Source organism: Ranitomeya variabilis, chromosome 1 (assembly GCF_051348905.1).
Source record: "Ranitomeya variabilis isolate aRanVar5 chromosome 1, aRanVar5.hap1, whole genome shotgun sequence".
Classification (NCBI taxonomy): Eukaryota; Metazoa; Chordata; class Amphibia; order Anura; family Dendrobatidae; genus Ranitomeya; species Ranitomeya variabilis.
Genome location: NC_135232.1, coordinates 38,334,172 through 38,406,260, shown reverse-complemented (window position 1 = coordinate 38,406,260; position 72,089 = coordinate 38,334,172).

The window sequence follows — 72,089 nt, the reverse complement described above, 5'->3', positions numbered from 1 at the left end:
TTTTACACGTGGTTCAATGAGCACATATAGTGCAAAATTGTGTTTTATAACACGCCATGACGTTTTACGGGCATATTATGTATATTCTGTGTTTATGCATCATTATTTGATACTGTGATTCTCATTTTATGAGTTTTATAACACATCACACTCATTTTACGGACATATTATGTATAATTATTAGTTAATTGGACAGTCATTTATCAGTTTTTTCATACGTATCACAGAAAGATTTTAGTTTGATCTGATTTAAAATCATATAGTTCAGCGATAATGTCAGGTGTTGGACAGTCATTTATCAGTTTTCATACGTATCACAGAAAGATTTTAGTTTGATCTGTGCGAGTTTGGTATGGACGTACTGTGCAGACATGGCAATAAACATTTTGACATGTTCAGCATCCCACACAGGGCTCCCGGTGTAAGATGAATGTTCAGCAACTTTCTGCTGATTTCCCTGGCTGTCAGCTTTTGATACACTTTGATATTGTTATCACAGTACTTGATTGTTTTTATATCCTATTAGATTTTCATTTTATATATCGTGGCTATGAGTTTGAATGAGCCTGTTTCTGACGGCAGTCCTGCAGTCTGTTATGTGAAACGTATTCTCATTTTACACGTGGTTTATAACACCAGGCTCATTGTATTTTATTACCAATGAGCACATATAGTGCAAAATTGTGTTTTAGAACACGCCATGCCGTTTTACGGGCATATTATGTATATTCTGTGTTTATGCATCATTATTTGATACTGTAATTCTCATTTTATATGAGTTTTATAACACATCAGACCCATTTTACGGGTATATTATGTATATTTTGTGTTTTTACAGCATTATTTGATAATGATGGTGACGACTAGCTTTAACGAATTGGATGCTAGACACTCAACGGTACTTTGAAGTGTGCGAGCAACAGCATTTAAAAAAGATACAGAATGAAAATCTTCCCGAGTTTGTTTGTAGCGAAAATAGGGGCTAAAGTATTGCCACATTCAAGCCTTAACTGTACAAAGTCACCAGGTTCAATGTCCCTGATGATTCTAGCCAGTAATGACTGAATGCCATCATGAACAATATTAACGGCCTCTACAAATTATTGTACAACCTCCAAATTTACAAATCTAAAATGGTCTGTATGTATATGCGCGTTGAAATTGCGGAGCGGCCTTTGATGATGATAAAAATGTAGTAAAACGTCTGAACGATCTACGACCATTTCATTAGATATATACTTACAAGTATGAACCGGGAATTGCACCTCCGCAGCTCCTGGTTTAATGGACGACGCACTGTTCGAACTTGTTGAGACGGGGATATTCTCTTTTTCAAATTGAATTTTTCTGACATCTAGTTAGCATTATACTGTATCAGCTGATTTAATCCTTTGTATGTAAACACAAACTAAGTGCAATTTCTCATACAGATACTGACACACAACCATCGGTCTATATGGCGGAAAACTGGTATGTTCCCGAACCATGTGAAAATCTGGATTCAGACGTCAAGATCATAGATGTCAAGAACAGTGTAATTTCGCCGCTACCCGCTGCTCCTAAAAGACGTGGAAATTCGTTAAGCAGGTGTCTCAAGAAAAGAAAAGGTAACGGTTCACTTGAAATGCATACGATTCTCACTTTTGTGTAGAAAATCAATTCTGTGTTAACTGATAGTTATATTTTATTCACATATGCTAAACTAGTTGTCAGAAAAATTCATTTTGAAAAAGAGAATACCCCCGTCCCAACAAGACAGTTTTGTGTAGAAAATCAATTCTGTGTTAACTAATAGTTATATTTTATTTACATCTGCTAAACTAGATGTCAGAAAAATTCAATTTGAAAAAGAGAATATCCCCGTCTCAACGAGTTCGAACAGTGCAACGTCCATTAAACCAGGAGCTGCGGAGGTGCAATTCCCGGTTCATACTTGTAAGTATATATGTAATGAAATGATCGTAGATTGTTCAGACGTTTTACTGCATTTTTATCATCATCAAAGGCCGCTCCGCAACTTCAACGCGCATATACATACAGACCATTTTAGATTTGTAAATTTGGAGCTTGTACAATCATTTGTAGAGGCCGTTAATACTGTTCATGATGGCATTCAGTCATTACTGGCTAGAATCATCAGGGACATTGAACCTGGTGACTTTGTACAGTTAAGGCTTGAATGTGGCGAAACTTTAGCCCCTATTTTCGCTACAAACAAACTCGGGAAGATTTTGATTCTGTATCTTTTTTAAATGCTGTTGCTCGCACACTTCAAAATACTGTTGAGTGTCTAGCATCCAATTTGTTAAAGCTAGTCGTCACCATCATTATCAAATAATGCTGCAAAAACACAAAATATACATAATATACCCGTAAAATGGGTCTGTTGTGTTATAAAACTCATATAAAATGAGAATCACAGTATCAAATAATGATGCATAAACACAGAATATACATAATATGCCTGTAAAACGGCATGGCGTGTTATAAAACACAATTTTGCACTATATGTGCTCATTGGTAATAAAATACAATGAGCCTGGTGTTATAAACCACGTGTAAAATGAGAATACGTTTCACATAACAGGCTGCAGGACTGCTGTCAGAAACAGGCTCATTCAAACTCATAGCCACTAAATATAAAATGAAAATCTAATAGGATATAAAAACAATCAAATACTGTGATAACAATATCAAAGTGTATCAAAAGCTGACAGCCAGGGAAATCAGCAGAAAGTTGCTGAACATTCATCTTACACCGGGAGCCCTGTGTGGGATGCTGAACATGTCAAAATGTTTATTGCCATGTCTGCACAGTACGTCCATACCAAACTCGCACAGATCAAACTAAAATCTTTCTGTGATACGTATGAAATACTGATAAATGACTGTCCAACACCTGACATTATCGCTGAACTATATGATTTTAAATCAGATCAAACTAAAATCTTTCTGTGATACGTATGAAAAAACTGATAAATCACTGTCCAATTAACTAATAATTATACATAATATGTCCGTAAAAGGAGTGTGATGTGTTATAAAACTCATAAAATGAGAATCACAGTATCAAATAATGATGCATAAACACAGAATATACATAATATGCCTGCAAAACGGCATGGTGTGTTATAAAACACAATTTTGCACTATATGTGCTCATTGAACCACGTGTAAAATGAGAATACGTCGCACAGATCACACTAAAATCTTTCTGTGATACGTATGAAAGACTGATAAATGACTGTCCAGCACCTGACATTATCGCTGAACTATATGATTTTAAACTAAATCATGCATGTGTACATACACCACCTGTGAATTTAAATAAATCTAAATCCACCTGACTAAGCTTTGTTGGGTATGGGTTGAAAAAATTAACTAATAATTATACATAATATGTCCGTAAAATGAGTCTGATGTGTTATAAAACTCATAAAATGAGAATCACAGTATCAAATAATGATGCAGAATATACATAATATGCCCGTAAAACGGCATGGCGTGTTATAAAACACAATTTTGCACTATATGTGCTCATTGGTAATAAAATACAATGAGACTGGTCAGTAGAAACCTTTTTTCACATAACCGGAGAATATCTCTCTCTGTTTTTGTTGTCGGTGGGAATAGACAACTAATCTCAGCTACACAGAGAACCATTTGGTGCAGCTCTTGCAGAGACACATCTGTTTGTAAGCACGACAGCTAGTCTGTGTAAATGAGAATACCTTATGAGAATACTTTTCACATTACAGTCTGCAGGACTCCCGGCAGAAACACAGCCTCATTCAAGCTCACAGCAACTACATATAATATGAAAATCTAATAGGATATAAAAACAATTACACAATTTTGCACTATATGTGCTCATTGGGAATAAAATACAATGAGACTGGTGTTATAAAGTGTAAAAATGAAAATCTCATAGGATATAAAAGAAACAGCATGGTGTGTTATAAAACACAATTTTGCACTATATGTGAACACTGTGAATAAAATAATTACAGTCTGCAGGACTCCCGGCAGAAACACAGCCTCATTCAAGCTCACAGCAACTACATATAATATGAAAATCTAATAAGATATAAAAAAAAGCCACACAATTTTGCACTATATGTGAACATTGTGAATAAAATACATTGCTCCAATAAATATTTTAAGCTGCTCTCTGTGTACTTCTACCAGAAATTCTGTCTAGTGATCATTTGTTGGTTGTCATGTATGGTGTTGAATAACATGTGAAACTCTGGCTGTAGTATATGACCCGCAATTTTGCACTATATGTGCTCATTGGGAATAAAATACAATGAGACTGGTGTTATAAAGTGTAAAAATGAAGATCTAATAGGATATAAAATAAACAGCATGGTGTGTTATAAAACACAATTTTGCACTATATGTGAACACTGTGAATAAAATAATTACAGTCTGCAGGACTCCCGGCAGAAGCACAGCCTCATTCAAGCTCACAGCAGCTACATATAATATGAAAATCTAATAGGATATAAAAACAATCACACAATTTTGCACTATATGTGAACACTGTGAATAAAATACATTGCTCCAATAAATATTTTAAGCTGCTCTCTGTGTACTTCTACCAGAAATTCTGTCTAGTGATCATTTGCAGAGCTACATCTGTTTGTAGTTAAGTAAGTAATAGACAATTTTGTTGCTTTAGTCACGGTTGTGTATTTGTGTATTGCCCTTTCTGTTTGTATGGATCTGTTTGGCGACAGCAGAAATTCTGATGGTGTTGAATAACATGTGAATGTATGTCTTGCAGAGACACATCTGTTTGTGTAAAATGAGAATATCTTTTTCTGTTTTTGCTTCGTCGGTGGGAATAGACAACTAGTAAATGAGTTTGTGAATGTATGTCTTGAAGAGACACATCTGTTTGTAGTTAAGTAAGGAATAGACAATGACTCTGTGTAAATGAGATGACCATATGCTGAGCATTATGGACTGCCGGCAGAAACACTGGTTCTAAAATACATATTACAGAAGCAGGCTCACAAACAACTACATATAATATGAAAATCTAATAGGATATAATTATATAACTGGGACAGTGTGTTATAAAACACAATTTTGCACTATATGTGCTCATTGGTAATAAAACACACTGCCCTGATTACAGAATAATCTCACAGCAGCTACATATAATATGAAAATCTAATATAAAAACAATCAAATACTGTGATAATAATCACTGTATCAAATTAACAATATCAAACTGTATCAAAAGGGAAAACCAGACAAGGAGGGACAGCAGGCTGACAGGGAGGGGAGGGGTTACACACTTTGATACACTTTGATAGGGGTGGGTCCACCTGTCAAATTGAGTTTTATGTCAAATTGACATATGTAAGCTACACTACTCCCGCTGATATCGACGGGTTTGGTCAAAAGTCTAATGTGTATAGGGCGCTGGCCAACTGATGGTCAAGGAAGATTTTGAGTTTCGATTTTGCATTGTTCTCCCAAAAATAAGCTGCTGGTCGACGTGTTAGTCAGTGGCTTTCTCATAGAAAACACAGGAGTACTCGGCAGAACGTGCTCTCCTGTGTATGGGATAGTCCGCTGCGATGGCTGACAGTCAAATCATTGACCGAAACATAGTTCTGCCGATTTCCATCTAATGAGTATGGCCTGTCTAAAAGGGAATCTGTCATCAGGTTTTGGTGAATGATTCCCTTTAAGTAGCATCATAAAAACACATCTCTTTTTATGCTTATAGTCATAATAAAAAAAACAATATGCACAAAATAGATTAAATGAACTGTGAATTTAAGAACCAGTATGGGTTAATCCTTGCTAAAACTAAAAAAATATATTTTTCTTATTTTGTATGCAGAATAATATGTTTGTTTTCTTTTTTCTTATTCCTTTATTTCCATACACAAAGGATAAGTCACTCCAGCCATAACAGCCGCTAGAAACAAAAGGAAAGGTCAATCACATAAAAAAAGTTATAAAGAACCTGTCAGCATGAGTTTGTAACGTAAAGTAAAGATATGGCTGTAATCCAGAACAAATTGATATTTTTGGTGAAGAATTATGCTTTGTGTTTCTTCTTTATCACCATTTGAAGCTTTCTGCTAATTGTGGGTCCTCATGGGCCGGACTGTGCACTGGGTCTTCTCCCCCCTGTCTGGGATTGCCCGGCCCCTCCATCTTCCTCTGGTCAGTTTTATGTACTACATGTCCCAGCTGGCCGCTCTGCAACATCTGGCGCCTCCCCCACGGCACACACAACATTTTTACTAACTTGCAATTTTTCAATCTCTTCTCCCACATTTGCTAATTCTTCCATTTTATATCTTCTATGTTTATATTTCTCTATTTTTATGCTCCCAGTTCTCTACATAACTTCTGCAAATATGAGCTGACTCTTCGGTAAATCTCTAAAGGTCTCCGATGAGTGGAAACTCTCCCGTCATAATAGATTATTTCTATCTTTGCTCTTTGAATACAATGTCTCATCCAATCTATTAGTGCTCAGATTTCGTATCTCCTCAACGTAGAAAAAAATGCATAACGTGCATATCTGCTTCCAGAGTGAAACTAATTAAGGGATGATTAGTATTCAAATAGTCCGCCTATAAATCAAGACTGGACTTAGCGCTAATCCAAAAAAGAAAAATATTATCCACATTACCAAGCTACATGCATGCATTATGGGACCACTGACTAGATATAACATTTTGGCTCCGATTCATTAAGGATGGCGTTTTGCAAGGCAGTCTTAATCAAGGGCTCGCAGGAGTATGATGTGTCCCCACCAATATGTTGGTCAGATGTTCAGGCCCCTGTAATAAAGTCCTCCATCCTGGCCCCTATCCTGTACTAATGTCCCCCCATCCTATCCCCTATCCTGAAGTACTGTAATGCCCCCCTTCATGTAGCAATGTCCCATATCCTGGCATCCTTCCTGGAATATTGCCCCCGTTCTGAACCTCATCCTAATAATATTGTCCCTTACCTTGCCCCACATCCTGTAATAATGTCCCCTGTGCTGGCCCCCGTCTTGCAATGTCCCCTATTCTGTAATATTGTCTCCTGCTTAGTGTTGAGCATTCCGATACCGCAAGTATCGGGTATCGGCCGATACTTGCGGGTATCGGAATTCCGATACCGAGATCCGATACTTTTGTGGTATCGGGTATCGGTATCGAAACAACATTAATGTAAAAATGTGTAAAAGAGAGAATTAAAATAAAAAATATTGCTATACTCACCTCTCCGACGCAGCCTGCACCTTACCGAGGGAAGCGGCAGCGTTCTTTGTTTCAAATTCGCGCTTTTCTTTCCTTACGTGAAGTCCCGGCTTGTGATTGGTCGCGTGCCGCCCATGTGGCGGCGACGCAACCAATCACAGCAAGCCGTGACGTAATTTCAGGTCATTCAGTATTTTAAAATTACGCTCCGGCTTTGTGATTGGTTGCGTCGCAGTCACATGGGCGACGCAACCAATCACAGCAAGCCGTGACGTAATTTCAGGTCCTTAAGGATTTAAAAATTACGTCCCGGCTTTGTGATTGGTTGCGTCGCAGTCACATGGGCGACGCAACCAATCACAAGCCGTGACGTCACGGGAGGCTGGACACGCGCGCATTTTAAAATGCGCGCGTGTCCAGCCTCCCGTGACGTCCCGGCTTGTGATTGGTTGCGGCGCGGTCAACCAATCACAAGCCGGGAGGCTGGACACGCGCGCATTTTAAAATGCCCGCGAGTCCAGCCTCCCGTGACGTCCCGGCTTGTGATTGGTTGACCGCGCCGCAACCAATCACAAGCCGGGACGTCACGGGAGGCTGGACTCGCGGGCATTTTAAAATGCGCGCGTGTCCAGCCTCCCGGCTTGTGATTGGTTGACCGCGCCGCAACCAATCACAAGCCGGGACGTCACGGGAGGCTGGACTCGCGGGCATTTTGAAATGCGCGCGTGTCCAGCCTCCCGTGACGTCACGGCTTGTGATTGGTTGCGTCGCCCATGTGACTGCGACGCAACCAATTACAAAGCCGGGACGTAATTTTAAAATCCTTAAGGACCTGAAATTACGTCACGGCTTGCTGTGATTGGTTGCGTCGCCCATGTGACTGCGACGCAACCAATCACAAAGCCGGAGCGTAATTTTAAAATACTGAATGACCTGAAATTACGTCATGGCTTGCTGTGATTGGTTGCGTTGCGGTCACATGGGCGGCACGCGACCAATCACAAGCCGGGACTTCACGTAAGGAAAGAAAAGCGCGAATTTTAAACAAAGAACGCTGCCGCTTCCCGCGCTGAGGTTCAGGCTGCGTCGGAGAGGTGAGTATAGCAATATTTTTTATTTTAATTCTTTCTTTTACACATTAATATGGATCCCAGGGCCTGAAGGAGAGTTTCCTCTCCTTCAGACCCTGAGAACCATCAGGAATACCGTCCGATACTTGAGTCCCATTGACTTGTATTGGTATCGGGTATCGGTATCGGATTGGATCCGATACTTTGCCGGTATCGGCCGATACTTTCCGATACCGATACTTTCAAGTATCGGACGGTATCGCTCAACACTACTCCTGCTCTGAGTCCCATCCTACTACGAGTGTCCCCCATCTTGGCCCTCCTATTAATAATGTCCTATATCATGGTGTCCATCCTGTAAAAATGTTCCCTGTCCTGGCCCCTATCTTGTAATGTGCCATATTCTGTAACATTGTCACTCTCTGAATTCCAACCTATAATGTCCCCCATCTTGGCTCCTTCCTTTAATAACGAAATACATCATGGTTCCCATCCAGTAATAATTTCCCTTGTCCTGGCCTCCTTCTTGTAATGTCCCCTTCCTGTAATGATTTCCCCTGTGCTGGCACCCATCTTGTAATTTGCCATATTATGTAATGTTGTCCCGCTCTGAATCCCATCATATGATGTCTCCCATCTTGGTCCCTTCCTTTAATACTGTCCTACCTCATGGTTCCCATCCTGTAATAATGTCCCCTGTCCTGGCTTCCATCTTGTAATGTCCCCATCCTGTAATAATGTCCCCTGTACTAGCTTCCATCTTGCAAAGTCCACCTTCCTGTAATAATGTCCCCTGTCCTGGCCCCCATCTTGCAATGTGCCATATTCTGTAATATTGTCCCATCCTATAATAATGTCCCCCATCTTGGCTCCTTCCTTTAATAATGTCCCACTTCATGGTTCTCATTCTGTAATAATGTCCCCATCCTGAAACAATGTCACCTAACCTGGCCTATCCTTCCTGTAATATTGTCCCTAGTGATGAGCGAGTATACTCATTGCTCGGGTTTTCCCGAGCACGCTCGGGTGGTCTCCGAGTATTTATGGCTGCTCGGAGATTAAGTTTTCATCACCTCAGTTGAATGATTTACAGCTACTAGCTAGCCTGAGTACATGTGGGAGTTGCCTGGTTGCTAGGGAATTCCCACATGTACTCAGCCTGGCTAATAGCTGTAAATCATTCAGCTGAGGCGATGAAAACTAAATCTCCGAACACTAACACATTCTCAGAGATCACCCGAGCGTGCTTGGGAAAACCAAGCAACGAGTATATTGGCTCATCACTAATTGTTCCCCATCCCTGCCCCTTCTTGTAATAATGCCCTCCTACTTGGCTTCTTCCTTTAATAATGTCCCACATCATGGTTCCCATTCTGTAATAATGTCCCCGTCCTGAAACAATGTCACGTAACCTGGCCTATCCTTTCTGTAATATTGTCCCCTGTTATGGACCTGGTGGTTAGGAGAACCCGGAATGACCTGATGAGTAAACTCAAAATCGGGACTAGCTCTGGGAAGTGGGAACTCTGCTGACCCAAACCCTACTCCTATCACACACACTAGAAATAGCCGTGGAGCGTACCTAACTCTCCCTAGACGCCTCTTCACAGCCTAAGAGCTAACTACCCCTAAAGATAGAAATAGAAGCCTTACCTTGCCTCAGAGAAATTCCCCAAAGGTAAAGGCAGCCCCCACATAAATTGACTGTGAGTTAAGAGGAAGGTCACAAACACAGGAATGAAACAGGTTTTAGCAAAGGAGGCCAGACTTAACTAAATAGTCAGAGGAGAGAAAAGGGAACTATGCGGTCAGCACAAAAACTACAAAAAACCACGCAGAGTAAGCAAAAAGACTCCCCACACTGACTCACGGTGTGGAGGTGCCACTCTGCACCCCAGAGCTTCCAGCTAGCAAGGGATTATCATGATAGCAAGCTGGACTAGAATTTAGCAGTACCAATAAATATATTCAGGAAGCAGTAACAACAAATGAACTAGGAAAGACTTAGCTTCTGCTGGAGTAGACAGGTCCTCAGAGAAGTCCAAGAGAGATCTGAACCAATACTGAAACATTGACAGCTGGCATGAAGTAACGATCTGAGTGGAGTTAAATAGGGAAACCAGCATAGCAATAAAGAGGGCAGCTGATAAAGCCAACCTCAGTGACCAGCAGTTCTGCTCAAAGCCACCAGAGGGAGTCTGTTATGGTTTCCAATGGCAAGGAAACATCAGAAGCATAGAATAAACGGACAAGCTCTCGGGTGATGGAAACTAGAGCTGACCGCGATGCTAAACCTACACACCACACTAGAAGTAGCCAGGGGGCATTCCTGCGTTGTCTCTAGATGCCGCGCGCCAGCCGGAGAACTAACTACCCCTGGTAGAAGAAAACACAGTCCTGGCTTGCCTCCAGAGAATGTCCCCACAGGAGATAGCAGCCCCCCACATATAATAACGGTGAGAGCAGATGAAAAGACACACGTAGTATGAAAGCAGATTTAGCACAGAGAGGCCCGCTAACTAAATAGCAGAAAGATACAACAGAGGACTTCGCGGTCAGCTGCAAAACCCTTCAAAACACCATCCTGAAATTACCTTAACTCATGTGACAACTCATGCCACTGGAGTGGTAATTTCAGCCCAACAAGAGCTTCCAGCTGCAGAGATTCACATAAATGCAAACTGGACAAAACATACAAAAATAGACTTAAGGACTAAAGTGTCCAACTTAGCTGAGCAGAAAACTGGGAGCAGGAACATGCAACAGAATCACTCTGGATACATTGATGGCCAGCATTAGAATGACTGAGGAGCAAGGTTAAATAGGATACTCCCACATCCTGATAGGAACAGGTGAACTGAGAAGGCAAAGCTTGCAGGACACCAGTACCACAAGAGACCACCGGGGGAGCCCACGAACCGAATCACAACAGGAGTCCAAGAGCAGAACTAACCAAAGTACCATTCATGACCACAGGAGGGAGTCCGAGAACGGAATTCACAACAGTACCCCCCCCTTGAGGAGGGGTCACCGAACCCTCACCAGGGCCCCCAGGCCGATCAGGACGAGCCAAATGAAAGGCACGAACTAAATCGGCAGCATGGACATCGGAGGCAACAACCCAGGAATTATCCTCCTGACCATAGCCCTTCCACTTAACCAGGTACTGAAGCTTCCGTCTCGAAATACGAGAATCCAAAATTTTTTCCACCACATACTCCAACTCCCCCTCAACCAACACCGGAGCCGGAGGATCAACGGAGGGAACCATAGGCGCCATGTACCTCCGCAACAACGACCTATGGAACACATTATGGATGGCAAAAGAAGCTGGAAGGACCAAACGAAATGACACAGGGTTGAGAATTTCAGAAATCTTATAAGGACCAATGAAACGAGGCTTAAACTTAGGAGAAGAAACCTTCATAGGAACATAACGAGAAGACAACCAAACCAAATCCCCAACATGAAGTCGGGGACCAACACAACGACGGCGGTTAGCGAAACGTTGAGCCTTCTCCTGGGACAACGTCAGATTGTCCACTACGTGAGTCCAAATTTGCTGCAACCTGTCCACCACAGAATCCACACCAGGACAGTCAGAAGGCTCAACCTGCCCGAAGAAAAACGAGGATGAAAACCAGAATTGCAAAAAAAAGGCGAAACCAAAGTAGCAGAACTAGCCCGATTATTAAGGGCGAACTCAGCCAATGGCAAGAAGGTCACCCAATCATCCTGATCAGCAGAAACAAAGCATCTCAGATTGGTTTCCAAATTCTGGTTGGTTCGTTCGGTTTGGCCATTTGTTTGAGGATGGAAAGCCGAAGAAAAAGACAAATCAATGCCCATCTTAGCACAAAAGGACCGCCAAAACCTAGAGACAAACTGGGAACCTCTGTCCGACACGATGTTCTCTGGAATGCCATGCAAACGAACCACATGTTGAAAAAATAATGGCACCAAATCAGAGGAGGAAGGTAATTTAGGCATGGGTACCAAATGGACCATCTTACAAACCACCCAGATGACAGACATCCTTGGAGAGACAGGAAGATGTGAAATAAAATCCATGGAAACATGCGTCCAAGGCCTTTTCGGGACTGGCAAGGGCAAAAGCAACCCACTGGCACTAGAACAGCAGGGCTTAGCCCGAGCACAAGTCCCACAGGACTGCACAAAAGAACGCACATCCCGTGACAAGGAAGGCCACCAAAAGGACCTAGCCACCAAATCTCTGGTACCAAAAATCCCAGGATGACCGGCCAACACCGAGCAATGAACCTCAGAAATAACTCTGCTAGTCCACCTATCAGGGACAAACAGTTTCTCCTGCAGCACCCGCCGCAAATCAGGGGAGATGGCAGACAGAATTACCCCCTCTTTGAGAATACCAGTCGGCTCTGGGACTCCCGGAGAATCAGGCACAAAACTCCTAGAAAGGGCATCCGCCTTCACATTCTTAGAATCTGGAAGGTATGAGACCACAAAATCGAAACGGGAGAAAAACAGCGACCATCGAGCCTCTCTAGGATTCAACCGCTTGGCAGACTCGAGATAAGTCAGATTTTTGTGATCCGTCAAGACCACCACGCGGTGCTTGGCTCCCTCAAGCCAATGTCACCACTCCTCGAATGCCCACTTCATAGCTAGCAGCTCCCGATTGCCAACATCATATTTACCCTCAGCAGGCGAAAACTTTCTAGAAAAGAAGGCACATGGCTTCATCACAGAGCCATCAGAACTTCTTTGAGACAAAACAGCCCATGCTCCAATCTCAGAAGCATCAACCTCGACCTGAAAAGGGAGCGAAACATCTGGCTGACGCAACACAGGGGGCGAAGAAAAACGACGTTTCAGCTCCTGAAAAGTCTCAACGGCCGCAGAGGACCAATTCACCACATCAGCACCTTTCTTTGTCAAATCAGTCAAAGGTTTAACCACACTAGAAAAATTAGCGATGAAGCGACGGTAAAAATTAGCAAAGCCCAGGAATTTCTGGAGGCTCTTCACAGATGTAGGTTGAGTCCAATCATAAATGGCCTGAACTTTAACAGGATCCATCTCGATAGTAGAAGGGGAAAAAATGAAGCCCAAAAAGGAAACCTTCTGAACTCCGAAGAGACATTTAGACCCCTTCACAAACAAGGAATTAGCACGAAGGACCTGGAATACCATTCTGACCTGTTTCACATGAGACTCCCAATCATCCGAAAAGACCAAAATATCATCCAAATATACAATCATGAATCTATCCAGATACTTTCGGAAGATGTCATGCATAAAGGACTGAAACACAGATGGAGCATTTGAAAGCCCGAATGGCATTACCAGGTACTCAAAATGGCCCTCGGGCGTATTAAATGCTGTTTTCCATTCATCGTCCTGTTTACTACGCACAAGGTTATGCGCCCCTCGAAGATCTATCTTGGTGAACCAACTAGCCCCCTTAATCCGAGCAAACAAATCAGACAGCAGAGGCAAAGGGTACTGAAATTTGACCGTGATTTTATTGAGAAGGCGGTATGTTGTGAATTTGCTTTTTGCTCCCTCTAGTGGTTACTAGTTTTTTGACTCTGGTTTTTCTGTCATTCCTTTTATCCGCACCTGGGTCGTTAGTTAGGGGTGTTGCTATATAAGCTCCCTGGACCTTCAGTTCAATGCCTGGCCACGTAGTTATCAGAGCTAGTCTGCTGTGCTCTTGTCTACTGATCCTGGTTCCAGTTATATCAGCTAAGTCTGCCTTTTGCTTTTTGCTATTTGTTTTGGTTTTGTATTTTTGTCCAGCTTGTTCCAAATCTATATCCTGACCTTTGCTGGAAGCTCTAGGGGGCTGGTGTTCTCCCCCCGGACCGTTAGACGGTTCGGGGGTTCTTGAATTTCCAGTGTGGATTTTGATAGGGTTTTTGTTGACCATATAAGTTACCTTTCTTTATTCTGCTATCAGTAAGCGGGCCTCTCTGTGCTAAACCTGGTTCATTTCTGTGTTTGTCATTTCCTCTTACCTCACCGTCATTATTTGTGGGGGGCTTCTATCCAGCTTTGGGGTCCCCTTCTCTGGAGGCAAGAAAGGTCTTTGTTTTCCTCTACTAGGGGTAGCTAGATTCTCCGGCTGGCGCGTGTCATCTAGAATCAACGTAGGAATGATCCCCGGCTACTTCTAGTGTTTGCGTTAGGAGTAGATATATGGTCAACCCAGTTACCACTGCCCTATGAGCTGGATTTTTGTATTCTGCAGACTTCCACGTTCCTCTGAGACCCTCGCCATTGGGGTCATAACAGTTTGCCAGGCCAGTATTAAATGTTTAATGCATTGCAGAAGAGGGATTATAAGAAAGAAGATTCTGAGTTTTTTTTTTTCTCCTTCCCCTTTACCTCAGAGTGGCTATGCTTGCTGCAGACATGAATGTCCAGACCTTGATTACAAGTGTGGACCAGCTGGCTACTCGTGTGCAGGGCATACAAGACTATGTTATCAGAAATCCTAGGTCAGAACCTAAAATACCGATTCCTGAACTGTTTTCCGGAGACAGGTTTAAGTTTAGGAATTTCGTGAATAATTGTAAATTGTTTTTGTCCCTGAGACCCTGTTCATCAGGAGATTCTGCTCAGCAAGTAAAAATTGTTATTTCGTTCTTACGGGGCGACCCTCAGGATTGGGCTTTTTCGCTGGCGCCAGGAGATCCGGCATTGGCTGATCTTGATGCGTTTTTTCTGGCGCTCGGTTTACTTTATGAGGAACCCAATCTTGAGATTCAGGCAGAAAAGGCCTTGCTGGCTATGTCTCAGGGCCAGGACGAGGCTGAAGTGTATTGCCAAAAATTTCGGAAATGGTCCGTGCTGACACATTGGAACGAGTGTGCACTGGCCGCTAATTTTAGAAATGGCCTTTCTGAAGCCATTAAGAATGTTATGGTGGGTTTTCCCATTCCCACAGGTCTGAATGATACTATGGCACTGGCTATTCAAATTGACCGGCGGTTGCGGGAGCGCAAAACCGCAAATTCCCTCATGGTGTTGTCTGAACAGACACCTAATTCGGTGCAATGTGATAGAAAAACCGCAAATTCCCTCATGGTGTTGTCTGAACAGACACCTGATTTAATTCAATGTGATAGAATCCTGACTAGAAATGAGCGGAAAATTCATAGACGCCGGAATGGCTTGTGCTACTACTGTGGTGATTCTACACATGTTATCTCAGCATGCTCTAAACGTATAGCTAAGGTTGTTAGTCCTGTCACCGTTGGTAATTTGCAACCTAAATTTATTCTGTCTGTAACTTTGATTTGCTCACTGTCATCTTATCCTGTCATGGCGTTTGTAGATTCAGGTGCTGCCCTGAGTCTCATGGATCTCTCATTTGCTAAGCGCTGTGGATTTACTCTTGAACCATTAGAAAATCCTATTCCTCTTAGGGGTATTGATGCTACACCATTGGCAGCAAATAAACCGCAGTATTGGACTCAGGTTACCATGTGCATGACTCCTGAACACCGCGAGGTGATACGTTTCCTGGTTTTACATAAAATGCATGATTTGGTCGTTTTAGGGCTGCCATGGTTACAGACCCATAATCCAGTCCTGGACTGGAAGGCTATGTCAGTCTCAAGTTGGGGCTGTCGTGGTATTCATGAGGATTCCCTGCCTGTGTCTATTGCTTCTTCTACGCCTTCGGAAGTTCCGGAGTATTTGTCTGATTATCAGGATGTCTTCAGTGAGTCTGAGTCCAGTGCACTGCCTCCTCATAGGGACTGTGACTGTGCTATAGATTTGATCCCAGGCAGTAAATTTCCTAAGGGAAGACTGTTTAATCTGTCGGTACCTGAACATACCGCTATGCGTTCATATATCAAGGAGTCTCTGGAAAAAGGACATATTCGTCCGTCTTCTTCCCCTCTTGGTGCGGGATTCTTTTTTGTGGCAAAAAAGGACGGATCTTTGAGACCTTGTATTGATTATCGGCTTTTAAATAAGATCACTGTCAAATTTCAGTATCCTTTACCGCTGTTGTCTGACTTGTTTGCCCGGATTAAGGGTGCCAAGTGGTTCACCAAGATAGACCTTCGTGGTGCGTACAACCTTGTGCGCATTAAGCAAGGTGATGAATGGAAAACCGCATTCAATACGCCCGAAGGTCATTTTGAGTACTTGGTGATGCCTTTTGGGCTCTCCAATGCGCCTTCAGTTTTTCAGTCCTTTATGCATGACATTTTCCGGAAGTATCTGGATAAATTTTTGATTGTTTATCTGGATGATATTTTGGTTTTTTCTGATAATTGGGATTCGCATGTGGAGCAGGTCAGGTTGGTCTTTAAAATTTTGCGTGAAAATTCTTTGTTTGTCAAGGGCTCAAAGTGTCTCTTTGGTGTACAGAAGGTTCCCTTTTTGGGGTTCATTTTTTCCCCTTCTGCTGTGGAGATGGACCCAGTCAAGGTCCGAGCTATTCTTGATTGGACTCAGCCCTCGTCAGTTAAGAGTCTTCAGAAGTTCTTGGGCTTCGCTAACTTCTACCGTCGTTTTATCGCTAATTTTTCTAGCATTGTGAAACCTTTGACGGATATGACCAAGAAGGGCTCCGATGTAGCTAACTGGGCTCCTGCTGCCGTGGAGGCTTTCCAGGAGTTGAAACGCCGGTTTACTTCGGCGCCTGTTTTGTGCCAGCCTGACGTCTCACTTCCCTTTCAGGTTGAGGTGGATGCTTCGGAGATTGGGGCAGGGGCCGTTTTGTCGCAGAGAGGCCCTGGTTGCTCTGTTATGAAGCCTTGTGCCTTTTTCTCTAGGAAATTTTCGCCTGCCGAGCGAAATGTTGATGTGGGCAATCGGGAGTTGTTGGCCATGAAATGGGCATTTGAGGAGTGGCGTCATTGGCTCGAGGGTGCTAAGCATCGTGTGGTGGTCTTGACTGATCACAAAAATCTGATGTATCTCGAGTCTGCTAAATGCCTTAATCCGAGACAGGCCCGCTGGTCATTGTTTTTCTCCCGCTTTGATTTTGTTGTCTCGTATTTACCAGGTTCAAAGAATGTGAAGGCCGATGCTCTTTCTAGGAGCTTTGTGCCTGATGCTCCTGGAGTCGCTGATCCTGTTGGTATTCTTAAAGATGGAGTTATCTTGTCAGCTATTTCTCCGGATCTGCGACGTGTGTTGCAGAGATTTCAGGCTGATAGGCCTGAGTCTTGTCCACCTGACAGACTGTTTGTCCCGGATAAGTGGACCAGCAGAGTCATTTCCGAGGTTCATTCCTCGGTGTTGGCAGGTCACCCGGGAATTTTTGGCACCAGAGATCTGGTGGCCAGGTCCTTTTGGTGGCCTTCCTTGTCAAGGGATGTGCGGTCATTTGTGCAGTCCTGTGGGACTTGTGCTCGAGCTAAGCCTTGCTGTTCTCGTGCCAGCGGTTTGCTCTTGCCCTTGCCTGTCCCGAAGAGACCTTGGACACATATCTCCATGGATTTCATTTCTGATCTTCCGCTATCTCAGGGCATGTCCGTTATCTGGGTGATATGTGATCGCTTCTCCAAGATGGTCCATTTGGTTCCTTTGCCTAAGCTGCCTTCCTCTTCCGATCTGGTTCCTGTGTTTTTCCAGAACGTGGTTCGTTTGCACGGCATCCCTGAGAATATTGTGTCAGACAGAGGATCCCAGTTCGTTTCCAGGTTCTGGCGATCCTTTTGTAGTAGGATGGGCATTGATTTGTCGTTTTCGTCTGCTTTCCATCCTCAGACTAATGGACAGACGGAGCGAACCAATCAGACTTTGGAGGCTTATTTGAGGTGTTTTGTCTCTGCTGATCAGGACGATTGGGTGACATTCTTGCCGTTGGCTGAGTTTGCCCTTAATAATCGGGCTAGTTCCGCCACCTTGGTTTCGCCTTTTTTCTGCAACTCTGGTTTCCATCCTCGCTTTTCTTCGGGTCATGTGGAGCCTTCTGACTGTCCTGGGGTGGATTCTGTGGTGGATAGGTTGCAGCAGATCTGGAATCATGTGGTGGACAACTTGAAGTTGTCACAGGAGAAGGCTCAGCGCTTTGCCAACCGCCGCCGCGGTGTGGGTCCCCGACTACGCGTTGGGGATTTGGTGTGGCTTTCTTCCCGCTTTGTTCCTATGAAGGTCTCCTCTCCCAAATTTAAACCTCGTTTTATTGGGCCTTACAAGATATTGGAAATCTTTAATCCTGTATCTTTTCGTCTGGATCTTCCTGTGTCGTTTGCTATTCACAATGTATTTCATAGGTCCTTGTTGCGGCGGTACATTGTGCCTGTAGTTCCTTCTGCTGAGCCTCCTGCTCCGGTGTTGGTTGAGGGCGAGTTGGAGTACGTGGTGGAGAAGATCTTGGATTCTCGCCTCTCCAGGCGGAGGCTTCAGTACCTGGTCAAGTGGAAGGGCTATGGTCAGGAGGATAATTCCTGGGTGGTCGCCTCTGATGTTCATGCGGCCGATTTAGTTCGTGCCTTTCATGCCGCTCATCCTGATCGCCCTGGTGGTCGTGGTGAGGGTTCGGTGACCCCTCACTAAGGGGGGGGTACTGTTGTGAATTTGCTTTTTGCTCCCTCTAGTGGTTACTAGTTTTTTGACTCTGGTTTTTCTGTCATTCCTTTTATCCGCACCTGGGTCGTTAGTTAGGGGTGTTGCTATATAAGCTCCCTGGACCTTCAGTTCAATGCCTGGCCACGTAGTTATCAGAGCTAGTCTGCTGTGCTCTTGTCTACTGATCCTGGTTCCAGTTATATCAGCTAAGTCTGCCTTTTGCTTTTTGCTATTTGTTTTGGTTTTGTATTTTTGTCCAGCTTGTTCCAAATCTATATCCTGACCTTTGCTGGAAGCTCTAGGGGGCTGGTGTTCTCCCCCCGGACCGTTAGACGGTTCGGGGGTTCTTGAATTTCCAGTGTGGATTTTGATAGGGTTTTTGTTGACCATATAAGTTACCTTTCTTTATTCTGCTATCAGTAAGCGGGCCTCTCTGTGCTAAACCTGGTTCATTTCTGTGTTTGTCATTTCCTCTTACCTCACCGTCATTATTTGTGGGGGGCTTCTATCCAGCTTTGGGGTCCCCTTCTCTGGAGGCAAGAAAGGTCTTTGTTTTCCTCTACTAGGGGTAGCTAGATTCTCCGGCTGGCGCGTGTCATCTAGAATCAACGTAGGAATGATCCCCGGCTACTTCTAGTGTTTGCGTTAGGAGTAGATATATGGTCAACCCAGTTACCACTGCCCTATGAGCTGGATTTTTGTATTCTGCAGACTTCCACGTTCCTCTGAGACCCTCGCCATTGGGGTCATAACAGCGGTAATCTATACAGGGTCTCAGAGAACCATCCTTCTTGGCCACAAAAAAGAACCCTGCTCCCAACGGTGATGAAGACGGGGGAATATGTCCTTTTTCCAAGGACTCCTTTATATAACTCCGCATAGCAGCATGCTCTTGCACAGATAAATTGAAAAGTCGGCCCTTAGGAAACTTACTACCAGGAATCAAATTTATAGCACAATCACAATCCCTATGAGGGGGTAGGACACTGGATTTGGGCTCATCAAATACATCCTGGTAATCCGACAAAAACTCAGGGACTTCAGAAGGAGTGGAAGAAGAAATTGACACCAACGGAACATCGCCATGTACCCCTTGACAACCCCAACTAGACACAGACATTGATTTCCAATCCAATACTGGATTATGAACCTGTAGCCATGGCAAACCCAACATGACCACATCATGCAAATTATGCAACACCAAAAAGCGAATATCTTCCTGATGTGCAGGAGCCATGCACATGTGTTATGACCCCAATGGCGAGGGTCTCAGAGGTACGTGGAAGTCTGCAGAATACAAAAATCCAGCTCATAGGGCAGTGGTAACTGGGTTGACCATATATCTACTCCTAACGCCAACACTAGAAGTAGCCGGGGATCATTCCTACGTTGATTCTAGATGACACGCTCCAGCCGGAGAATCTAGCTACCCCTAGTAGAGGAAAACAAAAGACCTTTCTTGCCTCCAGAGAAGGGGACCCCAAAGCTGGATAGAAGCCCCCCACAAATAATAACGGTGAGGTAAGAGGAAATGACAAACACAGAAATGAACCAGGTTTAGCACAGAGAGGCCCGCTTACTGATAGCAGAATAAAGAAAGGTAACTTATATGGTCAACAAAAACCCTATCAAAATCCACACTGGAAATTCAAGAACCCCCGAACCGTCTAACGGTCCGGGGGGAGAACACCAGCCCCCTAGAGCTTCCAGCAAAGGTCAGGAATAGATTTGGAACAAGCTGGACAAAAATACAAAACCAAAACAAATAGCAAAAAGCAAAAGGCAGACTTAGCTGATATAACTGGAACCAGGATCAGTAGACAAGAGCACAGCAGACTAGCTCTGATAACTACGTTGCCAGGCATTGAACTGAAGGTCTAGGGAGCTTATATAGCAACACCCCTAACTAACGACCCAGGTGCGGATAAAAGGAATGACAGAAAAACCAGAGTCAAAAAACTAGTAACCACTAGAGGGAGCAAAAAGCAAATTCACAACAGTACCCCCCCCTTAGTGAGGGGTCACCGAACCCTCACCACGACCACCAGGGCGATCAGGATGAGCGGCATGAAAGGCACAAACTAAATCGGCCGCATGAACATCAGAGGCGACCACCCAGGAATTATCCTCCTGACCATAGCCCTTCCACTTGACCAGGTACTGAAGCCTCCGCCTGGAGAGGCGAGAATCCAAGATCTTCTCCACCACGTACTCCAACTCGCCCTCAACCAACACCGGAGCAGGAGGCTCAGCAGAAGGAACTACAGGCACAATGTACCGCCGCAACAAGGACCTATGAAATACATTGTGAATAGCAAACGACACAGGAAGATCCAGACGAAAAGATACAGGATTAAGGATTTCCAATATCTTGTAAGGCCCAATAAAACGAGGTTTAAATTTGGGAGAGGAGACCTTCATAGGAACAAAGCGGGAAGAAAGCCATACCAAATCCCCAACGCGTAGTCGGGGACCCACACCGCGGCAGCGGTTGGCAAAGCGCTGAGCCCTCTCCTGTGACAACTTCAAGTTGTCCACCACATGATTCCAGATCCGCTGCAACCTATCTACCACAGAATCCACCCCAGGACAGTCAGAAGGCTCCACATGACCCGAAGAAAAGCGAGGATGGAAACCAGAGTTGCAGAAAAAAGGCGAAACCAAGGTGGCGGAACTAGCCCGATTATTAAGGGCAAACTCAGCCAACGGCAAGAATGTCACCCAATCGTCCTGATCAGCAGAGACAAAACACCTCAAATAAGCCTCCAAAGTCTGATTGGTTCGCTCCGTCTGTCCATTAGTCTGAGGATGGAAAGCAGACGAAAACGACAAATCAATGCCCATCCTACTACAAAAGGATCGCCAGAACCTAGAAACGAACTGGGATCCTCTGTCTGACACAATATTCTCAGGGATGCCGTGCAAACGAACCACGTTCTGGAAAAACACAGGAACCAGATCGGAAGAGGAAGGCAGCTTAGGCAAAGGAACCAAATGGACCATCTTGGAGAAGCGATCACATATCACCCAGATAACGGACATGCCCTGAGATAGCGGAAGATCAGAAATGAAATCCATGGAGATATGTGTCCAAGGTCTCTTCGGGACAGGCAAGGGCAAGAGCAAACCGCTGGCACGAGAACAGCAAGGCTTAGCTCGAGCACAAGTCCCACAGGACTGCACAAATGACCGCACATCCCTTGACAAGGAAGGCCACCAAAAGGACCTGGCCACCAGATCTCTGGTGCCAAAAATTCCCGGGTGACCTGCCAACACCGAGGAATGAACCTCGGAAATGACTCTGCTGGTCCATTTATCCGGGACAAACAGTCTGTCAGGTGGACAAGACTCAGGCCTATCAGCCTGAAATCTCTGCAACACACGTCGCAGATCCGGAGAAATAGCTGACAAGATAACTCCATCTTTAAGAATACCAACAGGATCAGCGACTCCAGGAGCATCAGGCACAAAGCTCCTAGAAAGAGCATCGGCCTTCACATTCTTTGAACCTGGTAAATACGAGACAACAAAATCAAAGCGGGAGAAAAACAATGACCAGCGGGCCTGTCTCGGATTAAGGCGTTTAGCAGACTCGAGATACATCAGATTTTTGTGATCAGTCAAGACCACCACACGATGCTTAGCACCCTCGAGCCAATGACGCCACTCCTCAAATGCCCACTTCATGGCCAACAACTCCCGATTGCCCACATCATAATTTCGCTCGGCAGGCGAAAACTTCCTGGAGAAAAAGGCACAAGGTTTCATAACAGAGCAAACAGGGCCTCTCTGCGACAAAACGGCCCCTGCTCCAATCTCTGAAGCATCCACCTCAACCTGAAAGGGAAGTGAGACATCGGGCTGGCACAAAACAGGCGCCGAAGTAAACCGGCGCTTCAACTCCTGGAAAGCCTCCACGGCAGCAGGAGCCCAGTTAGCTACATCAGAGCCCTTCTTGGTCATATCCGTCAACGGTTTCACAATGCTAGAAAAATTAGCGATAAAACGACGGTAGAAGTTAGCGAAACCCAAGAACTTCTGAAGACTCTTAACCGACGAGGGCTGAGTCCAATCAAGAATAGCTCGGACCTTGACTGGGTCCATCTCCACAGCAGAAGGGGAAAAAATGAACCCCAAAAAGGGAACCTTCTGTACACCAAAGAGACACTTTGAGCCCTTGACAAACAAAGAATTTTCACGCAAAATTTTAAAGACCAACCTGACCTGCTCCACATGCGAATCCCAATCATCAGAAAAAACCAAAATATCATCCAGATAAACAATCAAAAATTTATCCAGATACTTCCGGAAAATGTCATGCATAAAGGACTGAAAAACTGAAGGCGCATTGGAGAGCCCAAAAGGCATCACCAAGTACTCAAAATGACCTTCGGGCGTATTGAATGCGGTTTTCCATTCATCACCTTGCTTAATGCGCACAAGGTTGTACGCACCACGAAGGTCTATCTTGGTGAACCACTTGGCACCTTTAATCCGGGCAAACAAGTCAGACAACAGCGGTAAAGGATACTGAAATTTGACAGTGATCTTATTTAAAAGCCGATAATCAATACAAGGCCTCAAAGATCCGTCCTTTTTTGCCACAAAAAAGAATCCCGCACCAAGGGGGGAAGAAGACGGACGAATATGTCCTTTTTCCAGAGACTCCTTGATATATGAACGCATAGCGGTATGTTCAGGTACCGACAGATTAAACAGTCTTCCCTTAGGGAATTTACTGCCTGGGATCAAATCTATAGCACAGTCACAGTCCCTATGAGGAGGCAGTGCACTGGACTCAGACTCACTGAAGACATCCTGATAATCAGACAAATACTCCGGAACTTCCGAAGGCGTAGAAGAAGCAATAGACACAGGCAGGGAATCCCCATGAATACCACGACAGCCCCAACTTGAGACTGACATAGCCTTCCAGTCCAGGGCTGGATTATGGGTCTGTAACCATGGCAGCCCTAAAACGACCAAATCATGCATTTTATGTAAAACCAGGAAACGTATCACCTCGCGGTGTTCAGGAGTCATGCACATGATAACCTGTGTCCAATACTGCGGTTTATTTGCTGCCAATGGCGTAGCATCAATACCCCTAAGAGGAATAGGATTTTCTAATGGTTCAAGAGTAAAACCACAGTGCTTAGCAAATGACAGATCCATAAGACTCAGGGCAGCACCTGAATCTACAAACGCCATGACAGGATAAGACGACAGTGAGCAAATCAAAGTTACAGACAGAATAAATTTAGGTTGCAAATTACCAACGGTGACAGGACTAACAACCTTAGCTATACGTTTAGAGCATGCTGAGATAACATGTGTAGAATCACCACAGTAGTAGCACAAGCCATTCCGGCGTCTATGAATTTTCCGCTCATTTCTAGTCAGGATTCTATCACATTGCATTAAATCAGGTGTCTGTTCAGACAACACCATGAGGGAATTTGCGGTTTTTCTATCACATTGCACCGAATTAGGTGTCTGTTCAGACAACACCATGAGGGAATTTGCGGTTTTGCGCTCCCGCAACCGCCGGTCAATTTGAATAGCCAGTGCCATAGTATCATTGAGACCTGTGGGAATAGGAAAACCCACCATAACATTCTTAATGGCTTCAGAAAGGCCATTTCTAAAATTAGCGGCCAGTGCACACTCGTTCCAATGTGTCAGCACGGACCATTTCCGAAATTTTTGGCAATACACTTCAGCCTCGTCCTGCCCCTGAGACATAGCCAGCAAGGCCTTTTCTGCCTGAATCTCAAAATTGGGTTCCTCATAAAGTAAACCGAGCGCCAGAAAAAACGCATCAATATCAGCCAATGCCGGATCTCCTGGCGCCAGCGAAAAAGCCCAATCCTGAGGGTCGCCCCGTAAGAACGAAATAACAATTTTTACTTGCTGAGCAGAGTCTCCAGATGAACAGGGTCTCAGGGACAAAAACAATTTACAATTATTCACGAAATTCCTAAACTTAAACCTGTCTCCGGAAAACAGTTCAGGAATCGGTATTTTAGGTTCTGACCTAGGATTTCTGATAACATAGTCTTGTATGCCCTGCACACGAGTAGCCAGCTGGTCCACACTTGTAATCAAGGTCTGGACATTCATGTCTGCAGCAAGCATAGCCACTCTGAGGTAAAGGGGAAGAAGAAAGAAAAAAAAAAAAAAAAAAAAACTCAGAATCTTCTTTCTTATAATCCCTCTTCTGCAACGCATTAAACATTTAATACTGGCCTGGCAAACTGTTATGACCCCAATGGCGAGGGTCTCAGAGGTACGTGGAAGTCTGCAGAATACAAAAATCCAGCTCATAGGGCAGTGGTAACTGGGTTGACCATATATCTACTCCTAACGCCAACACTAGAAGTAGCCGGGGATCATTCCTACGTTGATTCTAGATGACACGCTCCAGCCGGAGAATCTAGCTACCCCTAGTAGAGGAAAACAAAAGACCTTTCTTGCCTCCAGAGAAGGGGACCCCAAAGCTGGATAGAAGCCCCCCACAAATAATAACGGTGAGGTAAGAGGAAATGACAAACACAGAAATGAACCAGGTTTAGCACAGAGAGGCCCGCTTACTGATAGCAGAATAAAGAAAGGTAACTTATATGGTCAACAAAAACCCTATCAAAATCCACACTGGAAATTCAAGAACCCCCGAACCGTCTAACGGTCCGGGGGGAGAACACCAGCCCCCTAGAGCTTCCAGCAAAGGTCAGGAATAGATTTGGAACAAGCTGGACAAAAATACAAAACCAAAACAAATAGCAAAAAGCAAAAGGCAGACTTAGCTGATATAACTGGAACCAGGATCAGTAGACAAGAGCACAGCAGACTAGCTCTGATAACTACGTTGCCAGGCATTGAACTGAAGGTCTAGGGAGCTTATATAGCAACACCCCTAACTAACGACCCAGGTGCGGATAAAAGGAATGACAGAAAAACCAGAGTCAAAAAACTAGTAACCACTAGAGGGAGCAAAAAGCAAATTCACAACACACATGGTCAACTGAGTCCAGTACTGAGGTTTATTCTTGGCCAACGGCGTGGCATCAATTCCTCTTAATGGAATAGGATGCTGCAAAGGCTCCAAGAAAAAACCACAGCGCCTGGCAAACTCCAAGTCCATCAAATTCAGGGCCGCGCCTGAATCCACAAATGCCATAACCGAGTAGGATGACAAAGAGCAAATCAGAGTAACAGACAAAAGAAATTTAGGCTGTACAGTACCAATGGTGACAGACCTAGCGAACCGCTTAGTGCGCTTAGGACAATCAGAGATAGCATGAGCGGGGTCACCACAGTAAAAACACAGCCCATTCTGACATCTGTGTTCTTGCCGTTCAGTTCTGGTCAAAGTTCTATCACATTGCAAGCTCAGGCCCCTGCTCAGAGGACACCGCCAAATGGTGCACAAGCTTGCACGCACGCAAACGCCGATCAATTTGAATGGCCAAGGACATTGATTCATTCAGACCAGCAGGCATGGGGCTTCAGAAAGACCCTTTCTAAAAATTGCTGCCAGGGCACACTCATTCCATTGAGTAAGCACAGACCATTTTCTAAACTTCTGACAATATACCTCTGCTTCATCCTGACCCTGACACAAAGCTAGCAAGATTTTCTCTGCCTGATCCACTGAATTCGGTTCGTCATAAAGCAATCCTAGCGCCAGAAAAAACGCATCCACATTAAGCAATGCAGGATCTCCTGGCGCAAGGGAGAATGCCCAGTCTTGAGGGTCGCCACGCAACAAAGAAATAATAATTTTTACTTGCAGAATGGGGTCACCAGAGGAGCGGGGTTTCAAAGCAAGAAACAGTTTACAATTATTTTTGAAATTCAGAAACTTAGATCTATCCCCAGAAAACAAATCAGGAATTGGAATTCTTGGCTCTAACATCGGATTCTGAACTACATAATCTTGAATGCTTTGTACCCTTGCAGTAAGTTGATCCATACAAGAGGACAGACCTTGAATATCCATATCTACACCTGAGTCCTGAACCACCCAGAGGTTAAGGGGAAAAGAGAGACAAAACACACTGCAAAGAAAAAAAAATGGGTTCAGAACTTCTCTTATCCCTCTTTTGAGATGCATTAACACTTTGTTGGCCAGCTGTACTGTTATGGACCTGGTGGTTAGGAGCACCCGGAATGACCTGATGAGTAAACTCAAAATCGGGACTAGCTCTGGGAAGTGGGAACTCTGCTGACCGCAAACCCTACTCCTATCACACACACTAGAAATAGCCGTGGAGCGTACCTAACTCTCCCTAGACACCTCTTCACAGCCTTAGAGCTAACTACCCCTAAAGATAGAAATAGAAGCCTTACCTTGCCTCAGAGAAATTCCCCAAAGGTAAAGGCAGCCCCCACATATATTGACTGTGAGTTAAGAGGAAGGTCACAAACACAGGAATGAAACAGGTTTTAGCAAATGAGGCCAGACTTAACTAAATAGTCAGAGGAGAGAAAAGGGAACTATGCGGTCAGCACAAAAACTACAAAAAGCCACGCAGAGTAAGCAAAAAGACTCCCCACACCGACTCACGGTGTGGAGGTGCCACTCTGCACCCCAGAGCTTCCAGCTAGCAAGGGAATATCATGATAGCAAGCTGGACTAGAATTTAGCAGTACCAATAAATATATTCAGGAAGCAGTAACAACAAATGAACTAGGAAAGACTTAGCTTCTGCTGGAGTAGACAGGTCCTCAGAGAAGTCCAAGAGAGATCTGAACCAATACTGAAACATTGACAGCTGGCATGAAGTAACGATCTGAGTGGAGTTAAATAGGGAAACCAGCATAGCAATAAACGAGGGCAGCTGATAAATCCAACCTCAGTGACCAGCAGTTCCGCTCAAAGCCACCAGAGGGAGTCCAAGAGCAGAACTAACCAAAGTACCATTCATGACCACAGGAGGGAGTCCGAGAACGGAATTCACAACAGTCCCCCATCCCTGCTCCTTCTTGTAATAATGTCCTCAAAGAAATAATGTGACTGAGATCATTATGCCTCTGCTCTACAATCTCATTACAGTCTCATTACTTTCTGGTTGCTTGGAGGGTGGGAGCCCTTCTTAAGTGACAGCTCTGATGAGTAGAATCACTCTGCTACTACACATTAATGGTCTGTCAGTGTTTTTTCTGGGTCTACACTGTTTTATTATATTTACATATAGAAATAATAGTGCATTTAAACAAGCACACGGCTCAGGATAGTGAAAGCAGCAATTAAGAGAATAGTTTTGGAAACTATCAATGCCCTGTGCTGAAGGACTGTGATTACACAAACTGATAAAAGCTATGTCAGGAGCTGAGAGGGAAGGGGAGAGAGGTGAGCAGATAACTGCTGTATAGAAATCAATGGGCTAGAGAGAGGTGGCTGGAATGTTAAGAGTTAACTCCTGAGCCTGCAATTTAACCACTGCACACACTTTGCCAGGCTCTGGTGTCTGAATTCCACGGAAACAAACTATACACTATGTAAGATATAAGCTCTCATTGCAGGAGATTGACAAGAGATAGAAAAGCAAGTGAATTGCCCATGGCTCAGGATAGTGAAAGCAGTAATTAGGAGAATAGCTTTGGAAACTATCAATGCCCTATGCTGAAGGACTGTGATTACACAGACTGATAAAAGCCATGTCAGGAGCTGAGAGGGAAGGGGAGGGAGGTGAGCAGATAACTGCTGTATAGAAATCAATGGGCTAGAGAGAGGTGGCTGGAATGTTAAGTGTTAACTCCTGAGCCTGGAATTTAACCACTGCACACATTCTGCCAGGCTCTGGTGTCTGAGTTCCATGGAGTCAAACTATACACTATGTAAGATAAAAGCTCTCATTGCAGGAGAATGACAGGCAATAGAAAAGGCAAATCAATTACAAAATTGCCTATTTTCATGCGGTCTAACAAAAGCAAATTAATAACTTAAGAAAACTTATTTAACATTGAGAAGGGTCAAAGTTGGCTCTTAGATGAAGACCTTACTTAATTGGCAAGAATATAGCAATTGAATGTGTAACTTTGTTACTGTTTATTCATATGACCTTTATTTAGCTTAGTGCTTTGTCTCACTTTACGATTCTATTTTTTATTTTTTATATTATACTACATTGGAATATCGTGTATATGCAGCGCCCCAGAGTCCTGGTCGTTGCAGTACTGATGCTCCGCCGCTAAGGGGGGTTATGGTACGTCTGATGGCACTGAAGGAGTTCACCTGACCAGGTATCACAGACACCAATACACTTCACAGTCTGGCCTCCAGGGGGAGCTAAGGGCGCTATGTATTAGGCCACTCCTCACAATCTGGCAAAACTGGGGGTTAGATAGGAAGTTAGTCAGAAGCTGACTGGGTTGGAACCAGGCAACATCCTGTGGCAGAGGGTGTTGCAGGGGAAGATTCAGGGCGGTCCCTGTCAGGGGTGGGATCCTGACAGAGGCCTAGTGAACCGAAAGAACGTTACGGGACCGCACCTGCACTTCATCGCGGCGGTACCCCAAGAAAGGACAAGAAGCGAGGTTTATTGTGCTGAGTGAGAAACGAGATCACACAACAAGGAGAATCACCAGTAGGAGTCGTGCTGTAAGACGAGGCAACATCCTACTGAGGCGCGTAGCCGGTGGCCGGAACGCCAAGGAAGTATTGAGCTCCAGGCCTTACTTCAAACCTACGGCAGGACAGTCAGTTATAGGCGGGCTGTTTCACCCAAAATCACCTTAGCAGACACAGGGGGTAACATCTGGAGAGGGGCGACTCTAGGGTCCTGGAAGACCTCCGAGCCTACCCGTCATACGGGTGCGTCCTAGCCATATCATCTGGGGGACGAAACAGAACATCATAATCGAGTTGTGAGGGAACTTCAGAAACAGACACAACAGTTGTGAGGACTATCCCGTAAGCACAGCAGAGAAGGACTACAACACACAAGCGCTAGAAGGTAGGCACAGATTTCCACCTGCAAAGGGAACTCTGGAGGTGCCATCGGACCGGCCGGACTCACGCAGCCCGGTTAACCGTATTCCGGACTGAGGATCCTGAAGCCTTCAGAAAAGAGGTAAAGAGACTGCAACCTGGTGTCCTTGTTATTTACTGCGACCGGCACCACACCACAACAGCATCACTCTCCACCTTCATTGGACGCCCCTCAGCAGGGTCACGGGCCGGGTCTAGCCACCGTGACAACCCCAGAACTGAGACAGAGAGGCCCGGTACCGGGTACCCCTCGGCCCTGCGGCAGTGGGGGCGCTGCATATACTTTCCAAAAGTTTCCTGACTATTTTGTATAATGCACAGGCATCTGTTGGAGCTGAAGATTGATTGTGGCTCCTCATGGTGTTTAATGGTCGGGGTTGGAGCCTTCTACGACCCTGGTTATTGTTGTAAGGTGGCGGATGATTACCTGAGCACCACTTGCGCAATGCTATTTAGATGGTGCTGAGCGCTATATGCTGCATTTACGACATTTCACATGGTTAATATTATTGATACAGATCATTTATCCTGGATACTTTAGTCGCATGTCTCCCCGATTGTACACCATGCTCATCAAATATTCAATTTTTCAAAATCCATAAGATCCACAAGATAAACCGATTACCTCCGTAACTCCGGCTGACACTCCTTGACATTATATACCGCGTTGATGTATTAACCTTTAGTATATTTTGACGTTCTCCAAACAAATGTAACATTTCGCCAAACGTTCCGCCATTCATGGTCAATTAGTCTTTATTTCGCGATCGCCGAGGAAGCATAGCGGATAGAAAAGCAGCATGGCTCAGCTATACCCCGAAGTTATCATTTACCCGAGAGCCTCCTGCAATATAAACCAGCCGAGGAGGCGGCACGAGTGACATTACTATTATCTTCTATAGATATTACCGGCCATAATAAACAAACAGCGGCAAAGTGATAGCGTGTGAGAATTTCTAATCAGAAGGGAAGAGATGGGTATTTTATGTGTGTCGGAACATTTGGGGATTTTGGTGGGAAGATGAGAAGGTAATTTGGTTTGATGATAATGGGCTACTTATGGGCAGTTTCCGTGATTATTATAACAGCTTCTTGCTAAGGTGCGCCATCAACCGAAACCTCGCTATCGAGACAGAGGAAACGTGGAGGACAATGGGGAGAAGTTATGTGGCCGCTGATCACGGGTTGCGGAAGAATGTGAAATAACTGCAAGATTATATACTGTATCACGGTATTGCCGATGTAGCAAAAGTCCTACAAATTAAAATTGAGCATAAAATAACATTTATACGATGTAAGAAAGGATAAACTCAGTTCCTCTACATTGAGTATCTCAGCCATGTTGCTTTTGTTCATTTTTTTTAAAGATTATTTCCATTTATCATATGAAATATTACTTAGAATAATGTTGGGTGATGCTAGGTGACAACCAGTCATTATAGCACTCATATACTACTGTGCAAAAGTTTTAGGCAGGTGCGGAAAAAAATGCTGCAAAGTAAGAAAGCTTTCAAAAATAGAAGTGTTAATGGTTTATTTTTTTATCAAAAAAATGGAAAAAGAATGAAAGAGAGAGAAATGTAAATCCCATCAATATTTAGTGACCACTAGTGATGAGCGAACGTGCTGGGATAAGATTTTATACACCATACACAGGTGATAACCGAGTGTCTTCAGCGTGCTCAAAAAATATTTTCAAGTCCCCACGGACTGCATGTCTCGCTGCAGTTCAATAGCCGCAACACATGCAGGGATAACCTGTGTAAGATTGCACTTACTGAGTGTATTGGGGGACACTCGTTTCGCAGCGGATTAACGTAGTCAGGCACGGGTTTTCACTTTAACAGTCCATGTGGTTTATTATGGAGTCATAAGCCACAGAAGTATGATCAACAAGCAAACAGTCTTTACATCAATCTTCACATCATAGTATACGGCTTTGAAACGCGGTCACTAAACACGCCGAACCTCTGTGTCCAGTTATCGTGGGTGACCGCACCCCATACAGTTCATTAATGTCCATGGAGCACAACAGGCACCAACATACGACATTACGGTTGCAGTCTCTAATCATGCTGGACTTTACTCCGTCCAGTTACCACGGGTGACTGCACAGCACCCCATATGCTGGGTTACCTTCCAGGAGCTCCTACTCCATACGCTGACTCCTGTCAGTACTCTCTCTCTCAGGGAAGTTACTGAACTGGGATCACCGTCCCGGCAATGCCTTGCTCACCAGGCCTCCTGACAGTCCAGATCCTCAGACGGGCTGTAGCTTCCCCAAACGCAGTGCCATCACGAACTCTGCACACGTGTCCTCTCTGTGCGCTATTCAGGATGTCCATCCCCATCTGGGACCGTCCAACACACAGGCCCCCAGGTCCAAGGCCTCCCCCATGTGCTCTTCAGGGATCTAGTCCTACTCCCAGGACCTCCCAACACAGAGGCCCTCCAGGACCTGGCTCACAGACCACTCAGGTCCATCCATCTCCTTCCATGTGACCCACATGGTCACATTATATACTTGTAGCCACTCCCAGAAATGGGAGGTGTGTGTGGCTAGTTCAACCATTACAACTACAGATATGCCTCCATGCATATCTTGAGGAACACATGCAGTGCCACCTAGCTGTAACAGGGGTCACTGCAACACATATCCCCCCTCTGTTCAAACTTGTGGGGTTGAACACCTGTCACACACCAGGGGTCTCAACACCTGGTACCCAAGTCACCTTTTAGGACTCCACCCCTTTTTAGGCAACTATCCCTATTCGGGTTACCACCCCCTTTTGGGAGTCCACCCCTTTTTGGGCAACTATCCCTATTCGGGTTACCCCTCCCTTTTGGGATTCCACACCTTTTTGGGCAACTATCCCAATTCGGGTTACCGCCCCCTTTTGGGATTCCACCCCTTTTTGGGCAACCATCCCCGTTTGGGTCACCACCCACTTTTAGGGACACCACCCCTTCCCTGGGGCACACCTCGGGGACTCCCATGGCACTCTTAAGCACCAATTCGCACAGTACACACAAAACATTTCTATAGGTCGCACTGGCCCTTTAAGAGTCTGCACGATATGGTCCACCAGTAATGTCTCTTTTTTTTTCCTTTGCTGCAACTGCAGCTACACTCCACAAAGCTCTGCACGGCTCCACACCAGAGACTTCGTGGACCCACCGATCCACAGCAATCTTCGTAACCCCACCGAGCCACAGCAAGCTGACTTGAGAGAAAAAAAAACAAACTTTGTGACCCCGCCGAGCCACAGCAAACACCTCACACATGCTTCCTGGATCGTTGCCCGCATTCTCTACCATATATAAGATTGCACTTACTGAGTGTATTGAGGGACACTCGTTTGGCAGTGGATTAACGTAGTCAGGCACGGGTTTTCACTTTAACAGTCCATGTGGTTTATTATGGAGTCATAAGCCACAGAAATATGATCAACAAGCAAACAGTCTTTACATCAATCTTCACATCATAGTATACGGCTTGGAAACGCGGTCACTAAACACGCCGAACCTCTGTGTCCAGTTATCGTGGGTGACAGCACACCATACAATTCATTAATGTCCATGAAGCACAACAGGCACCAACATATGACATTACGGTTGCAGTCTCTAATCATGCTGGACCTTACTCCATCCAGTTACCACGGGTGACTGCACAGCACCCCATATGCTGGGTTACCTTCCAGGACCTCCTACTCCATATGCTGACTCCTGTCAGTACTCTCTCTCTCAGGGAAGTTGCCGAACTGGGATCACCGTCCCGGCAATGCTTTGCTCACCAGGCCACCTGACAGTCCAGATCCTTAGACGGGCTGTAGCTTCCCCAAACGCAGTGCCATCACAGACTCTGCACATGCGTCCTCTCTGTGCGCTATTCAGGATGTCCATCCCCATCTGGGACCATCCAACACACAGGCCCCCAGGTCCAAGGCCTCCCCCATGTGCTCTTCAGGGATCTAGTCCTACTCCCAGGACCTCCCAACACAGAGGCCCTCCAGGACCTGGCTCACAGACCACTCAGGTCCATCCATCTCCTTCCATGTGACCCACATGGTCACATTATATACTTGTAGCCACTCCCATAGGTGGGAGGTGTGTGTGTGGCTAGTTCAACCATTACAACTACAGATATGCCTCCATGCATATCCTGAGGAGCACATGCAGCGCCACCTAGCTGTAACAGGGGTCACTGCTTCACACTTGTTAGGCAATCCCTGCATTTGTTGCGCGACTGTCGAACTGCCGCGAGACCGAGACATGCAGCTGCGGGGACTAGAACATAGTATTCGAGCATGCCGAAGACACTCTGTTAGCACATGAGCATGCTTGGATAACGCCTTATACCAGCACGTTCACTCATAATTTGTAAGGAAGAAGACTGGGCTGTGGGTACCAACAGGGCACCGGGTCTGCTGGAGCCGCATCCAGTGCTGCAGGGGGAAAGGAAATGGAGGGCGGAGAGGACCCATGACCTGCAGAGAGGGGGCATGGTAAGCAAGAGAGGTAAAAAGGGGTTTTGCTCAGGAAGGGACAGGAAGTTCCTGCCGGAGAGCAGCGTGACCAGGGACCTAGTGAGCGCCGTGGGTAGCTTGAGTCCGCACCGTACCAAGGGGTAAGCTGTTGTAGGAAGGACCTTGGAATGCCGCCAAATGTGCAGAACAAAGCACGTCGAGCGGGAGACTGAGGTACAGGACTTCTGACTGCAGAGTGTGCCGAACTGGAGGTTTTTTTGTGAAAGGCTCCTGGGTGTGGAAGGCAACGTGATAGACTAGGGGCTCAGGGAGTCAGACCGAAGAGTTGGAGCAGATATGTTGGGCGGGGAAGCCTGAAGACCGCAACACCGGCATCAGCCGGCTTTCAGCTTTCATCTGTGAAGAAGTGATCAGCATCGGACTCACGATAAGTGAAACAGATACATGCATAAACTGTTGTCTTAAGTTACCATGTTTTTTGCATCCTCTAGTTCAAAATCTGGTTTATCCCTTTTCCCTTTTGCTCCCTGTGAGGAGGATCCTTCCTGTATTAATTAAACCAACCCCTGTTAACCCTTGCTCTGCGCCTGTGTTGCTGCATCCAGATATCTGCTTTACATTTTGGCGTAGTCGGGAGGATACAATCTTTGGACACAGATGCAGCAGACCAATCTACCACAAGTGCCCCAAGATCTAGCTTGCCATTGGGGGCCATGCTAAGCAATCTCCCAAAATTCACGGGGAGTAATATAATGCTGTAGTGACTCCGACCCAAGACCAGACTGCCGAATCAGCTGCACATGCCATTTATCGAAATTTCGTCTGGGTGTACGGTTGCCCGAAGAGGATCCACTCTGACCAGGGCGCCTGCTTCCAAGGTCGAGTGATGGAAAAGTTGCATCGTTTATACCGGATTGAGAAGTCAAGAGCTACTGCTTATCATCCTCAGGGGAATGGAGCTTGTGAACGCTTTAATTGGACGTTGATCCAGATGCTTCGAACATTAGAGGAGGATCGGAAGATACCATGGCCTGAGTTCATAGCTGAACTGGTGTGGGTGTACAATAATCGAGTGCACAGCACGACGGGGTACACCCCGTATACCTTGCTGTTCGGGCGAAAGGGACAAGAGATCACCAAGTTGGAGTTGGCCCCAGAAAAGGATTTCTCGCGGACAGAGGGTGTCTCCCTGGGTTCGAGGACACTGTCATCACCTACAGACTCTCCACTGGCTGGTGCAGATGAAGTTTTGAGAACTCCAGCATCATGAAATGACACCTACTCAAGGGACATATCTGAGATTAGGAGATTGGGTGTTGATCCGGAACAAGTGGCCCCAAGGAAAACTTGAACATCAAGTGACACGCCGAGTCGGTTCTGACAGGCTAGTGTATGAAGTCCAGTCTGAGCGGGCAGAGGGGGCACTTACCCAGGTAGTTCACCATAGCATGTTGTGGCCCTGTCTGTAAAAAGAAACCGAGGATGAAAAAGAAGCACTAAAAGTCGTCAATGCACCCACTTCAACGGTTCTTGACTTTGATGAAGAAGAGATGCCGACCTCGCACCCAGACCTCAGCAGTTCACTATCTACCACCCCTAAGGAAGTGAGCACAGAAGACCCAGTGCCTGAAGGTATGGGCGTGGTGTACTCGATAAATCAAAGTAGTTCTCTTCCTTCTGTTAGTCAACCTGGATTACGCCGATCTGAGCGAACAACAGCTGGAGTGCCCCCCACCCACTATGAACAAGACCAATTCATCTGGCAATGAATCATTCAAGGAGTAAAAAAATGCGAACATCTGGTGAAAGAGCTCTCGCCCATGGAATGGCGAGTTAAAGGAGAACGGGGGTGGAAGGAAGAAGACCAGGTTGTGGGTACCAACAGGGCACCGGGTCCGGAACTGACGGTGCCATGTCCAGTGTTGCAGGGGGAAGGAAATGGAGGGCAGAGAGGACCCATGACCTGCAGAGAGGAGGTGTGGTAAGCTGTAAGAGGTAAAAAGCGGTTTTGTGCGGGAAGCGACAGGAAGTTCCCACCGGAAAGCAGCAAAAGCAGGGACCTAGTGAGCGCCACGGGTAGCTTGAGTCCACCTGGTACAAAGAGGAAGGTGTTGCAGGAAGGACCGGGGAATGCTGCCGAACATGCAGGACAAAGCACGTCAAGCGGGAGACTGAGGTATGGGTGCTTCTGACTGCAGAGTGCACCGAACAGGAGGTTTTTTGTGAAAGGCTCCAGGCTGCAGAAGGCAGCGTGATAGACTAATGGCTCAGTGGGTCAGACCGGTGACCGCCAGAAGAGTTGGAGCAGATTTGTTGGGCGGGGAAACCTGAAGACCGCAACACAGGCATCAGCCGGCTTTCAGCTTTCATCTGTGAAGAAGTGATCAGCATCGGACTCACAATAAGTGAAACAGATACATGCATAAACTGTTGTCTTAAGTTACCATGTTTTTTGCATCCTCTAGTTCAAAATCTGGTTTATCCCTTTTCCCTTTTGCTCCCTGTGAGGAGGATCCTTCCTGTATTAATTAAACCAACCCCTGTTAACCCTTGCTCTGCGCCTGTGTTGCTGCATCCAGATATCTGCTTTACATTTTGGCGTAGTCGGGAGGATACAATCTTTGGACACAGATGCAGCAGACCAATCTACCACAAGTGCCCCAAGATCTAGCTTGCCATTGGGGGCCATGCTAAGCAATCTCCCAAAATTCACGGGGAGTAATATAATGCTGTAGTGACTCCGACCCAAGACCAGACTGCCGAATCAGCTGCACATGCCATTTATCGAAATTTCGTCTGGGTGTACGGTTGCCCGAAGAGGATCCACTCTGACCAGGGCGCCTGCTTCCAAGGTCGAGTGATGGAAAAGTTGCATCGTTTATACCGGATTGAGAAGTCAAGAGCTACTGCTTATCATCCTCAGGGGAATGGAGCTTGTGAACGCTTTAATTGGACGTTGATCCAGATGCTTCGAACATTAGAGGAGGATCGGAAGATACCATGGCCTGAGTTCATAGCTGAACTGGTGTGGGTGTACAATAATCGAGTGCACAGCACGACGGGGTACACCCCGTATACCTTGCTGTTCGGGCGAAAGGGACAAGAGATCACCAAGTTGGAGTTGGCCCCAGAAAAGGATTTCTCGCGGACAGAGGGTGTCTCCCTGGGTTCGAGGACACTGTCATCACCTACAGACTCTCCACTGGCTGGTGCAGATGAAGTTTTGAGAACTCCAGCATCATGAAATGACACCTACTCAAGGGACATATCTGAGATTAGGAGATTGGGTGTTGATCCGGAACAAGTGGCCCCAAGGAAAACTTGAACATCAAGTGACACGCCGAGTCGGTTCTGACAGGCTAGTGTATGAAGTCCAGTCTGAGCGGGCAGAGGGGGCACTTACCCAGGTAGTTCACCATAGCATGTTGTGGCCCTGTCTGTAAAAAGAAACCGAGGATGAAAAAGAAGCACTAAAAGTCGTCAATGCACCCACTTCAACGGTTCTTGACTTTGATGAAGAAGAGATGCCGACCTCGCACCCAGACCTCAGCAGTTCACTATCTACCACCCCTAAGGAAGTGAGCACAGAAGACCCAGTGCCTGAAGGTATGGGCGTGGTGTACTCGATAAATCAAAGTAGTTCTCTTCCTTCTGTTAGTCAACCTGGATTACGCCGATCTGAGCGAACAACAGCTGGAGTGCCCCCCACCCACTATGAACAAGACCAATTCATCTGGCAATGAATCATTCAAGGAGTAAAAAAATGCGAACATCTGGTGAAAGAGCTCTCGCCCATGGAATGGCGAGTTAAAGGAGAACGGGGGTGGAAGGAAGAAGACCAGGTTGTGGGTACCAACAGGGCACCGGGTCCGGAACTGACGGTGCCATGTCCAGTGTTGCAGGGGGAAGGAAATGGAGGGCAGAGAGGACCCATGACCTGCAGAGAGGAGGTGTGGTAAGCTGTAAGAGGTAAAAAGCGGTTTTGTGCGGGAAGCGACAGGAAGTTCCCACCGGAAAGCAGCAAAAGCAGGGACCTAGTGAGCGCCACGGGTAGCTTGAGTCCACCTGGTACAAAGAGGAAGGTGTTGCAGGAAGGACCGGGGAATGCTGCCGAACATGCAGGACAAAGCACGTCAAGCGGGAGACTGAGGTATGGGTGCTTCTGACTGCAGAGTGCACCGAACAGGAGGTTTTTTGTGAAAGGCTCCAGGCTGCAGAAGGCAGCGTGATAGACTAATGGCTCAGTGGGTCAGACCGGTGACCGCCAGAAGAGTTGGAGCAGATTTGTTGGGCGGGGAAACCTGAAGACCGCAACACAGGCATCAGCCGGCTTTCAGCTTTCATCTGTGAAGAAGTGATCAGCATCGGACTCACAATAAGTGAAACAGATACATGCATAAACTGTTGCCTTAAGTTACCCTGTTTTTTGCATCATCTAGTTTAAAGGGAACCTGTCACCCCCAAAATGGAAGTTGAGCTAAGCCCACCAGCATCAGGGGCATATCTACAGCATTCTGTAATTCCCGCTGCGGTCCGGTCCAATGGTCGTTGCGGTCCGGGTCCGGGGCCTCCCATCTTCATAGAATGACGTCCTCTTCTTGTCTTCACAATGCGGCTCCGGCGCAGGTGTACTGATTTGCCCTGTTGAGGGCAGAGCAAAGTACTGCAGTGCGCAGGTGCTGGGCCTCTCTGACCTTTCCGGCGCCTGCGCACTGCAGTACTTTGCTCTGCCCTCAACAGGTCAAAGTACGCCTGCGCCAGAGCTGCGGCGTGAAGACAAGAAGAGGACGTGATCGTAAGAAGATGGGAGGCCCCGGACTGGACCACCCCCAGGTGAGTATAATCTAACCTCTTTTTCTCATCTTTCAGGTAACATCGGGGGCTTATCTACAGCATTCCAGAAAGCTGTAGATAAGCCCCTGATGCTGGTGGGCTTAGCTCAACTTCCATTTTGGGGGTGACAGGTTCCCTTTAAAATCTGATTTATCCCTTTTGCTCCCTGCAAGGAGGATAGTAGTGGAGCATTCATATAACTCGTCAAACTCAATTTGACAGGTGGACACGCCCCTATCAAAGTGTATCAAAGTGTGTAACCCCTCCCCCCTGACAGCTGTCCTCCTTGTCTTCTAACAGCAGCTGCCACACAGCTCCCCCTCCCTTTTTATATAATTTAATTTGTTAATAGAGTGAATGTTATCTCCGTAATTGTTTTATATTAGAGTTTATATTTATATATATGAATGCTGGCATATTACAACATGACTGTTATCCCCGTAATTGTCTTATATTAGAGTTTATATTTATATATATGTATGCGGGCATGTTACAACATGACTGTTATCCCCGTAATTGTTTTATATTAGAGTTTTATATTTATATATATGTATGCGGGTATGTTACAACATGACTGTTATCCCCGTAATTGTCTTATATTAGAGTTTTATATTTATATATATGTATGCGGGCATGTTACAACATGAATATTACCCCCGTAATTGTCTTATATTAGAGTTTTATATTTATATATATGTATGCGGGCATGTTACAACATGAATATTACCCCCGTAATTGTCTTATATTAGAGTTTTATATTTATATATATGTATGCGGGCATGTTACAACATGAATATTACCCCCGTAATTGTCTTATATTAGAGTTTTATATTTATATATATATGTATGCGACCATATTACAACATGCCTGTTACCCCCGTAATTGATTTATTTGTTTTATACGTTTATAAAAAAAGCAAAAGACAGGGTATTGTAAAAGTAGAAAGATATTTATTGTAAATAAACACAACTCAGAGACATTTCAACGATTCTTGCAGAGTATAAAAGCAGTCGCATTCAATAGCACGTTGATTAGATGTCTATGTAACACACTATCATCACTTTCTGAACACTTTTTTTTATTTATTTATTTTTTTTTTTTTCTGACTGGAGCCCCTGCAGCCTGTACACAGTACACTTCTTTCAAAATAAATTTAATTACCCTAACAGCTGCGATCACGGTGCTTGGAAAATGACCGCGTATGATTCAAACCATTGTTTGTGGGGCTCACCGCAGCTGTTTCTCTGGTACCCCCAAATAACAGCGCAAGCAGAGGATGGCTAAAAATAGCTTACTGTGTAAAGTAAGGTGTGCTAGAATTCTCACTAGCCGAGAAAACACAGAATTTTGCTAGCAGCTGTCACACAAAGCAACTCTGTCACCCAAAGCAACTGTCACCTTGAACGTCCTCTAAGAATTTAAACAAGTAGTTAGATCACCGAAGACAAGTGCAGTTTTGATTAAATTGATAATTGCAATTAGAACGCGGTAAATTTGAAAATGTTGACGAAATAATCGTGACTGAAGACAAGTGCAGTTGGCCACGGCACATTTAGAGTGAAACAGCATATTTTTCAGCTTATAACGCAGTTTCTCATTTTCATGAGTTTTAAGAGGTCGTGTTATGTGTGATACGGGGGCTACATGCTCGTGTGGTTAATAGATAAAATACAGATATGATATGCCAATTCACCAACAGTGACCGGCTTACACATAACTCGACAATAATCAAGGGTAGATATACAATACAAGGCAATAGACTTTATTAAGTATGTATCAGACAGGCGTGATATTTACTAAGGCCGCTGAAATGAATTTGCCTCTGTAATCAGAGCAGTGTATTTTATACACAGTGTTCACATATAGTGAATAGTGCTTCTATATGTATTTGTGCTGAGCGTGCATTCTGCAACCAGAGCAATACTGCTAGCTATCAGTGTGAAAGTTTCAGACAAGTACAGTATATTCTGGACATATTATGTATAATTATTAGTTAATTGTTCGCTAAAACGATCATTTCTGACAGAACAATGTCAAATTTTGACAAAGACAATTCAATAATATAAAAATTCTTACAGAATATAAAAAGCAAAAACATTAAATATGTATGTACACATGCATGATTTAGCTTAAAAGACATATTATGTATAATTATTAGTTAATTTTTCACTAAAATGACACAAAATTGTGTTTTATAATACACCATGCTGTTTATTCATTATATGTTGTATTAAATAGAGTCTAACTATCACATTACATGTCTTGCTGTACCAGTATGCATCAGTTTTATTGACATTTTCATAAACCTATAGTGCCAATAATATTTATTTAACCACCAGATAATTAATTAAAATCGCATAAAGCGTGTTAAATAGACATAACACCAAAAGCATAGCGAATCAAAAGCATAGCGAATCAAATTGTATTAAATTGATTACTGGTACGCTTCCAACAAATTGATAATAATATCAAAAGTGTACCAACAATATTTATTCTCTTTTATTGACATCGGATATCGTAGTGCCTGTGCCGTCTATTTGCACACAATCATTTTGAAACCTTGGTATTATTCTGTTGTGAGCTTGAAGTCTGGGTACTATAACGGCTAACAGCTGCTAAGATTTTCTGTGCTGCAGATACAAACACTCCGCTTGCTAGCAGCTGTTAAAATGTGTCTGTACTGACCACTAACTAGATGTCAGGTTGTGCGTGTTAAGAGGTGTTTACCAAATATGTGAAACATCTTACAAAACAATTTTTTGTTACAAGTCATTTAACAACTATAAGATGTGCTGCTGACATTTTCATAGGCAGGACCCTCTTTTATTGACAGTTTGATACTATAAACAGTACTGATCTTTGTAAAATAAAGAACGAGAGAACTTTTCAGATAAAAGTAATAACGTTTATTGAACAAAATCAATTACATTTTCTAAAAAAGTAATGTGAATAAATTTCGCTGTTCAATTAGATCAAAAGCTACTTCTTGAAATCCGCAATACATCACAAATAAACAAATCAAATCAATTATCACTGAACACTCATTATTACATTCCGATCCAGCGCAGCTCGCTGAGCGTTACCACTGTACTCATAGGCCCAATAATATTTATTTGGCCTGCAGATAATTAATTAAAAGCGCATAAAGCGTGTTAAATAGACAGTACACCAAAATCACAGCGAACCAAAATGTATTAAATTGATTACTGATACGCGTCCAACAAGTTGATAATATCAAAAGTGTACCAATAATATTTATTCTCTTTTATTGACATTTTCATAAACCTATAGTGCCAATAATATTTATTTGACCACCAGATAATTAATTAAAATCCCATAAAGCGTGTTAAATAGACAGTACACCAAAAGCACAGCGAATCAAAATGTATTAAATTGATTACTGATACGCTTCCAACAAATTGATAATAATATCAAAAGTGTTCCAACAATATTTATTCTCTTTTATTGACATCGGATATCGTAGTGCCTGTGCCGTCTATTTGCACACAACCATTTGAATCCATGTTTTGCGGACCTTAAACATTTTGTATAACAGATGTGTTTCTCCGGATTTTTCTAGCGCAGCTCGCTGAGCGTTACCACTGCACTCATTTCTCTTTGCTGTTTCTGAATGTACACTATTCTTACCCATAGACAGCTCTCCTTTAAAAAATACGAATATTATTGAATATAATGTTTTACATATGTCACACTATTTTATTTTCCGGGTGTTACTTTAATAATAATAATGATAATAATAATAATAACCATACAGCGCAAAATTGTGCCAATATTGGACTACTATGAAATTTTCCATAAAAATCTTCTTGGTTATCCCAAGACACGTAAGAAACAAATGCAGGACTTTTACAACCGCCACAGACACGTATATTATTCCATCATTCTTTAATTCAACATTATTTTATCACACATTAATTTCACAGATGGCTGTGCCATCTATTTGCACACAACCATTTTGAAACCGTGTTTTGCTGACCTTAAACATTTGTATAACAGCTGTGTTTCTCCTGATTTTTCTAGCGCAGCTCGCTGAGCGTTACCACTGCACTCATTTCTCTTTGCTGCTTCTGAATGTACACTATTCCCAACCATGGACAGTTTTCCTTAAAAAATATGCGTATTATTGAATATAATGTTTTACATATGTTACAGTATTTTATTTTATTAATAGTTACTTTTAACTATTCTTTTAGAGTGTCTAGTAGATTTATATTCTTTGCCTGATATATTTCTACACAAAGCTTCAAACTATTTTGTAATTTATAATGTATCACAGTAGTTTCATATGAAGTTACATCTTAGGCCCCATTCAGACTATTGTAATATCTGTAGCTTAAAATAGAGGCAAATAGCTACTTTCAAATCCGGACATACACCACTGATTTTAATGGGGTCTAAGGGGGTTCTATCAAGGTTTCCACATAATAGTTATGGAAAGAATAATGCTACAGAACTGGCCGCTCCAGTTATAAAACAAAAATGATGAAAATTATCCATGATGTTAATGTGAAAAAGGCTTATGCAGTGGGTTTATGGATCTCTACAATAAACAACATGTGTAGAAATTTGGTTCTAGAACTTGTTGGATTAGTGAATATAATAACGTTTGTCATATTTTATAACATGCAGCTAATGATTCTTGCTTTCAAATTGTATGTAACAAGATTAAAATAAAGAATAATGACCTAGCTGATTTGGGTGATATTGTAAAACCATTTATTGTTTCTACTACTTGGCAATTGTTACATTCAGTTATTTTTATTTATGTATTTATTTATTTTTATTTATTTATTTATTTATTTTTCCATGGAATTTGTTAGCCATTACAATTATTTTTACTCCCAAGATAGGCTATTAGAGCCACCAAGCTACATAAATGTGCAGGCTCCTGAATATTACAATTACAAAACATTCAAAGTTTGTTTCTCCACTTTTTGCAGATAATAAATCTTAATTTCTTTATAATCTGACTTTTAGTTATAGTTTGTCGCAGTTCTTTGGCGTTCTATGTATACCGTAAATTTTGCGTCCTTTGAGTGAATAATATAAGACAGATTATTTTTATTCAAAAAACATCTAACTTATGTATACTTTTAAAGCTTTGTTACATTTCTAGCCACTCTACAACATGCTGTGTAACATAAATACATGCGCCCTTGTAGTGATTTAATATAGTGCACCAAACATGATATGGTTTTTGGTTTCTCTGAACTGACGCATACAAAACATATAAGGTAGTACGGCACAAGACGTGAGCGTGCCCGCAGCTCAATCTTTATAGAAATAATACTTCTGCACTCATGGCCACTTCTCCTCCACCTTTGCCTCCTGAACTCATCACTCACTGTGAAATAATGCAAAAATCCAGCTTTGTGGCACACAACACATACAGCAAACACACACAACATACAGAACACACACAACACATACAACACAAACAACAAACATACACACACACACACACACAACACATGCAACACACACACACACACACACACACACAACAAACACACACAACACATACAACACACACACAACAAACATACACACACACAACATACAGAACACACACAACACATGCAACACACACACACACACACACACACATACACAACACATGCAACACACACACACACAACAAACACACACAACACATACAACACACACAACAAACATACACACAACATACAGAACACACACAACACATGCAACACACACACAACACATACAACACACACAACAAACATACACAACACATACAGCAAACACACACAACATACAGAACACACACAACACATACAACACAAACAACAAACATACACACACACACACACACACAACACATGCAACACACACACACACACACACACACACAACAAACACACACAACACATACAACACACACACAACAAACATACACACACACAACATACAGAACACACACAACACATGCAACACACACACACACACACACACACATACACAACACATGCAACACACACACACACAACAAACACACACAACACATACAACACACACAACAAACATACACACGACATACAGAACACACACAACACATGCAACACACACACAACAAACACACACAACAAACACACACAACACATACAGCAAACACACACAACATACAGAACACACACAACACATACAACACACACACAACAAACATACACACACACAACATACAGAACAAACACAACACATGCAACACACACACATCAAACACACACAACAAACACACACACAACACATACAACACACACAACAAACATACACAACACATACAGCAAACACACACAACATACAGAACACACACAACACATACAACACAAACAACAAACATACACACACACACACAACACATGCAACACACACACACACACACACACAACAAACACACACAACACATACAACACACACACAACAAACATACACACACACAACATACAGAACACACACAACACATGCAACACACACACACACACACATCAAACACACACACAACACATACAACACACACAACAAACATACACAACACATACAGCAAACACACACAACATACAGAACACACACACAACACATACAACACAAACAACAAACATACACACACACACACACACACAACACATGCAACACACACACACACACACACAACAAACACACACAACACATACAACACACACACAACAAACATACACACACACAACATACAGAACACACACAACACACGCAACACACACACACACACACACACAACACATGCAACACACACACACACAACAAACACACACACAACACATACAACACACACAACAAACATACACACACAACATACAGAACACACACAACACATGCAACAAACACACAACAAACACACACAACAAACACACACAACACATACAGCAAACACACACAACATACAGAACACACACAACACATACAACACACACACACAACAAACATACACACACACAACATACAGAACACACACAACACATGCAACACACACACATCAAACACACACAACAAACACACAAAGCTGGATTTTTGCATTATTTCACAGTGAGTGATGAGTTCAGGAGGCAAAGGTGGAGGAGAAGTGGCCATGAGTGCAGAAGTATTATTTCTATAAAGATTGAGCTGCGGGCACGCTCACGTCTTGTGCCGTACTACCTTATATGTTTTGTATGCGTCAGTTCAGAGAAACCAAAAACCATATCATGTTTGGTGCACTATATTAAATCACTACAAGGGCGCATGTATTTATGTTACACAGCATGTTGTAGAGTGGCTAGAAATGTAACAAAGCTTTAAAAGTATACATAAGTTAGATGTTTTTTGAATAAAAATAATCTGTCTTATATTATTCACTCAAAGGACGCAAAATTTACGGTATACATAGAACGCCAAAGAACTGCGACAAACTATAACTAAAAGTCAGATTATAAAGAAATTAAGATTTATTATCTGCAAAAAGTGGAGAAACAAACTTTGAATGTTTTGTAATTGTAATATTCAGGAGCCTGCACATTTATGTAGCTTGGTGGCTCTAATAGCCTATCTTGGGAGTAAAAATAATTGTAATGGCTAACAAATTCCATGGAAAAATAAATAAATAAATAAATAAAAATAAATAAATACATAAATAAAAATAACTGAATGTAACAATTGCCAAGTAGTAGAAACAATAAATGGTTTTACAATATCACCCAAATCAGCTAGGTCATTATTCTTTATTTTAATCTTGTTACATACAATTTGAAAGCAAGAATCATTAGCTGCATGTTATAAAATATGACAAACGTTATTATATTCACTAATCCAACAAGTTCTAGAACCAAATTTCTACACATGTTGTTTATTGTAGAGATCCATAAACCCACTGCATAAGCCTTTTTCACATTAACATCATGGATAATTTTCATCATTTTTGTTTTATAACTGGAGCGGCCAGTTCTGTAGCATTATTCTTTCCATAACTATTATGTGGAAACCTTGATAGAACCCCCTTAGACCCCATTAAAATCAGTGGTGTATGTCCGGATTTGAAAGTAGCTATTTGCCTCTATTTTAAGCTACAGATATTACAATAGTCTGAATGGGGCCTAAGATGTAACTTCATATGAAACTACTGTGATACATTATAAATTACAAAATAGTTTGAAGCTTTGTGTAGAAATATATCAGGCAAAGAATATAAATCTACTAGACACTCTAAAAGAATAGTTAAAAGTAACTATTAATAAAATAAAATACTGTAACATATGTAAAACATTATATTCAATAATACGCATATTTTTTAAGGAAAACTGTCCATGGTTGGGAATAGTGTACATTCAGAAGCAGCAAAGAGAAATGAGTGCAGTGGTAACGCTCAGCGAGCTGCGCTAGAAAAATCAGGAGAAACACAGCTGTTATACAAATGTTTAAGGTCAGCAAAACACGGTTTCAAAATGGTTGTGTGCAAATAGATGGCACAGCCATCTGTGAAATTAATGTGTGATAAAATAATGTTGAATTAAAGAATGATGGAATAATATACGTGTCTGTGGCGGTTGTAAAAGTCCTGCATTTGTTTCTTACGTGTCTTGGGATAACCAAGAAGATTTTTATGGAAAATTTCATAGTAGTCCAATATTGGCACAATTTTGCGCTGTATGGTTATTATTATTATTATCATTATTATTATTAAAGTAACACCCGGAAAATAAAATAGTGTGACATATGTAAAACATTATATTCAATAATATTCGTATTTTTTAAAGGAGAGCTGTCTATGGGTAAGAATAGTGTACATTCAGAAACAGCAAAGAGAAATGAGTGCAGTGGTAACGCTCAGCGAGCTGCGCTAGAAAAATCCGGAGAAACACATCTGTTATACAAAATGTTTAAGGTCCGCAAAACATGGATTCAAATGGTTGTGTGCAAATAGACGGCACAGGCACTACGATATCCGATGTCAATAAAAGAGAATAAATATTGTTGGAACACTTTTGATATTATTATCAATTTGTTGGAAGCGTATCAGTAATCAATTTAATACATTTTGATTCGCTGTGCTTTTGGTGTACTGTCTATTTAACACGCTTTATGGGATTTTAATTAATTATCTGGTGGTCAAATAAATATTATTGGCACTATAGGTTTATGAAAATGTCAATAAAAGAGAATAAATATTATTGGTACACTTTTGATATTATCAACTTGTTGGACGCGTATCAGTAATCAATTTAATACATTTTGGTTCGCTGTGATTTTGGTGTACTGTCTATTTAACACGCTTTATGCGCTTTTAATTAATTATCTGCAGGCCAAATAAATATTATTGGGCCTATGAGTACAGTGGTAACGCTCAGCGAGCTGCGCTGGATCGGAATGTAATAATGAGTGTTCAGTGATAATTGATTTGATTTGTTTATTTGTGATGTATTGCGGATTTCAAGAAGTAGCTTTTGATCTAATTGAACAGCGAAATTTATTCACATTACTTTTTTAGAAAATGTAATTGATTTTGTTCAATAAACGTTATTACTTTTATCTGAAAAGTTCTCTCGTTCTTTATTTTACAAAGATCAGTACTGTTTATAGTATCAAACTGTCAATAAAAGAGGGTCCTGCCTATGAAAATGTCAGCAGCACATCTTATAGTTGTTAAATGACTTGTAACAAAAAATTGTTTTGTAAGATGTTTCACATATTTGGTAAACACCTCTTAACACGCACAACCTGACATCTAGTTAGTGGTCAGTACAGACACATTTTAACAGCTGCTAGCAAGCGGAGTGTTTGTATCTGCAGCACAGAAAATCTTAGCAGCTGTTAGCCGTTATAGTACCCAGACTTCAAGCTCACAACAGAATAATACCAAGGTTTCAAAATGATTGTGTGCAAATAGACGGCACAGGCACTACGATATCCGATGTCAATAAAAGAGAATAAATATTGTTGGTACACTTTTGATATTATTATCAATTTGTTGGAAGCGTACCAGTAATCAATTTAATACAATTTGATTCGCTATGCTTTTGATTCGCTATGCTTTTGGTGTTATGTCTATTTAACACGCTTTATGCGATTTTAATTAATTATCTGGTGGTTAAATAAATATTATTGGCACTATAGGTTTATGAAAATGTCAATAAAACTGATGCATACTGGTACAGCAAGACATGTAATGTGATAGTTAGACTCTATTTAATACAACATATAATGAATAAACAGCATGGTGTATTATAAAACACAATTTTGTGTCATTTTAGTGAAAAATTAACTAATAATTATACATAATATGTCTTTTAAGCTAAATCATGCATGTGTACATACATATTTAATGTTTTTGCTTTTTATATTCTGTAAGAATTTTTATATTATTGAATTGTCTTTGTCAAAATTTGACATTGTTCTGTCAGAAATGATCGTTTTAGCGAACAATTAACTAATAATTATACATAATATGTCCAGAATATACTGTACTTGTCTGAAACTTTCACACTGATAGCTAGCAGTATTGCTCTGGTTGCAGAATGCACGCTCAGCACAAATACATATAGAAGCACTATTCACTATATGTGAACACTGTGTATAAAATACACTGCTCTGATTACAGAGGCAAATTCATTTCAGCGGCCTTAGTAAATATCACGCCTGTCTGATACATACTTAATAAAGTCTATTGCCTTGTATTGTATATCTACCCTTGATTATTGTCGAGTTATGTGTAAGCCGGTCACTGTTGGTGAATTGGCATATCATATCTGTATTTTATCTATTAACCACACGAGCATGTAGCCCCCGTATCACACATAACACGACCTCTTAAAACTCATGAAAATGAGAAACTGCGTTATAAGCTGAAAAATATGCTGTTTCACTCTAAATGTGCCGTGGCCAACTGCACTTGTCTTCAGTCACGATTATTTCGTCAACATTTTCAAATTTACCGCGTTCTAATTGCAATTATCAATTTAATCAAAACTGCACTTGTCTTCGGTGATCTAACTACTTGTTTAAATTCTTAGAGGACGTTCAAGGTGACAGTTGCTTTGGGTGACAGAGTTGCTTTGTGTGACAGCTGCTAGCAAAATTCTGTGTTTTCTCGGCTAGTGAGAATTCTAGCACACCTTACTTTACACAGTAAGCTATTTTTAGCCATCCTCTGCTTGCGCTGTTATTTGGGGGTACCAGAGAAACAGCTGCGGTGAGCCCCACAAACAATGGTTTGAATCATACGCGGTCATTTTCCAAGCACCGTGATCGCAGCTGTTAGGGTAATTAAATTTATTTTGAAAGAAGTGTACTGTGTACAGGCTGCAGGGGCTCCAGTCAGAAAAAAAAAAAAATAAATAAATAAAAAAAAGTGTTCAGAAAGTGATGATAGTGTGTTACATAGACATCTAATCAACGTGCTATTGAATGCGACTGCTTTTATACTCTGCAAGAATCGTTGAAATGTCTCTGAGTTGTGTTTATTTACAATAAATATCTTTCTACTTTTACAATACCCTGTCTTTTGCTTTTTTTATAAACGTATAAAACAAATAAATCAATTACGGGGGTAACAGGCATGTTGTAATATGGTCGCATACATATATATATAAATATAAAACTCTAATATAAGACAATTACGGGGGTAATATTCATGTTGTAACATGCCCGCATACATATATATAAATATAAAACTCTAATATAAGACAATTACGGGGGTAATATTCATGTTGTAACATGCCCGCATACATATATATAAATATAAAACTCTAATATAAGACAATTACGGGGGTAATATTCATGTTGTAACATGCCCGCATACATATATATAAATATAAAACTCTAATATAAGACAATTACGGGGATAACAGTCATGTTGTAACATACCCGCATACATATATATAAATATAAAACTCTAATATAAAACAATTACGGGGATAACAGTCATGTTGTAACATGCCCGCATACATATATATAAATATAAACTCTAATATAAGACAATTACGGGGATAACAGTCATGTTGTAATATGCCAGCATTCATATATATAAATATAAACTCTAATATAAAACAATTACGGAGATAACATTCACTCTATTAACAAATTAAATTATATAAAAAGGGAGGGGGAGCTGTGTGGCAGCTGCTGTTAGAAGACAAGGAGGACAGCTGTCAGGGGGGAGGGGTTACACACTTTGATACACTTTGATAGGGGCGTGTCCACCTGTCAAATTGAGTTTGACGAGTTATATGAATGCTCCACTACTGAGGATCCTTCCTGTATTAATTAAGCCAACCCCTGTTAACCCTTGCTCTGCGCCTCTGTGTTGCTGCATCCAAATACCTGCTTTACACGTTAGTGACTACTTTTTGCCCTCATTAATTCTTTATTTATTCTTTGTTGTCAGTTTTTTGAAGGAACTTGGCAGGAGGTTGTTCCCAACATCTTAGAGAACCGACCCCCGATCTTCTGTGTATGAGGATTGTGCGGATCCTTCTGTCTCTTAATATGATCCCAGACAGACTTAATGATGAAAGATCAGGGCTCTATGGGGGCCGGATCATCACTTCCAGGACTCCTCATTGTTCTTTACGCTAAATATGGTTATTAATGACATTAGTTGTATGTTGGGGTCTCCTGCTGTAGAATCAATTTGGAGCCAAACAGTCGCCTCACTTTACATGCCCCAGCAAACTGGGCATGTAAAGTGTCATTTTACACAGCTGGCTTATGCATGGGGCAGATTTGACTCAGCATTGAAGAACTGGTGTTGCAGAGCTGGCGCTGTGATATAGGAGAACTGACTCGGCATTGATGCCAGATGTGGCAGAGCGGAGTTTAAAATGGAGAATTATTGTAGCAGAGCTGGAGACAGGATGAAGCAGAATTATAGAAAGATTCTAGATGTAGCAATTGTGGAACTATAATGACCTGGAATAGCAGACTGTGTGTCCAGCTTCTCTGCCTTCCATCGATCACTTGAAATCATCAAAAAAAACACCCATGGCCAATAGTGATGATGAGTGAACGTGCTATCCGAGCATGCTCGTCTGCTACCTGAGTGACTTCGATGTGCTCAAAAAGTATGTTCGAGTCCCCGCAGCTGTTCAACAGCAGCAACACATGCAGGGATTGCCTAACAAGCAGGAAATCCCTGCAAGACATGCAGCCGCGGCGACTCGAACATATTTTTCGAGCACGTCGAAATCACTCGGTTAGCACACGAGCATGCTTATCTGAGCACGTTCGCTCATCACTGATGGCTGGATATTTTCACTGTAGCAGTCACTATCGGTGAAATGTGGGATGATATGGTGGCTAGTTATTATTATTATTATTTATTTATATAGCACCATTAATTCCATGGTGCTGTACATGAGAAAGGGGTTACATACAGAGTTATAGATACCATTTACAGTAAACAGGTTTACAGTGACACACTAGTACAGAGGGGAGAGGACCCTGTCCTTGCGGACTTACATTCTATAGTTGAAGGACTCATGGATGTGGAGCGCCTACCAAGGGGGATGTAATGGTGGCGGCGACCCGGTCCAAGGCCCTGGGCGCCCACGTTAAAGGGAAAGTCTTTAAAGGGGTTTCGAATAAAGTTTGTGTTCGTGACGCCACCTGTGGTATTCGGTCAGTGGGGACCGACGCTGTTTAAAGGGGTCCTCTGGGGTGATGTTATGGCAGCCAGATGGTATAACTTCCCACAGGTGAAGTATATCCCCAGGGCTCCCGGTGTGTAGATGGAAGATGGTGAATGGTGCAGTAAAGAACGGAGGACACAGGTTTGCAGTCTCTTTACTCTTACTGGAGACTTCAGGCAGCCACAGTCCAGAGCACCAGATCACAGGTACTGGCAGGGTCCGGCCGGCTTGGAAGCGAATTCAGAGTCCCCTTTACCAGGTGTAGTTAAAATCCTTCCTAATAGCGCGGTGGTGTTGTAGTCCCTTACTGCCTATGGCTTCTGGCAAAGTCCTCACAGTTCTCTCTGTCCTCCATAAAGGTGGGACACAAATACGTATGACAGGTGGCTCAAGCCTTTTTACAGGGTCTCTATCATGACCCGAGCTCTATGTGCAGCGCCCCAGGGTCCTGGTCGTTGCAGTAATATAATTCTCCTCTAGGGGGGAGTGATGTTATGTTTGGAGGCAAAGAAGGACAACTGAATCCAGGTATCACAAACATACAACACATTTCACACTCCAGGCCACCAGGGGGAGCTATGCTCCTATTTATTAGGGCACTTCTCACACTTAGGTAAAACTGATTGCCTGGATAGGAAGTTAGTTGCTGGCTGAGCTTTGCTCAGGTAGTTGGTCCCTGACAGGGGTGGGATCTTGTCAGAGGTCGAGACAGAAGGACCCGGAGCTGTGCCTGCCCTGAGTGTGGCAGCTTCTAGAAAGAGACACTGAAGGAGAATTGTATTGTAGAGAGAGTGAAGAAGTCGTAGCAAAGGAGTGGATACCAGGAGGAGTTCTGCCCTACACAGGCTGCCTCCTTCTGAGGCGCAAGATCCCGGTAGCCGGAACACCGAGAGAGCCACAGTCCTTTATGGCTTGCTCCAGAGACCGGCAGGACAGCTAATTTCATGTTACCTGCCCGCCCTATACCCAGGAGGCAAGGTGGCCCCCACGAGAGGCTGGGGCATGATAGAGTCCCTGTAAAAAGCCTCAAGCCACCGGTCATACGGGTTTGTCCTATCCATCTGGGGGACAGAGAGAGAGACATAACATCTACAACAGTTTTGAGGACCTTATGAGACGCTTAGCAGTAAGGTACTACAACACCACGGCGCTAGATTTCTACCTGGATAAGGGGACTCTGGATTTGCCTCCAAACCGGCCTGGACTCTGCCTGCCCTGTGGTCCCCTTTTAAACAGACCTCCCAAGGGCCACGGACCAGGTCAGCCACCGTGACATCCCCCTTGAGAACCGAAGGACACTGTGTATTGCAAAAGACTGCCAAAATTCCCGCCAAAACTGCCGCCATTTCAGTGCCACGAGGAGCGCAGGAGAAGAAGAAGGGCGTGCCGTCGTGGGCGTGAACTAACTGAGAGTGTGAAAAATAAAAGCCGCCCAGTCCAAATACCTCTGTACCTTGAGGACGTGTCCATCAGCAGCTGAGATCCGCCCCAGAAGGAGAGCGGGAAAGGGATGAGGACCCAGCAAGAAGGAACATGGAGGACAAGATGGCAAGCGGCCAGGACCTGGAGCATGGGGTGGAAGCCGGGGACTCCCCCAGCTACCGGGATGGAAGCCGCAGCGAGCCGTCACCAGAGGTCCTGGAGTTCCTGAAAGCGGAGTTGGAAGAACTCACTGACCAACTTCTGCGGACACAGCTGAGCACCATAACTGGGTGGAAGAAGACCTTCATCGGGAGCCTCACCAGATGTCCGTCGGCAGCCTCGTCTGGTCCGGAGCAAGAAAGAAGTTCCGGCGCTCCGAAGCCAGAAAGCAAGGCCCTGCCAGATAGCGAGATGCTGCAAACAGAGATGACAACGCCGCAGCACAAGGTCTTGCAACCAGCGTTCAAGACCCCACCTGAGGCGGAGCAGACCGGCACCGGTGGGACCACATCCGAAGCAGGTATGAGGAACAACCCTGCCCCGGTGACCGACCCCACTCCAGCGACTGCTCGTGCCACAGCTACTGACTCCGTTCCAGTGACTGATCTTACCGGCGCCCCTGACTGTGCTCCACTGCAGGCCGACGAGTCACTAGTAGGCCCACTCCCAGCATAAGAGGAAGTAAAAGAAGAATCTGAAAATGACTGTAAATAGTTAACTGTTTGCTGCAAGTTCCTGAATTGACTGTTGCTGTTTTCAAGTTCATTAAACCTGACCAGGTTTCCATTTAAAGGGGTCCCTCGTTTAAAGGGATCCTCTGTTTACAGAGTTTTGTTTTGCTTAAAGGACAATTGGATCATGGACAGTGAATGGTCCACAAACTTTCCATTGTACATGGTTGGCACCTCCAAGGTGCATACGGGTTTGTCCTATCCATCTGGGGGACAGAGAGAGAGACATAACATCTACAGCAGTTTTGAGGACGTTATGAGATGCTTAGCAGTAAGGTACTAAAACACCACGGCGTTAGAGTAAGGCTACTGATTTCTGCCTGGATAAGGGGACTCTGGATATGCCTCCAAACCGGCCTGGACTCTGCCTGCCCTGTGGTCTCCTTTTAAACAGACCTCCTGAGGGCCACGGATCGGGTCAGCCACCGTGACATGCCCCTTGAGAACTGAAGGACCCGGTACCCCTTGCCCTTGGGGGCGCTCCATATGCACCACTGTGTCTCCTGGGTATGAGGGCAGACAGGTGACGTGTAGTCCAGCTGTCCTGCTGGTTTCTGCTGTGCCTCCTAGAGTCCGACACAACCTTGGTCTTCCGGCTACCGGTATCTGCACTTTGCCAGGGAGGTAGCCCAATCGCAGCTGTCCTCCCCAAATGCCACTCTCCTGCGCTCCTTCTCCTGCACTCTCACTAAACACTGTTCTTCCTTCCATATTTTCTCAATCCTGGAGCTGCAGCACCTCTTGACTGCATGGCCCCTCACACTGCTCTCTACCTCAGACTGCTCCAGTCTGCTGTCTGGCATGAACTAACTAACTTTCCCTCCAGACCTGAATATATATAGGGGAGCCATCCATAAGCAGGATCAGAGCTCCCCCTTCTGGCCTGGAGTGTGAACATGTTGTGTGCCTTGTGTTACCTGATACAAGAGATCTTCGCCTGCTTCCCAGAGTGACATCTCTCTCCCCGTGAGGAAAGCAATGCCACTGTAACAACCAGGACCCTGGGGTGTTACAGATAGACCAAAAAGAGAAATTTTTTTGCAATCACAAGGGATGGTGTGTCCTAAATGGGTCCCCCAATGCCGTCGCTATGCCCTCATGAGGTCATCTTCTTCAGATGAGCATTTTAATATTGTACTTCACCGTCATAGTAAGAATTTATTTAGCATTTGTTTCTTTTTTTTAGTTGCCCCGCCAGTGCCAGGAGCATGTGGAGAAGCAGAGTACGTCTGCCACTCTAACAGCGTACGTTTCTATCGGGCCATGAGAAGGCATATTAATAAAAGATGTATGAGATCTCACCCCCACTGACTCAGGTCTAGAAAAACCTTCTTTTGTAGGTACTTTCCAGACGATTGATGAATGGGATGCTGCGAGGCACAGAGGCCTGCATGCCAAACATATGCTTAAGAAATGGAGATTTATCGCGGCATGTTCTGCACAACAGGGATCCCATCGTCTTACGACAGTGCTCAAAATCACAAAAAAACAAAGTTAAGTCCGTGCATCCTGAGAAAGTGGTGTCAGTGAAGAAGAGCAAATCAGCTCTGACTGTAATGCAAAAGCAAAGTCACACAAGGACGACAGCACCCGCCAGCGCCAAGATATCTGTCAACATCTGGACACATTTACCAAAATTGTCTAATTCATGGAGACTTCAAATATTGGGGGAAAATTCACCAACAATGGAGTTTTGTGTACTGGACTTGAACTTATAGTCCTAATAAATTTGTGCCTCCTGAATTTTTGGGAATTGACTGATGTGATTCCCCTGCTCAGAACTGAGCACAAAAGGCAATTTTTTTTAACCCTTTAACGACCAGAGGTATTTTATATTTTTACATTTTCATTTTTTGCTCCCCTTTTTCCCAGAGCCATAACTTTTTTTTATTTTTTGGTCAAAATGGCTATATGAGGGCTTGTGTTTTTGGTTTTAACATATTGTGTACTGGAATTTGGAAAAAAATCCAAGTGCTTTGAAATTGCAAATTAAGTGCAATCCCACAGTTGTTTTTTTTTTTTTTTACCATGTTTCCTAAATGCTAAAACTGACCTGCCATTATGATTCTCCAGGTAATTACGAGTTCATTGACACCAAAGATGTCTAGGTTCTTTTTTATTTAAGTGGTGAAATTTTTTTTCCAAAGTTGGTTAAACAAAAAAAATTGTGCCATTTTCCGATACCCGTAGCGTCTCTATTTTTCATGATCTTGGGTCGAGTGAGGGCTTATTTTTTGTGCGGCGAGCTGACGTTTTTTAATGATACCACTTTGGCGCAGATATGATCTTTTGATCGCCCATTATTGCATTTTAATTCAATTTTTCTGCAACCAAAAAAAAGTGATTCTGGCATATTCACTTTTTTTCTCGCTACACCGTTTAATGATCGGATTAATTATTTTTATATTGATAGATCGGGCGATTCTGAACCTGACAATACCAAATATGTGTATGTTTGTTTTTTTATTGTTTTATTTTGAATGGGGCAAAAGTGGGGGATTTGAACCCTTTTTGGCCAGGGTACAAAGTACTGGAGTATAATATTTCATAGTTGATCCACATGAGCTACATCAAATGTTTGGAACTGCTGCAATGCGCCATCGCAACAAAGCAAGGATTAAATTACACCTTTATGTTTTGGCAGATCTGGTATCAATGCCATGCGGGTCATCTATGCCCAAGACTGGGAACATAAAATGCTGCTGTAGTGTTATATTTCATCAATAGCTCACTGGGTTGGAGAAGGTAATCGGACCGGAAATCGAAGCCTGTTTTTACGTTAGCTGTAGTCGGCTCTTTATGGTAGCCACAGAAAGCAACCCAAGTGGATGCCCATCTTCACAGTTCCTGCTGGTCCAACCTGATTTGGCCTGGGACACAGAACCAGGCAGATGAATTCTGCCGGTAGGCCTCCCCACAAGAAATTTCAGATTTTCTCCTGGACTTTTAGGCAGCAACAAAAACATCTGTCTGATCACAAAAAATGGGATAATTTTTAGACATTAGTTTTAATTTAAAAAAACAACATAAAAAGTTTGTTAGTGCGGTGTGTTATAACTGGCAGCCTTGTTACGTTGAGGATCCTCACTGTTACACTGCTTGTGTTCATTTTGAAAGGGGTTAAAAGTAGAGATGAGAGAACATTTTCAAGTGGAATTGAATTCTACTTGAATTGAAAAAAAATTAGCCAACATGCAGATTTTTTTTAAAATTCAGATTCAGCCTGTGTCTTTTGATGGCCCTTTAGAGTCCAGAAAACAGTTGGCTGCTATTTTGATGAACTGTAAAGAGCTATCTAAAGGTTAGAAATTTAAAAAAAATAGTTACACTCACCACTCTGGCCCCTCCGCTCCTCTTCGGCTCCCATCTGGTCTTCATTGTATCTTCTTACTGTTGCTGCTAGTGTTGAAATCCTTGGCTCTTCATGCTAGACCAGGACTTCTGACTCTGATGAAGTCCAGGAAGATCTTGCATGCGGTCGTAAGGTCATAACATGAAAATGTATGCCGTGACCTTACGCGTGCATGCGTTGATCCATCCCAGGCCTCATCAGAGACAGAAGCCTGGTGTGAAGAAGATGTCAGTGTCGGCAGTGGTGATAAGAAGATGCAAGGAGGACCAGACGGGAGAAGGTGAGGAGCAGAGAGGTAGGAGAGGTGAGCAGAAAGGGGAATATATTTTATTTTTACCATATTTTATTATGCTTTGTGGTCTGGAGAGGCATCAGACCATAATAAGGGACATTCAATTTGCAGAGAACAACTTCACTGCAAATCGAATTTCCTGTAAAAGTCCCCACGATTCGGTCAACTCAAATTTTGTCCGATTTGCTCATCTTTAGTTTAACGGAACTTCAGAGCTATACATATCTTTTCAGGAAGATTGGAGATTTTGGAATACTTTTGATTTGCAGAAAATCATTTTTTATTTATTTTTGTTTTTATAAGGGTGGTGATTTGGATCATCTCATCTTTAGTTCACACCAATGGAGCACCAATTACCGATATATCATTACCGAGCAGCCATGATTGTTGGTGGAATGTTTTCTTCCATACATATATTTGTAATAATATTCTATATACCAGTAATTCTAATATTATGTTCTTTCGACAGTAAAAAAAAAATCTTCTTGTATTTTTGGTAAGGAGGTTGAGGGAAGACATGGAAGATGTGATCTACGGTCTACGAAATGAGTTTGTCAAATCTTCAGTCCAAATATAACTCAGGAAAGTTTGTCGTCGTCTTATATTGTGCTGCATTGTGTGCAAAGATAAATAGCCGTGGAAAGCCGCATCGACTCTCTTGCATATTAAGTTCTGGAAATAGCTTTAGAGGATGCAACAGGATGCACAAATATATTGAACGCTCTCCGGGAAAGACAGAAAGAAAATTGCCTGGCAATCCTACAGAGGCCAGACGCAACGAGAACGGACGGCATACAATATGTAGCAAGATCTTCTTAATATTAATATGAAAATGGTTGAGGTCACGTCTTTCCCTAAATCCTTCCGTCGAAATTCCTTGAGGAATTGCGAAAATCTCATTTTCCGAAAACACGTCGGAAACTGCACAACTATGTAATAAAACAAAACCCGAATAATGTGCAAGAAGCATGAAAATGTACATACCGGTAAGGGAAAAATGTAAGCATGACATAAAAAGTCACACCAACCCTCCTTTATATAGCTTCTAAGACCATGCTGTCATATTGGTTCTTTTTCCTTCTCATTCTTGATTTGGGTAAATGCTTTACCCTTCCGATGTGCTCAGTGGGTGATCTATTCTTGGTGTGAAGCCAATCAGATATCTCACCCTTCCTGATCCTCCTTTCTCCACCTAAACACTAAAGGAAAATCTGCAGCTACATGCTCCTCCTCTCCCCACCCTCCATTCATCTATTAACTGCTTTATCTTAGTTGGATTTTTGAGGGGCTAAGGAGGGCATTTAGGCTGCAGAAAATTAAAATTAGGGAACTAGAAATTAAGTAAGGAAGATGATACATTTCTCTAATTGCATCTTTCATATAATAAAAAAAATAAGAATAGTAAAGATGAGGAACTCTTTTGATATTTTGATTTGCCAGCTTTGACAAATTTTAAATAAAAATTGGATCAATTGGCTGCAAATCGCAAATACTGCTATGCTCCAATGGTCCTAAATAGACATGTGTCTGGCATTTCCTGAGACTGTATCCAACCCTTTTTATGCTCTTTAATAAATACAAATCCTTAGTAATGTCCAAGTGACCGTAATAAATATGGATATGGATAAATGAATGGTAGCTGTTCTTTACTGCTCTGCGTCAGCTGTGAAATCCTCTCACTATCCAGATTTACCCCAAAATGACTGCTGCATTCCGTTCCTCGACTTTTATACTGGCTGATAATGCCTCTTGTTTGGCTGTGTTATACTATGTGGTGTGACAGCTGTCACTTGATGTAAAATAGTTAAAGAACTAGTTACAGAGAAGGATTACTGAGTGCTGAGGAGCAGGGGGCAGAAAAGTCACCACCACTCTGCTGACTCCATAACTGCAGACTTCCTAATATTATGACAAGCACTGTGCCCCCGCTGGGAGCTTTATGGCCGAGCAGCTGCATGCTGCCGTACATCACCAAGCACAATGCCGAGTGTCGGATGGAGTGATATAAAGCCGCCACCACTGGACTCTGGAGGAGACGTGTTCTGTGCAATGATGGATCGCACTTCTCTATCTGGCGTCTGATGGACGAGTCTGGGTTTGGTGATTGGCAGGAGAACATTATTGCCCTGACTGCATTGTACAAGCTGCAAAGTTTCTTGGAGGAGGGATAATTATTATGATCCGGTGGCCTAAGAGCAGCATGGGACGTACTCTGGAGAAGGTGGTACCTGTACTGACCGCAGACCCTGAACTTAACACCGCAACTAGAAGTAGCCGTGGAATGTACCTTTCACTCCCTAGACATCTCGACACAGCCGGAGGACTAATTACCCCTAGAGATAGAAACGGGAAAACTATCTTGCCTCAGAGAAAATCCCCAAAGGATAGACAGCCCCCCACAAATATTGACTGTGAGAGGAGAGGGAAAAAACATACACAGGCTGAAATCAGAATTTAGCAAAGGAGGCCACTTCTAGCTAGATAGAAAGGATAGGACAGTGTACTATGCGGTCAGTATTAAAACACTAGAAAATATCCACCACAGAAAATACAAAATCTCCACATCTAACTAAAGATATGGAGGGTATATCTGCATCTCCAGAGATACCAGCTTGGCTAAACAAATCCTTATACAGACCAAGCTGGACTAGACAAAAACATGGAAAAGAACTGAACAATAAGGCCCACAGCATGTGGACAGCAAAAAATCAAGGCCAGAACTTATCTTTGTTGAACAGAACAGCAAAGCAGAAGAGACCAGGCAGGGATGTGAATCCTCCAAGAACAATGGACAACTGGCACTGACTAAAGGGTCAAGCAAGACTAAATAGCCCAGTCAGAATTACAAAAAGTGAACACACCTGATGACTGCTGCGATTCAGAGACAGCAGCACTACCACTTATAACCACCGGAGGGAGCCCAAGAGCAGAATTCACAACAGTACCCCCCCTTGCGGAGGGGTCACCGAACCCTCACCAGAGCCCCCAGGCCGATCCGGACGAGCCAAATGAAAGGCACGAACCAAATCCTCAGCATGAACATCAGAGGCAACAACCCAAGAATTATCCTCCTGGCCATAACCCTTCCATTTGACAAGATACTGAAGCTTCCGCCTCGAAAAACGAGAATCCAAAATCTTCTCAACCACATACTCCAACTCCCCATCAATCAACACCGGGGCAGGAGGATCAACAGAGGGAACAACGGGCACCACATATTTCCGCAACAAAGATCTATGAAAAACATTATGGATGGAAAAAGAGGCTGGAAGGGCCAAACGAAAAGACACTGGATTGATAATCTCAGAAATCCTATAAGGGCCAATAAACCGAGGCTTAAACTTAGGGGAAGAAACCTTCATAGGAACATGACGGGAAGACAACCAGACCAAATCCCCAACCTGAAGCCGGGAACCAACACACCGACGATGGTTAGCAAAACGCTGAGCCCCCTCCTGAGACAACACCAAATTGTCAACAACATGAGCCCAAATTTGCTGCAACCTGTCAACCACAGAGTCCACCCCAGGACAATCAGAAGGCTCAACCTGCCCTGAAGAAAAACGAGGATGAAAACCAGAGTTACAAAAGAAGGGTGAAACCAAGGTAGCAGAACTAGCCCGATTATTAAGGGCAAACTCGGCCAATGGCAAGAAAGCCACCCAATCATCCTGATCAGCAGACACAAAGCATCTCAAATAAGTTTCCAAAGTCTGATTAGTTCGCTCGGTTTGGCCATTTGTCTGAGGATGAAATGCAGAAGAAAAAGACAAATCAATGCCCAGCCTAGCACAAAAGGCCCGCCAAAACCTAGAAACAAACTGGGAACCTCTATCGGACACAATATTCTCCGGAATGCCATGCAAACGAACCACATGCTGAAAAAACAACAGAACCAAATTAGAAGAGGAAGGCAATTTAGGCAAAGGTACCAAATGAACCATCTTAGAAAACCGGTCACAAACCACCCAGATAACCGACATCCTCTGGGAAACCGGAAGATCCGAAATAAAATCCATAGAAATATGCGTCCAAGGCCTCTCAGGGACCGGCAAAGGCAAAAGCAACCCACTAGCACGGGAACAGCAAGGCTTGGCCCACGCACAAGTCCCACAGGACTGCACAAAAGAACGCACATCCCGTGACAAAGAAGGCCACCAAAAGGACCTACCAACCAATTCTCTGGTCCCAAAGATCCCAGGATGACCAGCCAACACAGAACAATGAACCTCAGAAATCACTTTACTAGTCCATCTGTCAGGAACAAACAGTTTCCCCACTGGACAGCGGTCAGGTTTATCGGCCTGAAATTCCTATAGAACCCGTCATAAATCAGGGGAGATGGCAGAAAGAATCACCCCTTCCTTCAGAATGCCAACCGGCTCAAGGATCCCAGGAGAATCAGGCAAAAAGCTCCTAGAGAGGGCATCAGCCTTAACATTCTTAGAACCCGGAAGATACGAGACCACAAAATCAAAACGGGAGAAAAACAGAGACCATCGGGCCTGTCTAGGATTCAGCTGTTTGGTGGACTCGAGGTAAATCAGATTTTTATGATCGGTCAAGACCACAATACGATGCTTGGCCCCCTCAAGCCAATGTCGCCACTCCTCAAATGCCCACCTCATAGCCAACAACTCACGATTGCCGACATCATAATTGCGTTCCGCAGGCGAAAATTTTCGAGAAAAGAAGGCACACGGTTTCATTAAGGAACCATCAGAATTCGTCTGAGACAAAACGGCTCCTGCCCCAATCTCAGAAGCGTCAACCTCAACCTGAAATGGAAGGGAGACATCTGGCTGACGCAACACAGGGGCAGAAGTAAATCGGCGTTTATGCTCCTGAAAGGCAGAAACAGCCGCAGAGGACCAATTCGTCACATCAGCGCCTTTCTTCGTCAAATCGGTCAGGGGTTTAACCACACTGGAGAAGTTGGCAATGAAACGGCGATAAAAATTAGCAAAGCCCAAAAATTTCTGAAGGCTCTTCACAGATGTGGGCTGGATCCAATCATGAATGGCCTGAACCTTAACCGGATCCATTTCTATAGATGAGGGAGAAAAAATGAAGCCCAAAAAAGAAATCTTCTGTACTCCAAAGAGGCACTTAGACCCCTTCACAAACAAGGCATTATCACGAAGGATCTGAAATACCATCCTGACTTGTTTCACATGAGACTCCCAATCATCTGAAAAAATCAAAATATCATCCAAATATACAATCATGAATTTATCAAGATAATTCCGAAATATATCATGCATGAAGGACTGAAACACAGATGGAGCATTAGAGAGTCCAAATGGCATCACAAGGTATTCAAAATGGCCTTCGGGCGTATTAAACGCAGTTTTCCATTCGTCACCCTGCTTAATACGAACAAAATTATATGCCCCTCGAAGGTCAATCTTAGTAAACCAACTAGCCCCCTTAATCCTAGCATACAGATCAGAAAGCAAAGGCAAAGGGTATTGGAATTTGACCGTGATTTTATTCAAGAGGCGATAATCAATACAGGGTCTCAAGGAGCCATCCTTCTTGGCAACAAAAAAAAAACCTGCTCCCAATGGTGAAGAAGATGGCCGAATATGCCCCATCTCCAAAGACTCCTTTACATAGCTCCGCATGGCGGTATGTTCTGGCACAGACAGGTTAAAAAGTCGGCCCTTGGGAAACTTACAGCCTGGAATCAAGTCAATAGCACAATCACAGTCCCTATGCGGTGGAAGGGAACTGGACTTGGGCTCATCGAATACATCCTGGAAATCTGACAAAAACTCAGGAATTTCAGAAGGGGGGGAGGAGGCAATTGACATCAAAGGAACGTCACCATGAACAACCCTGACAACCACAACTAGTCACAGACATAGATTTCCAATCCAATACCGGATTATGCACCTGTAACCATGGGAAACCCAGCACAATAGCATCATGCAAATTATGTAACACCAGAAAACAACAATCTTCCTGATGGGCTGGCGCCATGCACATGGTCAGCTGTGTCCAAAACTGAGGTTTATTTTTAGCCAACGGTGTAGCATCAATGCCCCTCAAAGGAATAGGACTCTGCAAAGGCTGCAAGGGGAAACCACAACGTCTGGCAAATTCTAAGTTCATTAAGTTTAGAGCGGCGCCTGAATCCACAAATGCCATGACAGAAAATGACGATAATGAGCAGATCAGGGTCACAGATAACAGAAATCTAGGTTGTACAGTACTGATGGTAACAGAACTAGCGATTCTCTTGGTACGCTTAGGGCAATCAGAAATAACATGAGCAGAATCGCCGCAGTAAAAACACAACCTATTCTGAGGTCTGAATCCTTGTCGTTCAGCTCTAGACACAATCCTATCACACTGCATAGGCTCAGGACTCCGCTCGGAAGACAATGCCATAGTGTGCACAACTCTGCACTCGCGCAAGCGCCGATCAATCTGAATGGCCAGAGACATAGAATCACTCAGACCAGCAGGCGTGGGGAACCCCACCATAACATCCTTAACGGATTCAGAAAGACCCTTTCTGAAAATTGCCGCCAAGGCATCCTCATTCCATTTAGTCAGCACAGACCATCTCCTAAATTTCTGGCAATATGATTCTGCCGCTTCTTGACCCTGACACAGGGCCAACAAGGTCTTCTGAGCATGATCCACTGAATTAGGTTCATCATACAATAACCCAAGCGCCTGAAAAAAGGTGTCTATATTAAGCAAAGCCGGATTCCCAGGTTCCAGGGCAAATGCCCAATCCTGGGGGTCACCACGCAGCAGAGATATAACAATTTTAACCTGCTGGATGGAATCACCAGAGGAACGGGGTTTCAGAGCAAAAAACAGTTTACAGTTATTTTTAAAGCTCAAAAATTTGGACCTGTCCCTAAAAAACAAATCAGGAGTTGGAATTCTAGGCTCTAAAACCGGAGTCTGAATGATATAATCGGAAATACCCTGTACTCTAGCAGCAAGTTGATCCACACGAGAAGCCAATCCCTGAACATCCATGCCAGTACCAAAATCCTGAGCCACCCAGAGGTAAAGAGGGAAGGAAAAAAAAAAAACACAACAGACTACAGAAAAAAAAATGGCTCAGCACTTTCTTTCCCTTCTTCTGAGATGCGGTTAACTCATTGTTGGCCAGTTGTACTGTTATGATCCGGTGGCCTAAGAGCAGCATGGGACGTACTCTGGAGAAGGTGGCACCTGTACTGACCGCAGACCCTGAACTTAACATCGCAACTAGAAGTAGCCGTGGAATGTACCTTTCACTCCCTAGACATCTCGACACAGCCGGAGGACTAATTACCCCTAGAGATAGAAACGGGAAAACTATCTTGCCTCAGAGAAAATCCCCAAAGGATAGACAGCCCCCCACAAATATTGACTGTGAGAGGAGAGGGAAAAAACATACACAGGCTGAAATCAGAATTTAGCAAAGGAGGCCACTTCTAGCTAGATAGAAAGGATAGGACAGTGTACTATGCGGTCAGTATTAAAACAGTAGAAAATATCCACCACAGAAAATACAAAATCTCCACATCTAACTAAAGATATGGAGGGTATATCTGCATCTCCAGAGATACCAGCTTGGCTAAACAAATCCTTATACAGACCAAGCTGGACTAGACAAAAACATGGAAAAGAACTGAACAATAAGGCCCACAGCATGTGGACAGCAAAAAATCAAGGCCAGAACTTATCTTTGTTGAACAGAACAGCAAAGCAGAAGAGACCAGGCAGGGATGTGAATCCTCCAAGAACAATGGACAACTGGCACTGACTAAAGGGTCAAGCAAGACTAAATAGCCCAGTCAGAATTACAAAAAGTGAACACACCTGATGACTGCTGCGATTCAGAGACAGCAGCACTACCACTTATAACCACCAGAGGGAGCCCAAGAGCAGAATTCACAACAGATAATGCTATAAACTTATTTTTAAGGAGTCGGCCTATTAGTTCCAATCTAGGGAAATATTAGTTCTTCAGCACAAGACATTTTTGGACAATTGTAGCTTCCAACTCCCAGTGCACAAGGCATAAAGACAAAAATGCAATATACAAAATACAAAATGGCAGAGCGAGCAGGAGTAGTTAGTAATGTTGTGATCTTTCTGTTTCAGTTGCATAGGCTTTTATTGAATTTTGAGATTCAATTTAACAAATGATACAAGACAGATACATGGGCGCTGCAAGTGTTATCAGAAGTACAAGACTATGGCAGTTCCACCCGGCACAAGGTTTCCTGTGCAGGTAGCAGACCTCGCATGTTCCAGCTGGATTAGATATTGCCTACATTATTGTCCATGGATATCATTCTCTAGTTTTCAAACACATTCAGATAATTCAATGTCATTGAGGTTATTACAGGATTGTTATAACTCACCCAGAGACTCCGGCAGCAACCAGCGTCTGATGGGCCCCAGGGCAAAATGTGGACCTGGGCCTCCACCTGCATGATGGACAGATGTGTGAGCACTTGTAGTGTTCTAGATCTTATAAAGACATTCATGTTCGCTCGCCCATGTAATAATGCTCGCCCATCCTGGCCCCTTTCTGTAATAATGTACTCATCCTGGCCCCTTTCTGTAATAATGTCCTCCATCCTGGTGTATTGTCTCCTATCCTGGGCATCTTCCTGTTATAATGTACTCATCCTGGCCCCTTTCTGTAATAATGTCCTCCATCCTGGTGCATTGTCCCCTATCCTGGGCCCCTTCCTGTAATAATGTACTCATCCTAGCCCCTTTCTGTAATAATGTCCTCCATCCTGATATAGTGTTTCCCATCCTGTAATAATGTCCTCCATCCTGGTGTATTGTCCCCTATCCTGGGCGCCTTCCTGTAATAATGTACTCATCCTAGCCCCTTTCTGTAATAATGTCCTCCATCCTGGTGCATTGTCCCCTATCATGGGCCCCTTCCTGTAATAATGTACTCATCCTAGCCCCTTTCTGTAATAATGTCCTCCATCCTGATATAGTGTTTCCCATCCTGTAATAATGTCCTCCATCCTGGTGTATTGTCCCCTATCCTGGGCGCCTTCCTGTAATAATGTACTCATCCTAGCTCCTTTCTGTAATAATGTCCTCCATCCTGATATAGTTTTTCCCATCCTGCAATAATGTCCTCCATCCTGGTGTATTGTCTCCTATCCTGAGCCTCTTCCTGTATTTACCCATCCTGGGCCCCTTCCTGCAACAATGTCCCCCATCCTGGCTCCTTTCTATAATAATGTCCTCCATCCTGATATAGTGTTTCCCATCCTGTAATAATGTCCTCCATCCTGGTGTATTGTCCCCTATCCTGGGCCCCTTCCTGTAATAATGTACTCATCCTGGCTCCTTTCTGTAATAATGTCCTCCATGCTGATATCGTGTTTCCCATCCTGTAATAATGTCCTCCATTGTGGTGTATTGTCTCCTATCCTGGGCATCTTCCTGTAAAAGTTGACTCATCCTGAGCCCCTTCCTGTAATAATGTACCCATACCGGGATCATTCCTGCAACAATTTCCCCCATTCTGGCTCCTTTCTGTAATAATGTCCTCCATCCTGATATAGTTTTTCCCATCCTGTAATAATGTCCTCCATCCTGGTGTATTGTCTCCTATCCTGAGCCTCTTCCTGTATGTACCCATCATGGGCCCTTCCTGCAACAATGTCCCCCATTCTGGCTCCTTTCTATAATAATGTCCTCCATCCTGGTATAGTGTCTCCCATACCGTAATAATGTTCTCCATCCTGGTGTATTTTCCCCTATTCTGGGTCCCTTGATGTAATAATGCCCCTCATCTTGGGCCCCTTCCTGTAATAATGTTCCCTGTTCTGATGCGCTTCTCCAATACATTTAGAAAAAAAAATTCTTCTTATCTTTCCCTGCTCCCATGGTCATGATGTGTGGTGTCCGCTTCCATGTCCAGAAAGGAGGTCGGCAGCTGATTTGAGTGGTGGATTTCCTGGACAGTACACACAGAAACAGGGTGTTGAATTAAAAAAACAGGTATTCACTGCATTGGACAGTCCTGAAATCGTAGTGTAGGGAAGAGACAGAGATTCAATAGGGGAGTTAAAGCCCAAACAAAGTACACGGGGCACAAACTTCTAAAATGAAAGCATCTGAACTTTCCTTACGATCTTCACTTAAAGACTACTCACTCCTTGACCTTCTGAACTCTATAGATTTACATAAAGAAAGGGGGTCCATGCTGATATCATCCATGTGGCCCATGGTGGGCTGCCGGAAAAAGAGGTCATTGTGTTTCCCAAGTGAAAAAAGAAAGTGCTGGATTCACAGCTACACTTAGTCAGTACTTTATCTTATCCCAGTTCTGGATTCACAGCTACACTTACTCAGTACTTTATATTTATCTTGCTCTTTAGAAGGAGAACAGGAATCCCTTATGTCTGTGTGTGCTGTGTATAGGAGACATCATAGAAACTCTCCACCCACCAGCTCAGAGACAACTGAAAATTAGAGATAGAGGCTGCGAAAGGGGAAATTGGTGAAAAAATGAAAGATACAAAGAATATAATGGCCAGAAATACTGTTATTCCTCATATATTGTGATGAGGTGTTATCTGAGCATGCTCGGGTGCTAACCAAGTGTCTTCGACGTGCTCGGAAAATAAGTTCAACTCCCCGCGCCTGCTTGTCTCGTGGCTGTTCGACAGCCGCAACACATACACAGATTTCCTGACAAACAGGAAATCCCTACATGTGTTGCAGCTGTCAAACAGCCATGAGACATGCAGCCACGGCTACTCGAACATATTTTAACGAGCACGCCGAAGACACTCAGTTAGCACCCAAGCATGCTCAGATAACACCTTATCAGAGCACGCTCGCTCATCACTACTCATATACACACATAGAACAGCTTAACCAGAAAAGTCACCAGAAACAATAGGTATACTTTAAGGATTATGGTCCTGAAAGGCATATTGCATGTACACCGCTGTATCAAAAAAAATGTAAGACTCTTGAGATCGGCTTTAATTGTGCTCCTATCATAGCTATTTTAAGGCAGAAATAAATGCAGATAAATAGTCCTGTCTGTGAGTTTATTCTTTGCTTCCTTTATTTAGCATCTCCTAGATGGAAATTACACTTCAATTTCTTATATATTGTTTTGCTCGGAGTCCCAGTATGGATGATAATTGGACAACTTTCGGGGACACATTACCCTTTCCAATTGGCCAGGCAATTGTGCTCGTTTGATATTGTGTCCACCTCCATGGAATTGAAGAGGGAGCTCAGTTCAATTCTGAATCTGTTCAATTTTCTCAGATTATTCCTGTTCGGAGAGAGAACATTATTTTACAGCGGTGACATTCTACCGGACATTCTGAGACAAGTTTAATCTTTTTTTTTCTTCCAAAAGCAATAAAAAAAATTCCTGGAAGTCTAATCTATTTATTGATAGTATGAAAAGTATCCTAACTCTGCAATTTATAATGTTTCTAATTCTACCACAATAATATATATATAAAAAAAATGAAAAACAACCCAAAGGTTTCTACTCTTAAGCTGCATGCTTTTGATAATTTATGGTTACTTTACCTAGAGCTGTAACGATGACTATCGCCATGAGAAAAGAGGACAATGATGTATAGTGTATAGTAGTAATACCAGTGTAATAGGGTGAAGGGTTGCGTATGTCACCACGGAACAGACAGACCAACTGTTGAGGGGAATTTATTAACAGGAGTAAGATTCTCCTCGCAGGGAGTAAACAGGGGGTTAATAGAGGTAAATCAAACAGTAAACAGTTAAGCAAGAACAAAAGAGTTAACGAGTGTTCTTGTAACTTATCAGTCCAGGGAGGTCCTGACTGGAGGGTCCTAATTCCAGCGTGGGTACAGTCACCAGCAGAGTCCGCTTTCATGTACTCACAAGATGAAGTCTTTAGCTTTTACAGCACAGCCAGGAATCAGGGGCTCCACACTGTTAAGTCTCTCACCAAGAATCACAGTCTCTGTACTGATACTGCGGGGACCAGGGAATAGAAGTCTCTTCTCTGTTTCCTGGAAACTCTGGGGTTAAGACTTTTCTCTTCAACGTGAAACTGAAATCAGGAAGTAGCAGAGTCTCGTTCTCTATATGTTAGCCTGGCAGTTTCTCTGTAGTAACGCTGTCACACACACACTGGGCAGTTACTTATCACACTCAGGGATCTTTGATTGTCACCAGGGCTGCACCCGAGTCACTGTCTCTGATTCAGGAGGCTTCCGAGTCTACACCCTCACATCCAGCCTTCACTCTGGTGGGTATCTCAGCCTCAGTGCCCTCACGGGGAGCACTACCTTTAGGGGAGCAGTTGTAGCATCTAGGCAGTCTTCTTCGCCGAGCGGCACTAGTCTCACTTTGGGGGGCGGTCTCTCTTTCTCGCACCGGAGGGCTGTACTCTGCAGCAGGGATCTTCTTATATTCAGCCACCTCCTCATGGACTCGCTTAACCTCCTTCTTCAAGTCTTCTACCCATTGAGGGGCTGTTACCTCCCTGCTCCATACCTTTCCCACTGGCACTACCACCCCTTGCTCTTGCTCGCACGTGCGTGCCTCACTCCCGACCTCAGAGAAAGTCATATCTAGCTTTACGCACATGCGCTCTCGCAGGGCCTGTTTCATCAACACATCTCACAAGCCTGTCACCAGTTGGTCTCGCAGCACAACGTCAACTGACCCCACACCTATGCCGTCCTTCCGTATAATGGCAGAATGAAGCTCCTGCAGTGCGTTCATATATTGCGTCATGGTCTCCTCTCTTTGCATCCGGCGGAACAGTCGTATGCGCAGCTCCCCTACGTCAGTGGGGTCCCCATGCTTCTCAAGTATACGTAATACTTTGTCCAGGGTATCTCTCGCCTGGGGGGGTCTGAGCATAACAGAGTCCTGTGCATCCCCCTCTAGGGCCATCACAGGTATTTCCGCTTGCAGAGCCGGTGTCATAGGATGCATCCGCATCATCCCTTGGATGCGCTCCGTCCAACTCCACAACATGACATTGCTCCCTGAAAATTTTGGCAGGTTAACTAACATGGCTCCCAGGGAGATGCTAGACCTGGGGCCTCCTTCAACTGCTTGGTCTGCCCCTTCCGTGCTACCGTGTGACATCCTGCCGACTACGCCAAATGTAATAGAGTGCAGGGTTGCGTATGTCACCACGGAACAGACAGACCAACTGTTGAGGGGAATTTATTAACAGGAGTAAGATTCTCCTCGCAGGGAGTAAACAGGGGGTTAATAGAGGTAAATCAAACAGTAAACAGTTAAGCGAGAACAAAAGGGTTAACGAGTGTTCTTGTAACTTATCAGTCCAGGGAGGTCCTGACTGGAGGGTCCTAATTCCAGCGTGGGTACAGTCACCAGCAGAGTCCGCTTTCATGTACTCACAAGATGAAGTCTTCAGCTTTTACAGCACAGCCAGGAATCAGGGGCTCCACACTTTTAAATCTCTCACCAAGAATCACAGTCTCTGTACTGATA